This window comes from Alnus glutinosa, chromosome 5, assembly GCF_958979055.1.
Source record: "Alnus glutinosa chromosome 5, dhAlnGlut1.1, whole genome shotgun sequence".
In the NCBI taxonomy this organism is placed as follows: domain Eukaryota; kingdom Viridiplantae; phylum Streptophyta; class Magnoliopsida; order Fagales; family Betulaceae; genus Alnus; species Alnus glutinosa.
Genome location: NC_084890.1, coordinates 19,114,103 through 19,172,767, shown reverse-complemented (window position 1 = coordinate 19,172,767; position 58,665 = coordinate 19,114,103). Strand labels below are relative to the sequence as shown.

General features: G+C 38.5%; 2 protein-coding genes across 2 annotated transcripts; both read right to left on the bottom strand.

Annotated features, from left to right (window-relative positions):
* Nucleotides 1-611: 611 nt before the first annotated feature.
* LOC133868582 (CASP-like protein 1B2) lies at nt 612-1,786 on the bottom strand. Its single transcript, XM_062305514.1, has 3 exons — nt 1,502-1,786; nt 1,240-1,363; nt 612-1,160 (listed from the first exon to the last, which is right to left on the bottom strand). Exons 1-3 carry the CDS (start codon nt 1,744-1,746, stop codon nt 918-920), a joined length of 612 nt encoding a protein of 203 aa, XP_062161498.1. The 5' UTR covers nt 1,747-1,786; the 3' UTR covers nt 612-917.
* A 1,309-nt stretch (nt 1,787-3,095) lies between these two features.
* Nucleotides 3,096-28,593, bottom strand: LOC133868023 (protein LSD1). Its single transcript, XM_062304815.1, has 8 exons — nt 28,325-28,593; nt 28,096-28,162; nt 18,632-18,745; nt 5,360-5,470; nt 4,527-4,639; nt 3,900-3,968; nt 3,614-3,685; nt 3,096-3,475 (listed from the first exon to the last, which is right to left on the bottom strand). Exons 3-8 carry the CDS (start codon nt 18,741-18,743, stop codon nt 3,434-3,436), a joined length of 519 nt encoding a protein of 172 aa, XP_062160799.1. The 5' UTR covers nt 18,744-18,745; nt 28,096-28,162; nt 28,325-28,593; the 3' UTR covers nt 3,096-3,433.
* Nucleotides 28,594-58,665: the final 30,072 nt, after the last annotated feature.

Genomic DNA, 58,665 nt, shown 5'->3' with positions numbered 1-58,665 from the left:
AATGCCCTGGCGAGGGACTGAGAATAATTAATCAATAAAATCTATCTCAATAAGAAATTTCTTGTATTTTTTTAAGAAAATGATTTGGATTTCTTTTTGAGAAAAACTTTCTGACAATGTTAGAATTGATTACCCGATCAACACACCGGGAATGTTGACCCAGGTAAAGGTCTCATCCATAGATATATAAAAACAACCTCCATTTTATATTTGAATATACGATCCTCTCAGAATTTAGAATCAATATTATAAGTAGTCTTTTAGGAGTTATTATATTTCCATATTAACAGTATCTTTTATGAAAGACAACACCTTGGTCTGTTCAGTACATAACACCTATACATCAACCTGAAGCCTTCAGCTTTATTCGATCAAGGTAGATCATTCGCAGTGTAACAGTTTTTCACAAATGGAATGCCTAATTCCATTATCGACTGCAAACTATATCATAATTTAGAACTACAAAGATTATGGATTATGACCTTGTGCGGTAACCCCGTTACTTACACCCATAAACCATATTCAATGTAATCCAAAAATCTTTCACATGCACAACATATATTCATTGTAATAAGTATGTAAAGGATTCTACATGCCATATGCTCAAGTAATTTAATCAGTGAATAACGACTTATATTCATTACAAACTTTGAATATCAACATTGATATAAAATCATTGGGATTTAGGACATAATCCCCGACATTCATTAATCAGACATCACATCTCCCAGCAACCCTAACACTTTTCCCAAAAACCCTAAACAACCATTTGAAACTACAGTTTGGATTACAACCAGTAAAGCAAACAAAGGTGACATACATAGATAGCATTATGAATTGAAAGAGGAAAGACGAGGAGGAGGGCTAGCAAACACATGCTGCACAAGAGAGAATGGATTCAGTAGTACATGCAACAATTAAGGGAATCCAGCATTATAGGTGGATTTTGGGTTGTGGAGTTTGGTAATAGAGATGACGTTGACGATCAAAAGGATAAGGAGGCCAATGAAGGAAGCGATGAGGGCCCCAGATCCATGGTCGCAAAAGGTATGGAACTTGTCGCAGATCTTGTTCCACCTTGCATGTGAATTACCATTCTTCCCCAGCGCTGCCATGAACGTTGCAGCCCCATCTCCAGCCGAAGCTAGAACCACCGTCATCTGCACCCTCAAACCAACTAACATTATTGCTTAACACAAATATAAATCATAGCAATTAAGTTAATGACAAATATAATACCATGTCCAAAATGGCAATGATTGCGAGGCGGAGTCCCTTGTAATCAATCTTGTGCCCAAAAATCTCCACAACTATCATCGTCAAACTATGGACACTGGCCATACCGTTAGCTACCACAAAGAACCTGTAATGTATCAACAGCAACAAAATATAAAAATAGATATATACATATATTCAAATTAATGTATTTGGTCACCATATATATATATATATATATATACACATATATATTGTGTGGAGAAGAAGAGAAAAAAAAGGTTACACGAATGCTGGGGTGTGCTGAAACTTGGCAGTAAGAGTAGCTTTGAGTGGGGTGTTACCAATGGTGGCAACCACCAAGGTTTTGGTCTGTTTATTGAGTGCCATCACGAGAGTTGCCGATGCCGTGGCCAAAAATGCAGCCAACCTCAGCAACAAAAGGACCCAATATTCCTTGCTTCGTTTCTGTACTGCGGGTGTAGAGTCGTTGAAACCAGACTCTGGTTTTCCTCCATCTTGTTGAGCCATTTAGAATTGAGAGAGAGAGTAGTGAGTTTGTTTTGATCGAGCAGGGCGAGGGGGGTTAATATAGAGTGTAGGAGAAGCAAAAAAGATCATTAATATCTTGAAATTCCTTGGGTGGTTGTCTAACCATCAACTGATTTTGGTGTTGGTAGTTTGGAAAATGATCGAAGCCCCAATCTTGTGGTAAGAGATTTGGTTGTTTGGAATTTGTAATATTAGAGTAAACTGCCAACGGTTTTGCTTAGTTTATGACCCCATTCTCTTGCTCTTGCCTACCAGGATTCTCCATTCCCTTTTAATTACAACTTTCTGCATGAAGACCAATTATAAATTATTATTATTATTATTTTATTTATTTTTGATTAATGGAATGCCAACAAAGTATTGGCGAATATTTCACCATAGCTTTGTAATTGAAATTTGGGAGCATTATGTAAAGCTAATCCTAACTTGTTACTCAAAAGAGCAAGTCCAACACCATCAACTGCTCAACATGCATTCATGCCTTGGAACAACCACCGAACTACAATTCTTTCCTATTGTAAGATTCTATTAACAAAATCAAATCATCTCCGGTTCATTTGAACTGGAGAAGAGCCGATCCCTTTAAATGGAAGGGCAAAATTGTCGAAAAAAAATGAAAGTATAATTTTACCTTTCATTTTAAAGATAAATGCACCACTGGTTCCCGGGATATGTCATAATTACGAATCACTCCTTATTATGGTTTAAAAAGCTTATGAAAGGTCCTTGTGGTAAACTATAATTACAAATCGATCCATGAAGTCAAATTCTGTTAAAAAATTTGACAGATTCTGTTAAACTATAATTGCATTCATGAGGTATTCTGGCATACCTCAAGGATGCAAGACATGCTAGAAGATTTTTGACACGACTGAAAATAGGTTTTAGCACCAACATGACACCTCTATTAAAAAAAAAAAGTGCAACAATAGATTTGCCATTTCTTTTAAAAGGACCGTCTCAACACGCTGAAAATGAACGGGAGAAGAGCTGGTCCCCATTCAATACACTGACCAAACAATCTTTTTCACTCCCAAATGACACATTTGAGAGTTATCTTCGGGTCGAACTTATAAAAAAGATACAGGTTTTAGCACCAACATATTGACGTCTACTCAAAAATCTTGAGCTTCCTTCAGTAAAAAACCACCAATTTCAAGGAACATAAAAAATCATTAGTATAACGTATATCAGCCATACCTACTTCATCCAACTTTTTTTCTTTTTTTTGGGATAAGCCTACTTCATCAAACAACATGAAACAACGCTCTGAAGTCATCCATTACAGATATACTGTGAGATATAATAATACAAAAGCAAACTGATCGAAGCCACAAAAAAATAGTATTTTATCCATTATTTTGCATTTGAAGAAGATACATAGCTTATGAGCATATCACTCAGCTAAATGCAGCAAAGAATGTATAAGATGAAAATCACATAAATGACTACTTGTACAGTGCCCTTTCCACTCTTTGTATCCTCTTAATATGCGTCGTCGCGTAAAACATCTCAAAATCCTTATATTGGATTAATGTCAATCATCGCAATCCCCAACATATACACAAACAATTTCCACTTCCATCTTCCATGGCGCGTCGTAATATGGATTTGGTTTTTTCTTACAAAATAAAAATAACGACAATACTTCTTGTATTTCATTGGATTACTTTTTGTCTGTTGTGACCCCAACAACAACATTGCTCACCTGTGAAATTCAGAATCTTTATCAGCACATCTCTTTTTGCTCACAAAAAAAAAATGGACGGGCATGGCAAATCTTGCTTTGTTGTGCTTCTTTTTTGGTTTGGGGGAATTAAAAACAAAAACAGTTTATGCCACTTACCAATTTGCCACTTTCGTCAACAGACATAGGATTCTCAACGACAACAGTTTGGCTCTGAGAATGAGGCATAGACTGCAGGAAATACAAGTGTAACAAGCAGATTTATTTATTAAGCAACGTTTAAGTCAATACCACCTATGTTTTATCATATCAGGAAACCAAAAATAAAAAATAAAATAAAATAGCAAACTCAAAATTAAGCTTACTGATGGTTAACCTAGTTATGGAGAGAGAGAGAGAGAGAGAGAGAGAGAGAGAGAGAGAGGAAGAAGACAAAAGCTCTTACAGCTGAAGTGGCGGGTCCTCCAGACCCATTAGGTCTATGCACAGGAATTGGAACCCTCGGATTGGCAATCTGCGAGATATAAGAAAGCATGAGAGAGAGAGAGAGCCAGCATTCACCATGAACTCACAACAGAAACAAGCAAAAACTACAGAACAATAGTGACAAAAAAGTAAAGGGGGTACGTATATACGTATCTGTTCCACTAAACAGAGCAGAATATGAAAGAGCATCGCAGCATACAGAGAATTCACATACAATCACTTGATCAATATAATGCAAAATTTAGCCTTTGCATGGATTCATAATAACAAATCACAGCTTGTACGCAAGAAAACAAGTGCAACAGATGTTTTTATGGAATTGCCGAACTCACGAAGCACACCATACTTAACAGGTTTTCTTAGATTAAATAACACAAAAATTGAGAATAAAAAGAGAGAAATGAGGGAATAGGGAGCTCACTATAAAGTAGAAAGTTCAAAACCTCCATCGAATCAAATTGGAATGTATGTTATAACTTTTGACAACAAATTAAGTAGTAAATTCTGGGGGCATAAGTAAGAAGTAAAATCAAATGTTAAGTAATGATTTCTTTGATAAAGATAAGATGCTTTAAATTATACTCACACCAACATTAGTAACATATTGACAGACTGCACATTTAACAGATGGAGCTCCATATGGATACATGAGTGTTGTTCGGCAGTTCCCACAATTGACATGGGCAACCTGGCTGGATACTTTTTCAGTCACAAAAGCCAAAACAGGAAAAGTCAGTAAAAAAGCTGTGCTGTGCCTATGAATGTAATGATAAAAAATGAATATACAAGAAACTGATGAAACCAGAGAAAAATCACTCGCTGGCTGTGAAGCATAGGGAGACAGTGCCAATGGCAGTTTACTGTTTGGTGGCAGATTTCAGGGTTTTGTTCTAACAGACTGACCTCTAAAGATTTGACCGTTACAAAGAAATAATGACACCAAGGGTGCCTACAGAAGAAAAGTAAACCGTTTTCATGTCCTTACATTGAAGTACAAAGAATCGAAGCTGGAAACAATAAAGGTAAAATAAGATCAGTATCAATGTCCTCAAAAGGCTCCTTCCTTCAAAACTGTCTTCTATTCTAAAATTTACATCAAGTTTTTATTTTTTATTTTTTTCGATATGTACTGTTGCACAGATAGACCATATACACAGAAGTAAACAATTGTGTGCACGCAATGATTGATGAAACACATACTCAAACTTATTTCTGTTATAGCCTAAAATTCCTCAGTAATTGCAATGGGCAAGACTTCTTTACTTTCTCAAAGAATAGGACAACGACTCGAGTCATCTTGACATATTGCAGATTGCAAGATTCAAGTAGTAAACTGGTCTGGAATATCAAAATAAGATTTTCAATTTCACGACATGTTGACGTAACCTTCCCTAATGCAAAGGAGCGCATATATTGTACCTGGTGCAAGGTTCACCGTGTGGCAGCAGGAGCATCTCACGCTTGTTGCCCCACGTGTATACATTAGCAATGTCCTGCAACCTCCACATATAAGTTGAGCCATTTCTGTCCCTGCAAGGATAATGTACAAACTCAGGTAATTGAACCCCAACACTCTCCAACCATAGACTTATATCTTATATCATGTACATGTCAAAGACAAGTCCGATCAGTGTCTGGTCCCAAATTCTGTGGTATTGTAGTATCTGCTCCCAAATATTAGTAAATAGCTAATGGTCCGTACATTTTCAGACATAATAATTCCCTCCATACTTTCCATTCTGCCAACTATCATATTGTTCTCCCTGCATTTTTACATAGAATGTTCTAGGATACACACACACATGTTAATATTTAATACAATGGCTTAAGAAACTCGATTATCTTCTTGTAATTCATGAACGTGGGCTCATGTCAACCATCAACAAACACAAGCTGCCTAACAATACACAAAGCGAGCAACACTTCTTTGCTGCACCCCAAGATTATCAGAAATTATGCCACACATGCAACATATGACTGATTAACTGCAATTTGGATGGCAGTACCTGTTCAGCCATCAAATATGTAGGCAGTGATGCCATGCAGTGGCTTGCCAAGGTGTTTTGACAACTATGCCTCAAAAGTATAAGTTAAAAAAAAAAAAAAAGACTGCTGGAATTTTATCTTTAAATATCAAAAGTAATGAATTTGGTACTGATATCAAGAATCAAGCAAGAAGAGCCATTAGTATTTCTTGGATGACTTGAGTGATCTTCCCTGCCTCCGATAGAATTACATTTCTGTATTGCATGTTGACTTTAAGAGGAAAAGGGAATTTCTCTTTTTATAAGTAATCAAATTCTATTAAAAAGCGAAAATACACAACCCAAGTACACAAGAAGAATACAAGATAAACTTAAATAGAAAAAGAAAAAAGATCAAGAAAATCATTAAACCTAGTAATATGAAGGGACTCAGAGGCAGTTGTCTAGTGGTATAGGGTTTTAAGGAAAGAGGTCGTTAGTTCCACAACCATACTCTCGCAATCCTCAAAACTACAATCATTTCTTTTTCTCCAAATACACCACATTAAGCAACACGAGATCATCTTCCACACTGCTACCCTTTGAGAAGAGCCACATTGCCCTCTCCAACAACAAAAAAAGATCCACCACCCGCCTAAGCATGACTCACTTTAACCCCCATGAAGGCCGAAGATTTTACCTCATAAGGCACAAGCAGTCTCATAGTCGAGTAGGAGGTGATCGATAAATTCCGCATTCTTCTTGCACATGCAACACCAATCTACCACTATGCGATGTTGTTTCCTTATGTTATCCAAAAAAGCAGCCGACCAAACAAAAAAGCGTGACTTTGGAAGAGACCTTATTTCGCCAAATACTCCACTAAGGAAGAGGTCACTATCATGAGGAACAATGACATTATAGAACAATCTGACATCATTCCTCTTCTCTTAGAAGGGGCACAACATAAGTTGTCCTCACCGCCCCGTCTTAGTCTAAACCAATATAACAAATTGAAAAATGTGGTGAAGACATTCACTTCCCAATCTTGTCACTAAAAGGCTGTAATGATCTGCCACGGAAGCGTCTTTGAAGCGAGCTAAGCTGAATATTTCCGTAAATGCTAGAATTTATCCCAACCCTTACCTAATAAATTTCATAAACCAACCTCATACGACCAATTAACTCACTAGAACACCAGTCACCCCACAAGCTGCCATATTTACAATCCACTACCGCTATCCACAAAGCCCTTCTCTCAAGAGCATAGCGTCATATCCATTTTCCCAAGAGACACGAAATCGGAGAGCAAACCTTGGACCAACTCACCAAATGAAATTTGAACTCTTCACCAATACCTCCCCACAAGAAATCTCCCTATAACTTCTCAATGCACTTTGTGGCGCTAGTAGGGATGGGAAAGAGAGACAAGAAGTAGGTCAGCAAATTAGACAAGGTACTCTTGATCAAGTAATCCTACTTGGACAAATACAACCTCTTCCAACCAGCCAAACAGGACTCTATCTTCTCAATGGTGCCATCCTAAATAGATGTGGCTTTAAAACGAGCTCCCACTGGAAGACCTAGATACTTCATAGGCAAGGAAGAAACCTTGCAACCCAAAATGCAAGCCAAACCTTCAACATTACCAATATTGCCAACAAGGATCAGCTCTAATTTAGCCAGATTGATCTTTAGGCCTAAGACAGCTTCAAAGCACAAGAACAAACAATGCAAATAACGGAAGCGATCTGGATTTGCCCCACAAAAACTAAAAGTATCATCCGCAAATAGGAGATGAGAAATGTTAACCTTCCTAGACCCCACTGAAAAGCCTAATAAAAAAAACCCCCAATCACTGTAGTGGAAATTCATTTACTTAGCGCCTCCATAATACTAACAAACAACAAAGAAGATAAAGGGTCTTCTTGGGCCTAGAAACTAGCTAAAGTTGAGTTCTGCCTCAAGTGCTCACTTGGGCAGAATGTCAGGTCAAGTGTAATATTCAGAGGACACTAACAATGCTTCCTGCTGACTAATTTATTGCTCAATAGAGCTGACATAGAAGTCTTTTGGAAATTCTACAAGATAAGAAGATATAGTGGTGAAATGAATGATAGAAGCTGTTATGAATTATCATGTCATGTCTTAGAGTCGTTTTCGTCTAGATTCCTTCTTGAATATTGTATAATGGAGAGGCAGTGTTGCGTGGAGGCAAAGTCGTTTGTGTTTACGGTGGTAGAAGGAGCCTCGGTGGTGAGATTGGAAGAAAGGAGGAGGAATTTCTCAGGGTTGGTTTTGCTTGGTGCTCAAAGTGTTGGGTGGCTAGTTTCTACGATGGAGAGTCTGCTGTGGTATCAGGGGGAAAAGGACTTTGTTAGGTCGTTCAGGGAGGGGTCTAAGGTGCTTATTGTTAGACGAAGTGGTAATGTAGCTGGTAGATTTCTCGAAGTGCCAGTTTATGCCGTGGGTGGCCGGAGAGGGATTATCTACTTCCCTGAAGGTTATGAGGGGCGGGGCTGGAGGAAAGTTGTTCTTGAGTTGGGTAAGGTCAGTGATTTTCTCAAATTCCCAGATGGGCATGGCATGTCTCGTTTAGCATCAACCCCAGAGAAGCTGAGAGCAGGTGATGTTAATAATGAAGATTCTGCCCCTTCTGCCCATGTCGTTTCTCCCGGCAAAAACGGAGTGTCTTCCTTCTTGGATGTTCTGCGCTGGGGTGCTAATTGTCTGAAGGTGGAGAAGAAGCTGTCTCATCTAGTGGTTCAGGTAGAGGTGAAGCGCCGTGATCCCTTGGTGAAGGAGAAGATACTGTTCCGAACAGAGAAACCAATGGTCAAGGACTTGTGTGACCGTTGTGGCGCAGAAAAGTGAAGGAAGGGACGAGTGTCAGTCGGCTGCCTGAAATTTCTGCCGCTCGAGGCAAGGATGATTTCTTCTTTGGTGATTCTTCTGCAGATTTTCAGCTGACAGGGGTGGAACACACGTTTCCCTCCCTTATGTTGTGGAAAAGCCAGCTGGAGAAGTTGAAGGCTGACGTGGAGCAAGCCCTTAGCAGGGTTTGTGAGGGTCTTTTTTCGTTTGGGCCAGGCTTTAAGCCCAAGCGAGTTGGGCGGAAGAACAAAAACAAGAAAAAGAAGAGGAGATTGCGTTGGGTTCCGAAAGTTCAGAAACCCAGAGTTTATGACCCGTTAGCTGATTCGGCAATGTGTCCTGAGGAGGGTCCGTCGCAGGCGTTGGGCTATGGCGGGTTAGAGAATATTCCGGCAGTCTCTGAGCGTCCCGGTGGGTTGTGTCCTTTGTCGCTATCGTCTGGCCCCTCTGTTCCAGAGCTTCAGTCCCCCAGACCTGTGGGAGGTCCTCTGCTTGATTTCAGGGCAGCGGCTTTGGAGGATGGAGTGGGTTCGTCTGAGTTGCTGGGCTTCTCTCCGGTGAGTCTAGAGTTTTCCGGTGGGTCGGCCTCTTCCAGTGTTATCCCTGATTTTGCTAGCTTGGCCTCTCAACCGGAACCAAGTTCTGGGTTGGCGCCGTTCGTGCTTGGTATGGAGACCAATCTTGCTGTGGTTGCCTCTTCGATGCATGCAGAAGGTGAGCTGGTTGTCGGGGCTAGCTCGTACCCTTCGGACCTTTTGTTTGCTTTGGATTCTTCTTCCTCAATTTCGTCGTTGGTTTCTGGCCCCTTATCCCATAAGTCATCTTCTGGGTTGAGGGTTGGGAATGGGCTGGATATTGTTCCGGTCTTGGAGGAGGAGGAAGTTTTTGGTGGGGGTTTTCCGAGTAAGCAGGAGAGCTCAGAGGAGTTATTCTCTGTTGTTGCTCAATCTGTGCTCAGATCTGTTTTTGTGGAGGGTGGTGTAGGTGATGAGGTAGAGGGTTTGGGCCCGATATCGGTTTTGCCTTTGGCAGTGGAGATGGACAAGGATTCCAGTTCGATTGTGTCTCCTAGATGGGTGATGGAGAGGGTGAAGGGTTACTACAAACTAATAGGAGTGTCATGTGACCAATTTGAAGATAAATTGTTGGCTTTGTTTCAATTGCCAGGCGGGTCCAATCTTTGGCTATGGTTCCTTCGGTGTCAGGAATGAAAGGTCAGAGGGAGATTAAGCGGCTGGATTGCTCCATTAACTATGACAAGAAGGGGGTTCAATCTTATAGAAGGAGAGGAAAAGGTAGGGGCTTGTTTTGTGTTAATGAAGCTTAAAATTCTATCATGGAATGTTAGGGGAATTAATGAGTTAGACAAGAGATTGCGTATTAAAGGGCTCATTAGAGATTGAAAGGCTGATTTGGTATGTTTGATGGAGACAAAAATGGAAGTCATTACTAGAGAGGTGGTTCGAAGCTTATGGGGTTGCCAACATGTGGATTGGTGTTTTATGGGGGCTAGTGGGGCGTCAGGTGGGATTCTAATTATGTGGGATAGGAGGGCTGTGGAGAAGGTGGATGATTGCATGGGACGGTATACTTTAGTTGTTTCATTGCGTAACGTTGATGACAATTTTTTGTGGGCGTTTGGGGGTGTGTATGGGCCTAATGATGATGGGGAGAGGAGGGTGTTGTGGAATGAGATGGCTGGATTGATGAGTTGGTGGGATAGGCCGTGGTGTTTTGGGGGAGATTTCAATGTGATGCGGTTTCCAAGTGAGCGTTCCGGAGTTGGTGCTTTTACTGCTGCTATGGAAGAGTTCTCGGAATTCATTCATGGGCAGAGTTTGGTGGATATTCGTCTCCAAGGAGGGCAGTTCACTTGGTCCAATAATTAGGTTTGGTCTAAAATTGATAGGTTTCTGTTATCTCCGGAGTGGGAAAAACATTTCCCTGATGTGTCACAAAGTTGTTTGCCTAGACTTTTATCGGACCATTTTCCTTTGATGTTGGATTGTGTTGTGCAAAGAGAAAGGAAAGGATACTTCAAATTTGAAAACATGTGGCTCAAATCCGATGGCTTTGTAGAACTTGTGCAACGTTGGTGGGAGTCTTATGATTTTCAAGGACGACCAAGTTATGTGCTGACTAAAAAGTTGAAAGCTTTAAAGGTGGACTTGAAGAAATGGAATGCAGAGGCTTTTGGTGATGTGAGGAAGAAGAAGGAATTATTGGAAGGTATTAAAGAGCTGTAGTGTTTTGAAGAAGCTCGGGGGCTAGTGGAGGAGGAGCGGGTTCAGAAGTCAGACATGATCAGGGAGCTGGAAAAAACACTCCTGTGTGAGGAGGTTAATTGGAGGCAAAAATCTCGGGCTCTGTGGCTAAAGGAATGGGATAATAATACTAAATTCTTTCACAGGGTGGCTAATTCCCATTGGAGGCACAATCATGTGGGAGTCTTGAGGATCAATGGGGCTCTGTCTTCTGATCCGGTGGAAATTAAGAATCATATTGTGAATTATTATGACTCTCTGTACACCGAGCAGACTTCGTGGCGGCCTAGGGTGGATGGGATTTCTTTCTCCTCCATTGATGCGAATGAGTGTCTCTGGTTAGAATGAGGTTTTGAGAAGCAGGAGATGTGGGAGGTGGTGAGGGAGTTGAACGGGGATAAGGCTCCGAGTCCATATGGTTTTTCAATGGCGTTCTTTCAGCAATGTTGGGGGGTTCTCAAAAAAGATATTATGGCGTTTTTTTTTTTCAGAATTTCATAATAGTCGCCAGTTTGAGAGGAGTTTGAATGCAACTTTTATTTCCTTAATCCCCAAGAAGGCAGATGCATTGGAGGTTAAGGATTTTAGGCCTATTAGTTTGGTGGGAGGGGTCTATAAAATTATTTCTAAGGTTCTTGCTAACAGGCTCAAATCAGTGTTGGGAAAAATTATCTCGAGCTCTCAGAATGCTTTTATTGGTGGAAGGCAAATCTTGGATTCAGTTCTTATAGCCAATGAATGTTTGGATAGCCAAATGCGGTCAGGGGAGGCCGGGTTATTGTGCAAACTGGATTTGGAAAAAGCTTATGATCACGTGAATTGGGATTTCCTTCTTTACATGCTTCAGAGATGTGGATTTGGGGAGAGGTGGAGGGAATGGATTAAATGCTGCATTTCCACAGTAAAATTTTCCATTTTGGTTAATGGTACCCCTTCTGGTTTCTTTCAGAGCTCGCGGGGGATTAGGCAAGGTGATCCTCTTTCTCCTTTGTTGTTTGTGGTGGTTATGGAAGCGCTTAGCAGGATGTTGTATGAGTCTATGCGTCAAGGCTTCCTGTCAGGCTTCTTAGTGGGCATTAGGGGTAATGAAGCTTTAGTGGTGAATCACTTATTGTTTGCAGATGATACCTTAATTTTTTGTGGAGCACAAGCCGAACACGTTCGAAATTTGAGGTGTACCTTCTTATGTTTTGAAGCGGTGTCAGGGTTGAGGATCAATTTAGGCAAATCCGAATTGGTCCCTATTGGCGAGGTGGAAGATGTGGAGTCTTTGGCACATATTCTGGGGTGTAGAATTGGATCTCTGCCAATGACTTATTTGGGTATGCCGTTGGTGGTGTCTTTCAAATCTATTTCTATGTGGAATGGGGTTATTGAGAAGGTGGAACGAAGGCTGGCGAGTTGGAAGAAACTTTATTTATCCAAGGGTGGAAGGGTGACGTTGATTCACAGTACTCTTTCCAGCATTCCTTCTTATTATTTATCTCTGTTCCCTATTCCTGTGAGTGTAGCTAAAAAACTGGAGCGGCTTCAAAGGAATTTTCTCTGGAACGGTGTGGGTGATGAGACTAAATTTCACTCAGTCAATTGGCATCGTATTTGTTCTCCAATCAAGGCTGGTGGACTGGGAGTTCGTAATGTTATTAATTTTAATCAAGCCTTATTGGGGAAGTGGATCTGGAGGTTTTCTCAGGAGCGCGATGGTTTGTGGAGATCAGTGATTGAGGTAAGTATGGGAGTGTGAGGGGAGGTTGGTGTTCTTTACCGGTGACGGGGCCTTATGGTGTCAGTGTTTAGAAGTTTATTCGAAGGGCGTGGGACAATATTGCCAAGTTTTTGCGTTTTGAGGTGGGTGATGGGTCCCATATTCGCTTCTGGCATGATTTATGGTGTGGCGACAGGCCTTCAAGCTCTGTTTTCCAACTTTGTATACTATTGCGCGTTCTCCTGATGCTTGGGTGGTGAATAATTTGTCTATGGTAGGAGGTGTGGCTCATTGGAATGTTCTCTTTACGCGCAATGCTCAGGATTGGGAGTTGGAGATAGTGATGTCCTTCTTCGAACAGTTATACTCTACTCGGGTTCGGCATAGGGAGGTTGATAAGGCGGTGTGGATTCTTTCCAAGAGGAGGAATTTTGAAGTGAAGACTTTCTATAAAGCTTTAGTTTGTCACGAGGCGGCTTCTTTTCCTTGGAAGGGTATATGGCGTGTTAAAGCTCCGAAACGGGTTGCGTTCTTTGTATGAACAGCAGCTTTAGGAAAGATTTTAACTCATGACAACCTACGAAGGCGTGGTATTGTGGTGGTTGAGTGGTGTGTTATGTGTAAAAAGTATGGGGAATCCGTTGATCATCTTCTTCTCCATTGTGACGTGGCTCGGTTTGTTTGGAGTTTCTTCTATAGTTTGTTTGGGGTGGAGTGGGTTATGCCTAGTAGTGTCTTGGATTTATTGAGTGCTTGGGGCACTTTGCTGGGTCGTGGTCCTGTTCACCGTATTTGGAAGCAGGTTCCTCTTTGTGTTTTGTGGGGCTTGTGGCGTGAGAGAAATTCTAGGCTTTTTGAGGATGTGAAGGTTCAGGCTGGGGCTTTTTGTAGAAATGTGCTTAATATGTTATATCTTTGGGTGTCGGCGCATAGCTTGGGTAGTATGCCGTACGCTGATTTTTTACTTTCTTGTTCGTTTCGGTCCTCTAATTAGGGACTCCTTTGTATACTTCCTGTGTACTAGGGTTGCGCCCCTCTGCGCTTTTTAATGAATTTTTACTTATCAAAAAGAAAAAGGGGGTCTTCTTGTCTCAAGCCGTGAGAGCTACTGAAGAAACCCATTGGAGTGTCGTTGACCAAAACAGAGAAACGTACCGAAGAAATACAAAGAGCTATACAATTACACATTTTCTCCCCAAAACCGCACCGCAACATATACAAGAAAAAACTCCAAATATTCACATGATCATGGGCCTTTACAATATCCAATTTAACACACCTGGCTCCCAAGATCTAATCCTACTATCAAGGTAGTTATAGCAATGAGAACGAAATCTAGAATTTGCCTTCCTCCAATGAATGCATTCTGAGAGTAAGAAATGACCTTCTCCAAAACCATTTTCAACCTGTTGGGAAGAACATTAATTACAATTTTGTAAACTCCTCCCACAAGATTGATAGGGCGAAAATCCTTAATATCAAGGGCCCCTAATTTTTTCGAAATAAGCACAATAAAAGTGTCATTAAGGCTTCTTTCAAAGTTTCCTTTAGCATGGAAATCATGGAAGACCTTCATTGTGTCATCCTTAAGAACATCCCAACAAAAGCATGGAAGAATGCCATAGAAAAATTGTTAGGGCACGAGGCCTTATCACTAATCAAGGCTTTCAAGATCTCATACACCTCACCCTCCTCAAACACTCTCTCCAACCAATTAGCCTAGACCTCCCCTTACAGAATCGAAAGAAAGGTCATCCAGCTTAGTCCACCAATTGCACTACTCAATATACAAACTACTATAGAACTGCACAATGCATTCTCTAATCTTAGAATGATCTATAGAAATTGTATCATTGACCATCAAAGACTCAATGAAGTTATTTCTTTTATTCGAGTTGGCCGCGAGATGAAAAAATTTCATGCATGTCACCTTCTTTTAACCACAATGCCCTCGATTTCTGCCACCAATTGAGCTCCTCCAAAAAAGTGGACCTCCCCAAATCATTGACAACTTTAGATTTCCTCAATTTCTCCTCAACACATAAAGTTCTCTCTTCCTCCTGAAGATCTAAGGTTACTAGCTCAGAAATTTGAACAATTAATGACACACTTGCTACATTCCCAAGAGAAGGAGAGAAGACAAGAGCAAAGCAGCTTGGGACAATCTCATATTTAAGTATGAAAATTCAATTTATGACAATTATACAAGATCAATGGCTTTGGGAAGGTTATCAAGGAGTGAGCTATGTGAAAATCAAACCAAATTGGTTGTTGATAGATGACCAAGTGCGAACTAAGGCATTCTTTTGGTCCTTTGTTTCCTATTTAGTAAAAGTGAATAGAGCATTTGTAACTTTCAAACATTCTCAATAATCTTCTATACTGCTGACACGGAGAACCTTATATGTTATCTATTTGGATTTCATACAAAAATAGTCTTTGGTAATATAGAAGTGAGAGGTTTTTGGTAATATAGAAGTGCGGAAACAGTCTTTACTGGAGGAAATTAAAACTCTAGATGATTTAGAAGATGAACGCCAGTTGGCAGAGCAAGAAAGAGAAAAGAGGCATCAGCTGAAAGTTGATTTGGGAAAAGTGGCCTCTATGCAAGAAGTTGGAGACAGAAATCAAGGGGAACTTGGTTAAAAGAGGGGGACCATCACTCCGGATTTTTCCATCGTCTTGCCAATTCTCATAGAAGAAACAACTTTATCTCTAGTCTTTGTATTGAAGGTAGTGTTACTTCGGAGCAAGAGTTGATAAGAAATTCAATGACTCAATACTATAAGAAGCTCTTTTCTAAAACAGCCCCTTGGAGGCCCAAGTTATATGGTTAATTGGAAGACAGTTAGCGACCCTGTTTCCAGCGGGGGAATGGGCATTAAAAAGTTGATGGTATTCAACAAGGCTCTTCTAGGTAAATAGCTTTGGAGATTTGGGCATGAGGAGCATTTCTTATGGAGATAGGTGATTGAATCGAAGTATGGGCTCAAGAAAGGAGGTCGGTGCTTAGAGGAAGCTTGAGGTCCTTATGGGGTGAGCCTTTGGAGGAATATTAGAAATGGTTGGGGTTCTTTTTCCAATTGCCTATCCTACAAGGTTGGTGATGGTTCTCACATTAGTTTCTGGCATGATGTATGGTGTGGAATAGAGCCACATAAGCATTCTTTTTCCGATCTCTATTCCATTGCTCGAAACAAGGAGGCCTCTCTGGCTAATTATTTAGACCTATCCAATTCCTTTATCCATTGGAATCCTAGATTTATTAGTGTTGCACATGATTGGGAACTGGATTCTTTTGACTTGTTCTTTAGTCTCTTATATTCCTCGAAGATGCATCCGAGTGAAGTGGACAACTTGATGTGGACTCCCTCTAGTAGCCAGAAATTTACAGTGAAGAGTTATTATACTTTGTTACAGTCAGGTTAGCACAGTTCTTTCCCTTGGAGAAGTGTTTGGAAGGTCAAAGCCCCTCCTCACATTGCTTTCTTTTTGTGGGCAGCAGCACTTCATAGAATTCTCACAGTGGATACTCTTAGAAAGAGGGGCTTCTCTTTAGTTAATCGGTGTTGTCTGTGTAAAAAGAATGAGGAAACGACTAATCACCTTCTCATCCACTGCGAGTATACTTCGACTTTCTGGCAATTGATCCTTACTCTTTTTGGAGTCTCGTGGGTTATGCCTAAAAAATCCAAGAAAATCTTCATTGCTGGAGAGTACAAGGGAGGGGACATCCCAAAGAGGTTGTCTGAAAAGTTATTCTTGCCCTCTTAATGTAGAGCATTTGGAGATAAACGAATCGTCATATTTTCCAGGATAGTGAGACAAATGTGTTTTTTTTCTAAAATCTTCCTTTCTGAGATCTCTCTTGGGATGGGTTCTTGTTCCTAACTTTGTCTCTACAAAATTGGTTGATTTGATTAGCTTTTTACATTGTACCAGCTTATAGGGTTTCAGTCCATATCGTATACTCTACGTGTAAGTGGGTTTAAACCTTTTTTTTCTCAATAAGACTGAATTGTTCATCAAAAAAAAAAAAAAAAAGCCAAAGAGCATAAGAAAAATTTTCCTATGTATAAAAATTCATTCTAGTTAATTTTCTTTCAATCTAAATTTTACGACTAGCAATTCAAACTGTGTCGTGTAACTAATCGCTCATAGCATGTTATCCTTCCTTCATTGCAATTTATGTCTAGGTTTGAAATGGTACAATTATCAATTAAAAGGTAGAAATATGGCTATCTTTATATTAGAGGTGGCCCGATTTTTAACAAGAATCGTATTCGCTTTGTAAAAAAAGGATAAAGGTAATATAGGAAATAGAAGAAATAAGAACTTCCATTTTTAGAAAGTGGACACGTTCTGGAACGTCTAAAAAAGAAAAACAAAACATTTAAATTGGGAAAGGGAAGTACATAAATTCAAGAAATCCAAAACATAAACTAACTGTATCAAGAACTCTCTTTGAAATAAAAGTACTTTCAAGTTTCAGGTTCAAAATTTCTTCTAATAATAGGAAAGAGACAATGCGATTACTTGGAATGGAAGAATACTCAGCAAATCATTTAAACTAAATGTTGGCTACACTCGATAAGGTGATTGTAGGAATAGAGGCAGAGGCACTCACCCAAGAAAAAGGCAAAAAGAAATGGATGTGATACTGGGTTTCTGGGTAAAAACTTGAGTACAATAATATTTTGCTTTTACATTAACTGAATTTCTGGCTGGCAGAAGGCCTTCCTTTAAGGGCTGATTAACCATCTAGAGCCTAGAAGTGTGTAAATTCCATATTAGTTGCAAGTCGAGAAAGTGCCCTATCTGTATCTCTGTATCTATGTACCAACAGTGACAGTTATCCCAACGACGGTGACAGCAACTAACGAAAACAGCTTTCTTTATATGAGCCGACTACTGAAACAGGAGGTTACTGCAGTGACCAAGCTATGACTGCTACACGTGCACGCAATGCGTCCTTTTCTTTATATTCAATCTTCTACTTTCATCGCTCGTAGTTGCTCTCCTCCTTAATGATATGTTCTTCTTAGCCTCATTTGAAGCTACATACTTTCTTTTCTTCCCCTGTGTGTCCATGATGAACATTAGTTCGAGTCTACACCCATCTTTCTGAGTACAAGGAAGAAGAGGAAACTCTTGACCAGATCCTTTGCGCAATTTCATGTGAGGAGCCACCTTTGACGGGCTTTGAATTTAGAGTATATCAACTCAACTCGGGCAAGGAAGTACGGATCAGATCTATGACCATTTTCTTGCTATCCTCGAAAAGCATTTACATCCATATGACATCATCTTGGGGCATCATTCTGGCCCCAAGATGGCTAGGAAGATTCTCCAAATTGTTGAGTTTGGGTAGCATATTCTGCCCCTCTTGCTTCAAAAGAAGCAACAACAACAAATTTCCGCCACCACCGTCAAATGTCAACCAATCATCTTCAGAACATTCTTATCAACAAATTCCCCAATGCAATTCAATGATCTTCAACTGGACAGACTAATAAAATGCCAATTAGTAAGGTTTTGGCATTATTTTTTTTATTTTTTACTTCTTATCCCCTTTTTGAGTTTCATTAGTTTCACCAATCATCATTGAAGACCAGTTAGACACTCTCATCTGTATTATACATTATTCTCACAAAAGTCCAAGTTTTAAAAGGGCCATATTTGGCTTACTCAAACAAACAGATTTTTCTCATTCCAAGTCATAAGCTACTTTGGACATACGGCACCCACATATTTAACTCAACTAAAAATGAATCTTTCAAATCAAGCTTCCAAATACACAGTTAATAAGGAAAGTCTGAAAAGTATTCAACAGGTAAATGCTCCAAATTTGCAATCAGGAGAAAGGAAATAACAAAGGAAATACCCGGAGGAGGGACCGAGGTAATTGCATTGCATAATGCACAGCAAACATTTGTGGCTCCGCCAGGATAAAGAAGAATGCTCCTACACCCACTACACACAAGCTGGCTCTGCATATCTGCAATGTCAAATAAATCCACATAATGAGACTACCAAGAGGTTAATGAGGATCATCAGTGAAATTTATAGCTCTTCATAAGCAATACTATTGAGAATGATTTGGCCAACATGCCACTCTCATTAGCGTAATCCAATCAAAATTCGGTAACTCAAAAGGATTAAAAAGTCTCCAATGTCATAAGCCACGAAAATTTAAACATAGAAAATTAAAATTTATAAATTATATATATATAAAAAATAAAAAATAAAAAAGAGAGAAAATTTGTAGCAAAAATGACCAGTAGAAAGTAAAAATATCTATCCTAGGGTTTTAGGAGAGTGGGGTTATAAGTGTTTTAGAGAGAAAAGCTCTCACCCTTATTTTAAAATCCTCTGCTTCCCCCCTCTTTCTCCTCCTTCTGTGGCTGTTCCAGGGGAGGAGAGCTCTGGGAGGAGGGAAGGGCTGTGAAGAGACACAGCTCTTCCCTCCTCCCTTCCTCTTCTCTTCTTTCCTCACCTCTTCCTCTCTTTCCCTTTGCCTCTCTAGGTTCTTAGGGTTTATTTTTTTCTTGGGTGTAGTTCTCGGTGGTTGGGTCTTCTCTGGCTCGTCCTGGTCTCTTCCATCAACGCCATTTCTGTGGTTGGCCACTGCGCTCTCTTGCATGGGTTTTGGTTCTTTTGCATCATTGGTTGTAGATCTACTGTGTTTGGGTCCTCCTACCAGTGCACCTGCTTCACCAGAGGTTTCACTGTCTTGTTCCGGCTTTCCCCGTTGTTGGCGCTACTGTGGGTGGACGCCACGCGCCGTCCTGGCGCGCGTGGCCGAGGGAGTTTTTTGAAGTTTGAGAGTTAGATCTACAGTGTTGGGGACCTCTTTGCCGCGCACGCGCCCCTCTGGTGGCTTTTCCAGCTGATTCCGCGACGTCTGACAGTTTTCCAGCTGGTTCAACACCGCGCCGGCAACAGTAGTGCCATGCGCCACCGACTTTAGTTTTTTCTTTTTCTTGGCTGTAGCTGTGGCTTTTCTTTTGTATTTGGGGTTTGCTTTTCAGATGTAATTTGGGCTTTTTTGTTTTTTGGGTTTGTATTTCTGTTGGGTTTGGGTGCTTTTGGGCAGATTTTGGTGAATATTGAGGGGCTTTTTTGGTTTTTTGGGCTTTGGATTTCTTGTGGTTCTGGGTGTTGTGGGTGCTGTATGCGGGTTTTAGGGTTAGTCCTTATGGGTTTGTTTGGGTTTTTCTTTTTATGGGTTAGCTTTAGCTATTCTTGTGTATACTCCCATTGTACCTAGGGGCGCCTTACGCTTATATATAAAGTTTTCTTACTTATCAAAAAAAAATCTATCCTTATAGGAAGCCTAACTGCCCAAATTATTAGGCCCTGCTCAAAAATGAAATCAGAGAACTCCATCATAGTGGGGCAAAAACGTTTCACCCGATCTTTCACTAGGAAAATAGGTGATGTTGAAATCTCCCCCGATGCACCACGGCAGGTTCCACCAACTAAGCAAGCCAGCCAATTTCTCCAATAAATACCTTCTATCACAATCAAAATTAGGCCCATAAACCCCAAAAAAGCCTAAGAAAGTCCATCTTCAATGTTTCTTAAAGAGCAAGAAACAGTATACTCCCCCACACACTCTTCAATCTTCTCCACAACCCTCCTATCCCATATAAGCAAGATTCCATTAGAGGCTGCCTTATAAGCTGAGTAGCACCAATCTACATGTTGACATCCCCACAAACTATGCACAACACTGCTGAAAATGAGCTCCAATTTAGATTCCTGTAAACAAATGATATCTGCATTCTACTGTCTAAGCTTTCTAACTCTCACGCATATGTCTCCATCATTCAACCCTCTCACATTCCATGATAACAACTTGGGCTTCATAAATAAAGACACTCAGCCCTCCCTTTCATTCTGCCACAACTAGGACTACCGTTGTTCGCGTCATAATTAATGGATCAAGATAACCTTCTTAATTCTCTATTTCCTTTTTTACCCAATTTGGAGCTAAAGGCAAACTCCTTATAAGAGTGGCTTGCTTCAATGGCCATAAATAAGGCCAGAAGCTCCTCTTCAAAAGCCTTGCATGAAAGCCCCATAGAATGACAAATTTTCTTCGCTATCTACAAAACTCGAGCTGAAGGCATTGCCCCTACACTTTTTTCTCTTTAGCAAATGGCAGACATGATCTCAACAAAGTGGGCTCCTCTTCAGAGCATCACTCGAAATCACACCACCCACATCACACCCAACAATCTCAGCAAAAACAATACCTTTCCCCTTATCTACACTAGCACTGCCCCCCTGCAACTCCTCTAAGGAAGAAGGAGAAGAGGGAAGAAAAAATTCCAGCAGTGGAACCCATTTTTCCCCTTTAGCAGCAAAAGCCCACTATGAATTTGTTAAAGACATATCTAGCCCTAATCTAGATACACGTTCAAACAGTTGTTCTCAAGATAATGATAACTCTAAAGATAAGATTAGTTAGTCTAGTGAAAAGATTAGTTGTTCAAATTCAAATACTAGATAACTTATAGTTCAGATTTACTTCACAGTGTAACAGATTTACTTCACAGTGTAACACTTAGATTAGAACTTTTAAGTCTCTTCTCTTATCACATTGTAATCTCCTAGTTCTTTGTAACTACTTCTCTATAAATACAAGAGCCTTTAACCAATATTTGGTAAGGTAGCACAAAGCATAAACATAAGTCTTTAGATTTTATATGGTATCAGAGCCATAACAGTGACTCGCGTCTTTTTTTTTCTCCTCCCAATTTTAATCATGTCTACCTCAAACCCACCACCACAGCCACCACCCGACACCAACTCACCTCCTGCTATCATCTCCACCCACGATCAAACCCCTATGTTGGTCATCTTCACCAATTTTAATCCTACCAAACTCACCAACACCAACTATCCGATCTGGCTGCCTAAGATCGTTCTGCACCTCAAGGGTGGTGACATATTTGGTTACGTTGATGGCTCCACATCCTGGCCTTCTCCCACCGTGACTTCCACCAAAGATGGCGTCTCCACCAGGTCTCCCAATTCGGCCTTCCTCCATTGGAGCATGCAAGATCAACTGCTGCTCGGAGCTATCAACTCAACTCTTTCTGAAAAGATGCTGACCCATGTCACTCGATGTGCTACCTCCCGAGATGCATGGATGACTTTGGAGACTCTATTCACGTCTCAGACAAAGGCTCGCACCATTCAGGTACACTATCAATTGGCGACTCTCAAAAAAGGTTCCTCCTCCATCGCCGATTACTACCACACGTTTAAGACGCTGTGTGATGCCCTTGTTGTTGTTGGCCAACCTCTCAATGGCTTTCAGAAGGTGTCCTTCCTCCTAGCAGGCCTAGGATATGAATTTGATCCCTTTGTAACTTCTGTTACAACCAGAGCCGAACCCCTCTTTGTGGACAAAATCGTCTACGGCCATCTCCTCATTGGCGCTTAGACCAGCATCAAGCTTCTCTTGATCTCTCTATTGCCGGTGCTAACTTTGCCACCCAAGGCAACTCTTCTCCACACTCTAACCGTGGCATACGTGGTTCCCGCTATCATCACCCTTCTGGCCGTGGCTTCTCTTCTAGTAATTCCAGGCCATTTTGTGGCAGGGGTCGAGGACACCCATTTGGTCGTGGTTCCTCCTCCAACCGCCCATTATACCAGGTATGCAACCGCTATGGACACGTTACTCTGGACTGCTATAACAGGTTCAATGAGGCTTACACTCAGGAACAACCTTCTCAGGCTCGGGCCTATCTCTCTGCTCCATCCAGCAACACTGATCAGAATTGGTACCCCGACTCTGGAGCAACACAGCACTTGACATTTGATCTGGCCATCTTGAATATCAAGGCTGAAGACTACTTGGGCTTGAATCAAATCCGAATTGGCATCGGTAAGGGGCTCTCAATCAAACACATTGGTACAACTCGACTCTCTACTCCTATTTCCAATTTTGATCTCCTTGATATTCTACATGTCCCTCATATCACAAAAAATCTAATCTCTGTTCAGAAATTCACCAAGGACACTAATACGTTTTTTGAATTCCATTCATCCCATTTTTTCTTAAAGGACTGTCGCATGGGGAAACTCCTCCACGTGCCGAATAAGCATGGACTCTATCAGTTTTTCCCTTCCGCAAATAAACACCCCCGTCATGCCATGGTGGGTGAACGTGTTTCTGCTTTTCAATAGCACTCACAGCTGGGCCATCCCACCTTGAAGATTGTCCGTCGTGTGCTTTCCCGTTTTCAGCTTCCAGTTGCTTCTCCAAAAGACTTCACTGTTTGCACTGCCTACTTTGGTGCAAAGAGCAAGCAACTTCCCTTTTCTTCAACTACCGGATCTGCCAATTGTCCTCTTGACTTAATCTATACTGATGTATGGGGACCAGCCCCTGTTCGCTCAAGGTCCGGTGCAAAGTATTATGTTTCCTTTCTTGATGCTCATAGCAAATACACTTGGCTTTATCCAATTTCCTTAAAGAGTGATGTTCTTTCAGTTTTCTGCACCTTTAAGTCTGATGTTGAACGGTTCTTTAATACCAAAATTAAAGCAATTCAATCCAATTGGGGTGGTGAATACTGCCCAGTCAACAACCTCCTCAAGCAACTCGGCATTCAACATCGTGTGTCTTGCCCACATACTCACCAACAAAATGGTGCTATTGAACGGAAACATTGACACATTGTTGAAACCGGTCTAGCACTGCTCTCTCATGCTCATTTACCCTTAAAATTTTGGGATGATGCCTTTTCCACTGCATGCTATCTAATCAATCACACGCCTACCCCAGTTCTACAAAATCATTCTCCATTTGAAACACTTTTCAAATGTTCTCCGGATTATACTTTCTTACGCATTTTTGGTTGTCTTTGTTAGCCCAACTTATGTCCATATAATTCAAACAAGTTTCAGCCACGATCTGTCCCTTGTCTATTTCTCAGCTATAGTCCTCTTCACAAAGGCTACAAATGCCTCCCACTTGCCCACAAATTGCCTCTACATCTCAAGAGATGTTATTTTCAATGAATCTACCTTTCCATATACTCCTCCCTTATCCTCCCTTGAGTCTAACTCTTGCAATACTCGGCAACAGCTCTCCCTGCCCATTCTCATACCACAGTCGGCAGCACAGCTCCCACAACCTGTCCTAGAGCCCTTCTCTCCCTATTCCTCTCACTCTCTGCACTCTACACCACTACAGCCCCTCTCTTCAGCTTCTTCCAGCTCTGCTGAGTCACCACTTCCAACTGACTTTTCAGCATCTTCAACTCCTCCTTTAGTTCCACCTGCATCCTCATATCCCATGGTTACTCGTGCTAGAAATAACATATCCAAGCCTAGAGAGTTTACAGATGGTCGAGTTCGGTACCCCCTCCCGAGAGCCCTGCTTGCCGAGTCCTCAACTGTTGAGATAAAGCCTACTTGTCACTCTATAGCCGTGAAGGACAAAAATTGGAGAGCTGCCATGAACACAGAGTTTGATGCCCTACTACAGAACCGAACTTGGACACTAGTTCCACCTGACTCGGCTACAAACATCATTGGCTACAAATGGGTCTTTTGACTGAAGAGGAAAGCTGATGGATCAATCGATCGGTACAAGGCACGCCTAATTGCTAAGGGTTTTCATCAACAACCTAGAATAGACTATGGTGAAACCTATAGTCCAGTGATCAAAACTACTACGGTACGTATTGTTCTCTCTCTTGCTCTTTCAAATGGATGGCATTTCCATCAAATTGACATACATAATGCATTTCTGCATGGCGACATTTCAGAGGTGGTCTATATGTCTCAACCCCCTGGCTTTGCTCACCCCCAGTTTCCTAATCATCTGTGTAAACTACAAAAGGCCCTCTATGGCCTTAAACAAGCACCAAGGGCTTGGTTTTCCAGACTTAGTGGCAAGCTACAAACACTCAGGTTCAAGGCCTCACAATCGGACACCTCTCTATTTCTCTAACAATCGGCCACATGCAATATCCTAGTATTAATCTATGTAGATGACATTTTTATCACTTCTTCCAGCTCCTCTGCCGTCCGTGACCTCTTGTCCACATTGAAACAAGAGTTTGTTGTTAAAGACCTCGACCTTCTCAATTATTTTCAGGGTATTGAAGTTCTTCCCAGCTCCGGTGGCTTCTTACTATCTCAGCACAGATATACACAAGTCTTTAGATTTTATAGAATTTGACAATAAAGAGCCCAAGCTAGGGGTGTAAACATCGCCTCTGATGTTATAGGAGCTAACTTGGCCCTCAACCCTAGTTCTCAAGCAAACAGAATCAATCACCATACATTCAATATGACTACCTTGTCAGACCAACCGAGGTAAGACCTCCAAACCTACATATGTTGCCGCCAGAGTTCAAGTCAGAGAGCCATTCCATAAGACGCAGGCAACCTCACAATGAAGACAAAGATGGTCCACGAACTCTCCATTCCTTTTGCACATGCAGCACCTATCAACCATGATGACATGCATCTTCCTAAGATTGTCTATGGTAAGAATCTTCCTTACAGCAGTCGACCAAGCGAAAAAAAAAAAAAGAAAAAAAAGAAAAAAAAAAGCGTCATTTTCAAAGGAACCTTAGTCCCCCAAATACTCTTCCAGGGGATAGAATGTCATCTTTACAATCAAGGACCCTGTAGAAGGATCTAACATCAAACTTCCCTTTGGGTGAAGGGGCCCATAAAACCAGGAATGCTCTCTGCACCACACATCATCCCAAAATATGACTTTGAACTCGTCTCCCAGCTCAAATCTAGCATGGCTACAAAACAAACTCCAACCCCTCCTTATATTCATCGATAGCCCAGCCCCGTGCAGCCCAGGGGGATCGACAGAACACCACCCACCCCGAACACTACCAAATTTAGCATACACAACAATTCTCCACCATACCTCTCTCTCATGCACATAACGCCACAACCACTTCCTTAAAAGAGCCCTATTAAACATCCTCAAGTTCCAAATCCCCATAACTCCGTTAGAAATAGGAGAGCAAACCTTGGACTCACCTATCTCACCCCATAAAAAATCTCGACTAAACTTCTATATTTGATTTGCAGGAATGGAGAAAAGAGACAAGAAATAGTAGGCAAATTGAAAAGAGTGCCCTTTATAAAGGTAACCCTACCACCCTTAGACAAATACATTCACTTTCAACTACCCAACCGATACTCAAATTTTCAACAACAACATCCCAAATAGACTTGGCCTTGTAACAAGGTCCCAGCAGAAGATCAAGGTACTTCAAGGGCAAAGAGGAAACCCCACAACCCAAAATGCCAGCAAGTCTGTCCACATTATCCACAATACCCACAGGAAGCAAAAACTTACTTAGCCAGATTAACCTTTAAACTAGAGACAACTTCAAAACATAAGAAAAAAAAATACGCAAATAGCGAAAATGATCAGTATTGGCCCCACAAAACACCAAAGTATCATCTGCGAACAAGTGTGAAATATTTACCACCTTAGAGAGCCTAGTACCCACAAAGAAGCCTGATAGAAGACCTCTGTCAACAGTAGCAGTGAGCATTTTACTTAAAGCTCCATGACAATAACAAACAGAAGAGAAGACCAGAGATCTCCTTGCCTCAACTCGCGAAAGCTATTGAAGAAGCCGGACGAAGTGCCATTCACCAATACGGAGAAGCGCACCGAAGAGATGCAACGTGCCATCCAAGAACATCATTTCTCCCCAAAACCACACCTTTTCTAACAATCAATGTGCAAACAACCCAAGAATGTTGCACCATGTCTCCAATAAAGGATTTAAGAGTCATGCTTAGACTTTGAATAAGAACAGGGCCACATCCATATTGAGTTGCGAATGGAAAGGAAAAAAAAAAAGCCATTTTCAAAGGAACCTTAGCCCCCTAAATACTCTTCCAGGGGATAGGAATGTCATCTTTACAATCAAGGACCCTACAGAAGGATCTAACATCAAACTTTCCTTTGTGTGAAGGGGCCCATTAAACCGGGAATGCTCTCCGCACCACACATCATCCCAAAATATGATTTTGAACCCGTCACCCAGCTCAAATCTAGCATGGCTACAAAACAAACTCCAACCCCTCCTTATATTATTCAATAGCCCCACCCCGTGCGGCCCAGGGGAATCGACAGAACACCACCCACCCCGAGCACTACCAAATTTAGCATACACAACAATTCTCCACCATACCTCTCTTTCATGCACATAACGCCACAACCACTTCCTTAAAAGAGCCTTATTAAACATCCTAAAGTTTTGAATCCCCAAACCTCCCTTAGAAATAGGAGAGCAAACCTTGGACTCACCTATCTCACCCCATAAAAAATCTTGATTAAGCTTCTGTATTTGATTTGTAGGAATGGAGAAAAGAGACAAGAAAAACGTAGGCAAATTGAAAAGAGTGCTCTTTATAAAGGTAACCCTACCACCCTTAGACAAATACATTCACTTTCAACTACCCAACCGATACTCAATCTTTTCAACAACAGCATCCCAAATAGACTTGACCTTGAAACAGGGTCCCAGCAGAAGATCAAGGTACTTCAAGGGCAAAGAAGAAACCCCACAACCCAAAATGCTAGCAAGTCCGTCCACATTATCCACAATACCCATAAGAAGCAAAAACTGACTTAGCCAGATTACCTTTAAACCAAAGACAGCTTCAAAACATAAGAAAAAAATACGCAAATAGCGAAAATGATCATTATTGGCCCCACAAAACACCAAAGTATCATCCGCGAACAAGTGTGAAATATTTACCACCTCAGAGAGCCTAGTACCCACAAAGAAGCCTAATAGAAGACCTCTGTCAACCGTAGCAGTGAGCATTTTACTTAAAGCTCCATGACAATAACAAACAGAAGAGGAGACAGGGGATCTCTCTGCCTCAACCCGCGAAAGCTACTGAAGAAGCTGGACGGAGTGCCATTCACCAATACGGAGAAGCGCACCAAAGAGATGCAATGTGCCATCCAAGAACATCATTTCTCCCCAAAACCACACATTTTCTAACAATCAATGTGCAAACAACCCAAGAATGTTGCACCATGTCTCCAATACGGGATTTAAGAGTCATGCTTAGACTTTGAATAAGAACGGGACCACATCCATATTGAGTTGCAAATGGAAAGGCCAAAAAAAAAAAAAAGTTGAACAGAATGATTAATCACAAGCACAGAATCAATAAATAGCAAGTCAAAATTGGTATCGGACAATTATTATGGGCTAAAAATTTCATTCTCAAATATCTAGGCTTATAACAACAATCGGATACACAACCACAAAATTGCAGCATAAAAAATGAGAATAAACGAAATTCACAATTTACCTGGTTTGCTTCAAAATACAGAGGTCCCGATCCTTTCAAGTCCTTTGAACAGACCAGTATTATTATTCTGCGTAATAGGAATTAATTTTTTTTATTATTATTTTTAAAGAAAAAGAACCAATCAAGACCCAGAGCACCGAAATCCTAAATTATATCAGAAAATCCACAAATATAATCTCAAAATGGAAAAAAGAAAAAGCAATCGTAATATCGTTGAGATTGATAGTACCTGAAACCGCCGCGAGAAAAGACGGATTTGAAGGCTGCGAGGGTTGAAAAGCTGAGGCGAAAAGACTGCGCCCAAATTTGGAAATTCCTGGATGAGAAAGAGGGGCGAAGAGATCCGACAGAGAAACGAAACGGGTTTGGGTCACTACTACACTTTTTGTTGTCGGGATTTGGATTTTAAGAATCTTCTTGCTCAACAATAAAGGACACTTTCGTACGCGGATTAAACCCCGACTATTTATTTCTTGCCCTTTTTCCCATGGGACTCTTTGAATAAAGAATAAAAAATAAAAAAAGCCTGACTATTTCATTTGTTTGATTCTTTTATTATTGTTAGGTATAGTTGAAGAATAGCTGTTCCTTTTAAAACTAAAATAAAATAAAAAAAATAAAAAACAAAATCCCTCCACGTAACTCTGCCGATTTTGTTGAATTAACGTTTATAGTTTTGGTATAATAGGAGCATTTACGGTAAAGATTGTTTCTTATTTTTCAATTTTTTAGAGCTTATGATACGAATTATTGAACTCTTTAAATGTTCACCATCTACTTTGGACAATTTTAGAATTTTGTTTATGTGCTTGATTGATTGCTACCTCGAATTTATTGACGTTCTTGAGTTATGGTCAGTGGCGGAGCCAACATTGAAAATTTGGATGGGTCAAATTAAAAAAAAAAATAATAATTGAGTGGCAAAAACTAAAAAATAAAAAATAAAAAAATAAAATTAGACATAAATATGAAAACCAACAGTTTATCAGAAAATCCAAAATATGAATTCTCCCATTTAACTTCTAGATCTAATCTCTGAATGTATTCTTTGGCCTACTGCAATCACCAAACAATGAAAACTGTCCACCCTTGTGTGGTGGATGAGCATCAAAATCAACAAACCCCAAAACTGAAAATCAAAACTCAGAAACCAACCCTATACATCAAACTTCATATTTTGCACCGACGATTCTCAAGGACTTGGTTACATTGCCTCAGATCAACTACCATCAAGTTGTTGCCATTATGTCCATTAAAATCCAATGCAATCATCTTTAGGTACAAACCAAAAGAAATAAGGACAACCCAAAAAAATTAAATCTGGCCTCTTCCCTTAACATTTTTCCACAGCTGATGCTCAAGGACTTGGTTCACATAAACAATGTACAAGAATGAGAAATTGTTCAACATCACACAGTCAAACAGATAACCTCCTCATCAACAGGACCTGTACCAAGTACAAGAAGTTGCAGCATAACCTCCCTTTGATTGCTGTAGATGTAAGCATAAACAATATTGCATGTACATATAAACAATATTATTATGCTAAACAATATACGCAACGGAAATAAAATAAAAGAATTATGGTTACCTTTAGTCATCTTTGCTCAAGCGTTTGCACCAACCACTGAAAAACAAAATTATTATTTGCGAGATCTTCTAACCTATGCCTTACTGAATTGCTGTACTAATAGTGTATACAAGCTATTTATTTATAGGCTATGTCAAGGACCCTAAAAAATTAGTAAACACCATATTGTTCCTCCCATTAAGGAAACAATAATTAAATTGATTTCAAATCAATTTAATGATTCAATTACGGTAATTTAATAAATTTAAATTACCTAACCGTAATACCTTATATACTATTTATTTATTAAATATAATAAATACTGTATATGTGGCATATAGGCCATATATGGAGATAATATCTTACATTCTCCTAGTTGTCCTTTATAGCACATGTTCTTATGATATTAGGTTCTTTAGTTTGGCCAATTACTTATGGCATCCTCCCACTCAGATAAGAAATGTTTCACATGAATCATGGCGGTAAAGCCATTATATAATAGGTCATCACTTCCATGTATCACACTGTAAAATACTCCTTACATGAGTACGTTATGGATAGTCAAGCTTTATGAATAAACTTCCATTAAGTCATTGGAGTCCAACTTTATTTATCCTCATAGATAAAATAACAAATGTACACAAAAATCTTTTTTATAATAACTTCATGTCTATAGACCAAATAGAGACAAGTCAAGCAAGAATGAATTAATGAGTTTCATATACTCCGCATGACATTATACTTTCTTTACCGGTAAACTTTTAGTCATGGGATCCGCAATTGTTAATTCAGTACTTATATGCTCAATTGACCCTTAATATTCTCTCTCGTACTGAGATACTTGATGTTGATATATTTACTTCCGTTTCTACTCTTTATTCTTATAAAAGAAAACTATAGTAGAATTACCGCAAAGTATCTTTATGGTCTAACTGTAAAATCGACACTATTGAGACTTTTAACAAAATGTCTCCATCATGCCTCTGTCGTAAATTCATAGCATGTGAGAAATTTAGCTTCCTTGGTAGACATAGCAACTATAGTATGCATACTGCATCTCTAGGATACATCCCTTTATCAATAAAATATATCCTGAAATAGACTTTTCACTATCTACACAATCAGCAAAATTCAAATCTGAATAACCAACTACCTCCAAATGGTAAATGTATCTTTAGGTTAAGTTGTAATTCTTGATTCCTTGCAAATACCGCAAGACTTTATTTGCAGCACTTTATTGACCCAGTAATCTTACTGTTAATGGTTAAGTCTAGTGCAAGCATATGCTTACATTAGGTTGCATAATGCAGATGCTTACAAGAAACTTTTCATTTGCTCTCGTTCTAATACATTTTGGGACATTAACCTGTATTAAATTTGTCCCTCTTAGTTGCTACTAAAGGTGCAAAATCCTTCATTCTAAATCTTCCCAAAAACATTTTCAATGTAGGCCTTCCGAGACAATGTTAATGTTCTTTATGTCTCTGTGAATCTCTATATCAAAGACATAAACGGTTTCACCCAAATCCTTCATTTCAAAGTTTTGTGAAATGAACTTTATGTAGCAAGACTAAATCACCACTTGCAAAATAATTTCTACATATAGGACTAGAAAGATTACTTTACTCCCACTGACCTTAAGGTATATATACTAATTAACAAGGTTTTCAATAAACAATGAAGCAATAACTTTGTAAAAAGTATACCACCGATGAAAGATCTGTCGCAGCCCATAAATAGATTTCTTTAATTTGCAAGTATTATGACTGTTATTTATAAAACATTTAGGTTGTCTCATGTAAACCTCATTTTTAAGATCCACATTCAGGAAAGTTGTTTTCACATCCATCTGATGTAACTCTTGGTCAAATGAGCTACCAATGCCATGATTATCCTAAATGAATCCTTCTTTGATACTGAAGAGAATGTTTCATGATAATTAATGTCTTCCTTTTAAGAAAAATCATTGGCCACAAGTCTAGCTTTATATCGTTCAACATTACCAGATAACCTCCCCATCAATAGGACCTATACCAAGTACCAGAAGTTGTAGTATAACCTCCCCTTGATTGTTGTAGATGTAAGCATAAACAATATTGCAGGTACATATAAACAATATTATTATGCTAAACAATATACGCAGCGGAAATAAAATAAAAGGATTAAGGTTACCTTTAGCCATCTTTGCTCAAGCGTTTCCACGAACCACTGAAAACAAAATTATTATTTGAGGGATCTTCTAACCTATACTTTACTGAATTGCTGTACTAATGGTGTACACAGGTTGTTTATTTATACGCTAGGTCAGGGACTCTCAAAATTGGTAAACACCATATTGTTCCTCCCATCAAGGAAACAATAATTAAATTGATTTCAAATCAATTTAATGATTCCATTATGATAATTTAATAAATTTAAATTACCTAACCGTAATACCGTATATGCTATTTATTTATTAAATATAATAAATACTGTATATGTGGTATATAGGCCATATATGGAGATAATATCTTACATTAGACTGTTATTAAAAAGACCATTAGAAAATTAGACAAAACTTTCTATTTAGGGGAATGAAAACAATGACCACAACTGATGACATGACACAATAAACACGGAATAATTTAGAATAATTTGTATGCATATCTAACATGGAAATTAGAATACCATAATTATGTCAAACACAGATACAAACTAAAAGAGCTAGAGTAAAGCAATAATGCACCATGCAGCATAACACTTACCAAAAGTGAGAACTAGAAAATCACTCTTCGTTGGCACAACGGAGCACAACATGATTCTGCAGAACTTGAGATCCCTACAAATTATGACAAAAACATTATTTATAGTACTGACATCATTTTATACAATTCCTCAATTATCATGTGAAGCTCGTGTTTTATTTTGTAATACCTGAGTAATTACACTATTTTGAGTTTTGATTACATTGTCATGCTGAATATTAGTTACGAAAGGCAACGAAGCTTCATTTGTGTCCAATGTGTATTGTTGCGTTCCTTCGTAAGTCTTCAATAAATCATATAAACAAGTTAAAAAAAATTTAAAAAATATTCAAATAAGTATAATTAAACACAAGGAACAGAAGCAACCTTCTTTACCATTTTTTTTTTTTTTTTTACTCTGGAGAGTTCTTCTTCTTAATCTTCCTTAACTGGAACTACAGTTGGCTTTAATTGTTCAAGGTTGATCGTTGCACTAAAAACTCTAATAAGAGAGATACATCATAATTCTATTAAGGTCTAAAACCCTCTCTTAGCACATAGAATTCCATAGTAGAATTCTTAAAAAACTTCTACTTAGAAACCTCTTTAAATAGGATTTGGAAACCCTTATACAAGTGAGGAATAGATTTCTAGGCGGCGGTGTCCGGACACAAAGCAGAAAGTAAACTTTTTGAAAATTATTGGACTTCTAATTTACCAAATGTATGCAATAGTGTGGAACAAAATATCACAATGCGGAAAAATAAAGAGATAGATATTTTGTTGACGAAGTAGAAACTCAATTAAGAGAAAAACCGCTCCGGGGCAGCCAAACCCAGGATATCCACTATTCAGAAGATAAAGTTAGTACATAGAGAGTAACACTCACATACCCAATGCAGCGATCGTATCTAGCACTCTGGCATTAACCCAACACGAACGCTTCCTAACCAAATCACCTACTTGAAGGGGTCTTCAATGGAATCTTTTACCTTAGGGCCAACTCATAAAATAGACTTCAGTTCAGCACATCAACAACACTTGGCAACGGCTTGAGAGAGGGCGCTTCAACACAATAACTCTTACAATAAACTCTCTAAGCTTCTACGGAATTCACTGCCGAAACAAACAACATGCCTAGGGGCCTCTATTTATAGGCTACAGGAATCCAAATTCGCTTCTGACTTGAATTTCCTAGGCGTCATCCAGACGGTAGCTGAGGGCGTTCAGATGGACAACTATGCGATCGGCTTTCCAAATTCACTGAAATTCTTCCTGAATTGAGCCGCGTCCGAACGGTTGCACTTTAGCTGCATGCAATTTCCATATAAAGGCTTTGAGCGTCCGGACCATGAAGGCTAACATACGGACGATTGAGCTGATGCACGCAATTTCCATATATGAAGTTTGAGCGTCCGGACCATGAAGACTGACGTCCGGACGGTTGAACTTTGTATGCATGACTTGCCTTATGAAGGAGAGCGTTAGGACGGTTGCAGCTATCTTCCCATATCTGTGTTTTGAAAAGAAATCTTTCAACCTGTTGAATACTAAAATTGTCCAGACGTGTTGCTGAGAAGTCCAGACGGATGCAAGCTGGAACAGTTCGAAGGTTCTTGACACAGAGGAAGGTCCGAACGGAAAGTTCTCGTCATCCGAACGGATGATGCTTGGACAGTTGAGCGTCTGGACGGAATATCACATCGTCCAGCAGGATGCAAGGGATCCAATTTTTCTAACTTGGAATCTATGTAGAATCTTCTAGAACCATTTCTCTGAATATGAAGACTCTGAAAATACTGAACCCCTAATAAAAAGCATCATTACATGAAAGTGATTTTGTCGAGCAGAATGCGACCAATTACAAACCAACACTTTTTATAACATCGGTCCGAACAGGAAAACCATATGTTTGGAAACAATAAGAAAATCCGTTCAGTAGAAAGGAAATCAAGAAATGTAGGAAAAGTTTATTATGCAGAATATCTTCCAAGTAATAATCTGTCAATACTCTCTTCTTGCCTTCTTGAACGACATCTGGTAGTTGACCATTTCCTTTCTTGATTAATATTCTACAATAATCTATTCACTTGACTCTTTCCTTTCTTGATTAATATTTTGCAATAATCTCCTCACTTGACTATTTCATTTCTTGATAAAACCAAATAAGTTTTGACACCGAATTTGTCAACACTAAAAACCTAACAAACTCCTCCTTTGGCAACTCAATGACAAAACCCATTTACAACAAAAAGCTCAAGTTTAAAAAATTGAAACCCAAAACCCAACATAAACTTATATGAAATTCTGAGTCTAACCCGTTCTCTGAAACATGAACAAACTATTAAACGCATAGAGATTTGAAGTAGTAAAACTCAGATTAACATAAAGATGAATAATTGAATATATATCCAATAAACACATTAGCACAACTATGTTAATCAATCACAGCATCAAAAAAATATTACTTCCCCTATCAAAGACATCAAAGTAAATTCAAGCCTTCTCCCCATTTTTGTCATGAAATGACAAAGGGTTTTAAAAGAACGATCAAACACAGTGTCCAGCAATAAAAACAAACCAAAACAATTACCCATGCACGAGATAAACATTAGTGGGCAATGCAAAAAAACAATGGACCTCTCACTATACCCTAATCTTAGCCATGATCATGAGCAAATCACAAAATGCAACTTGAATGAAATGCACCACCATGAACAATAGAACACATGATATGCAGAATTGAATATTTTGAAAAAAAAAAAAAAAAAAAAAAATTCTCCCACTCAAAGTATGATCCAATATCCATATTGTACACAAGAAAAATGCATTAATAGCTTATGTGTTAAAAAAAATAATTCCCAAAACAATAAACCTCAAAATGTGCAAAGTAGGCATGCGAATCAAAAGATGAATGGATCATATTTTTCTTTAACTAAAACAAAGCAATATGTTCCACTCAACCCATGCTTGTGTGTTGTATGTGATAACATTCTATTGAGCAAGCTTAAAACCTTATTTGATGAGTAGAAAAGCTTAGCAAGGAAAAGCTCATAAATCCTCATGAGGAAGGTTGACATGCACATCAAGTCAAAAGTCAAACCTTATCATACTAGGGTCTAGTCACCCTCATCCAATACACTCCCCCCTGAGACATAGCACAAACTTAAACATAGTCCTTAATGACCGTCTCTTTCTACAATGATTTGGTTACTGACAGTTTCTATAGGGACATGTTGAGCAATAATTTGACACTGAACTTTAATTCATATATTTCTTTTTGAGAAAGTGCCTTTAAACATTGGTGCTTTAATCAGATTGAAAGAATGCAGGAATTTTTAGGTCCTATGTTCAACTAGCGAGTTGGTCAAATTGACTGAAAAGCTAGTCACCTCCCTCACATGGTTGCCTGACAAACATCACTCTTGTAGTCAAACTTAGCTCAAATAAAAGCTTTAAAGTGCACAAAAGGTTAGCATATGAGAAGTGTACCACAAAAGCTCATGCTTAGGCAAAGAATTTAGTCCATTAAAAGAATAATCAACTCATGCATAATAAGCACATTCTAAGAGATAATTATGAGTTGAGTTTAAGAAACACACATGAAAAACTAAAGAACTTTTAAGATTCATAAGCCAAAGCTAGGAAGAAGGCAAAAAATAAAATAAAAATGGAAGTAAAACACAAAATTAATGCAATGCATATGCAAAACAGAAATTAAGTAAATAACAACAAAAAACAAAAACAAAAATATGCAATGCAAAGAACTCTACATGCTCTAGGATATGAATATGCATGAACAATGATCCTAGACATGCCATGTGACCACCTAACTCTAGGCGAGTCCACTACCACTCTCCCTTAAAGGGTGAATCGTATTAACCTTTCTAACCCAGACCTTCTTAACACTAGGTGCAGTTTTGTGACTCTTGTCCAACTTATCTAACCTAGTCAAAACAATCTTCATCATGTTGCATAACCCCTCGTAACTATTCTTAAGATAGAGACTATCATTTTTATGCTCACGAGGTTTCAGCTTGAAATAGTTAGGTCTAGTATGACCAATTTTGACACGACGATGATAAGTAGGAACAAACCTTTGAGTAGGTTGTTTCCTAGGAGGGTGCACCATTTTAGACTTAGGTCTAGAAACATAAGGGTCAACCATAACTATCTTACCCTTATCACTTGAAGTAGGAACAAACATTACCTTCTGTGCACAAACATTTTTCACACTAGAAGTAGAAGACATAGAAGAACAATTATCCACAGGGCCAATCCAGATTTGTCAAAAGAATATTTTTGATCGTGCAACATTTTATTCAGCTTATCACTAGAAAAAAAATTTCAAGTGATTTTTCGATTCACTCAATTCATTCTCCAAAAACTTAACTTTATCAATCAATTTGCTTCTTTCAATTTCAAATTCGTTAAGCTCTTTCACATGCTATTTGTTTAGCCATCTCAATTCAAAATACTCCTCAAACAAATTATTGTAGGTGTTCTGAAGATCTTCTTCTTCTTCTGACTCACTATTCTCAGAATTATTATTATTTGACTTATGAGGACTATCATAGGAAGCGGCAAAAGCTATATAATTTGTATCTTTTTTAGAAACCTCATCATTGTCCAACTCATCACTTAAATTAACATTAAAAGCTCTACCTTTGGACTATTTTAGGTTACCACAATCAACATGATTATGTCCATACCTTGAGCACTCATGATATCTAGGACCACGAGGATCCTTTTTGTCATATTCATATTTTCCTTGACTAGTTCCTTCGAAATCACTTTTAGGTTTTTCAGAAGATTTAACATTCTTGTTCCTAAATTTTCCTTTACTAGATTTGATCATCTTCCTAAAACTTCTAGCAAACATGGCATAACCATCATCATTAGCTGATTCCTTATCAAAAGAATCATTGGATTTTTCTTTAGCAACCTTAAGAGCAATGGACTTATTTTCCTTAAGAGGAGGTAGAGAAAATTCATAGGTCGGAAGTGAGCCAACTAGCTCTTCAATTTTCATTATGTCTAGATCTTTGCTTTCCTCAAGGTAGTTACTTTGATTCTGAATATTTTAGGAAGATATCGCAAAATTTTCTTGATGAGTTTAGCATTTGAAACCCTCTTTCCAAGATTAATCATAGAATTACGAATATAATTTATTTTGGCATAAAACTCATTAAATTGTCTTATCTTCCAACATCCTAATTCTTTCAAAATTGAGAAACTAACATTTGAAGTTTTGCAGATTTAACCAATTTGGTTCCTTCATATGTAGTTTCTAGGATCTCCCATGCTTCTTGAGCAATTTCACAATGAGAAATCCTTGAGAATTCTGATGGTGAAAGTGCTAGGCATATGGCATTCATAACTCTGTCATTCACAACACGAGTTTATTTTTGGAGAATAGTCCATTCAGCTATTGTCGTATCAGGTGTTGTCCATCCAGATTCGACAATATGCCAAACGTCTATTGATTTTAGAAAAACTCTCATGCAGGATTTTCAATAGCCATAATTAGATCCATCAAAAGGAGGAAGATAATGAAGAGAGAGAGACATCTTAGAAAGGAGTCTAGGATCAAACTCAGGAATTTAATCCTTCACAGAGTGACCAAGCTCTAATACCAATTGAAAATAATAAATAGACTCCAAACCAACCACAACCAAACAATTCACCAAATATGTAAAGCAGTAAACCGTTGTATAATCATCATTCTCATAATCACAAAAATTAAGAATGATTTGAGTTCAATAAAGGTAAAAAGCTTTCTAAGACAAGAGAAGAATTCTACCAATATTGATTATGAATTGAAGAACAATCGCATTAAAAGATTAAGAACAATATCAAATTGTAGCAATTCTCATAATTATATAACCAACATGTATAAACTAAAATTCTCTAAATTAAGATACAATCAAACCATTGTGCTTCGATAGGGCTACATCAATATCCTACGAAGGGTTTTAGCTACTCATGACACTGCTGCAATGGCCTCCTACCCTGATTATTTCTCTTCAACTCTTTGAGCCTTCAATAAGTATTTCTCTGAATTTGCTCTAGGTAGTAGCTTCAATGTCTAGAGGCCTATTTATAGGGATTAGGGGAGGCCTAGAAGTCCTAGGACCCTTGGGAAAATTGGAACTAGTCAAAGTAGGGGAAGGACAACTCCTTCATTTTTAGAATTCCCAATCCATTGTGAAAAAGGACTGCTGTTGCATTTGTCAGACCGAGTGAGCTCGAGCCCAAGGGATGTGCGCCCGAGTCTAGTGATGATGCATGCGAGCGTAGGTGTGCTCGAGCCATGCTAGTGGGGCGCTGAAGCGTTCCTGTGCTCGAGCCCATCTACTGGTGTGCTCGATTTCAGGCTTTCAAAAAGCTTTCCAAAGTGTCCTTTTCAAGCCCAATTTCCATGGAATTCTTGCATCTATCATATGAAGCCCTGAAACATGAAAATAAAACAAAATTAAACAAATAACAATGCTAAATAATTAACATATGCGAGTTAAGGGGCTTGAATGTGCAACATTCAGCGCTTTTCACACCCCCAAACTTACATATTGCTAGTCCCTTAGTAATACAAAACAGAAAATAAACTGAAAAATAATAAGATAAATCCTTCTTTCGTGGGAAGTACGAATACATTTAGCATATACAACAAGCCTTTTAAACCCTAGGACTCCTTAAAGGACGAATGAAGTCTCGTGAGGATTTGCCAGAAATGATACCCAGAAACATTGTTCCTACCATGCTATTCCTAAGAATGTAGCATAGTAAAAATTATGGTTCTCATTCATTAGCAAGCTTAACAAAACAAACTCCATCTTCACAATTTCAGGGAATAAAAAAATCAAGTTACTAACATAGCATTATGAGATACTACAAGATTCAACTAATGTAAAGTGAACTTAGCAAATAATCATAAAGTTTTAAAAACTAATCTCAATCATGAATGGTTTAATACTCAAAATTTGTTGGACTCCCTATTAGATAAAACAACCAAAGCATATATATATATATATGTAGGCTGTGGAGTGCTTAGCTCCCTTAAACTTTCTAATTGACTCGTGTATCGAGCTTTGAGCTAATGACTCCCAAACTAGATGGTTTTAGGGCATTAGATGTAAAGACATCTCAAAGGGCTTACTAACTGGAGTAAAAAAGGCTACAAAGCCAAATTGGCCATGCTATTAATCAAAGAAAATTTCTAACCTTTTGATGCGAACACTCAATGCTTAATAAGGCAAGATGTCTGGTTACTCAATGAAAAGATCAAAGTGATCAATATATATATATATATATATATATATATGTTATTATTATTATTATATATCTATATATATGCCAAGGTTATTTCTCCAATAAGTTGTCCAGCTACATCCAAGATATTTACAACAGACATAACTTGATTTTAGATTTCAAATGTCACAACCCATGTGCCAATGTGTGCGTGTGAATCAAATTGAAACATGTAATATCTCATGCTGCCAAAGAAAGTAACAAAGCTCTAAATTCCCTAGTCAAGTGATCATGTGTTTAACATGTTAAGCTCACCAATGAAATACAAATCATAATTTCTAGTCAACTGCATGCTTAAGAATAACATGTGTATCCAAACCCTCAAACTTAAGAATTTCTAATCAACTGCATTTTAATCACACAGTGTCCTCAGTATGTGGATAAAGAAAATACAACAATACAGGGAATAAGAGTATCTGAAAAGTCACTGCTGTGTAGAAGAAAATGCCCCTGGAGCAGGTGGCAAGTGGGATAGAATGGATCGCAGCAGTTCTTGTTGTGCCTAAAATCACTAGTTCGCCAAGAGCTTGTCCTCCCAAGCCTTTCGCCGCTGATCGGCTAGCTCAAACCGGAGATATGACAGCTCATCATGGAGGAAATCAAACTCAGAGATGCCGATCGTAACCGTCTCCTCCTCCTCCTCAGCTGTAGGCTGGTCCAACAATATTAAGTCGTTCGAGTCTTGTGGATCAAACCCCAATTCTATACTTGTCTATTTTACACAATCTTAAATTCTAATTTAAGACATTTTATTTTATGACTTAAAATTTGGGGTGCTACACTGTCACTCGACACAATTGAGCTCGAGCCCATCATCAAATCAACCCCTAAAAATGTCGCTCAACACGATTGAGCTCCATTCCACAGACGCCATGAGCTCAAGCACAATTGTTCTACAGATTGCAGAATCTTGCCCAAACACCAATCCTTCAATATTTTAACTAAAATATCCTATCTACTGGCTCCCCAAGCATGATTTCCAGCCCTTAGATGAGATCAAGGTGGAGCAATCTCTACCATCCATTTGTGTATATAAGAACCCACTTCTCCCCTTCATTTCTCACATGTCTCTCTTGATTTCTCCATTTTCTCTCCCTCTCTCTCTCTTTCTCAATTTCACTCCCAATCTCTGCATGTTATCTCTCTCTTGGTTTGGGTCTAGCACAAAACAAGAGAGGAAGGAAGATCGGAAGGTAGTCTCTTCTCTTTCTCTCTTTCTATCCCTCTTTTTCTCCATCTCTCTGTCTCTTGGTTTTCCATTTGCAGAGAAGAAGGAAAAAGAAAAAGAAAAAAAGAAAAGAAAAAAGAAAGAAAGAAAAGAAAAAGAAAAAAAGAAAGGAAAAAGATATTTAGTTTTTAAATAAAGTTTTGTCTTAATATTTGTGATTTTATGAGTTATTCGTTAAGTTATCTAATGTTTTAAGTTGTGTTTTTAAACAGGGTTTTCAAAACGGAGTTATTAAATATAAAAACACACTGTTGTGATATCCGAGTAAAAATACATTATTTTATAAAAGCGCTGTTACGTTGCCCAAATGCTTTTAAATATTTCTAGATATTATTAATATTAATGACGTTATTCTGCTCAAGTTTTTATAAAGGTTAAAATAAGAAATAAGCACAAAGTTATTTTTGTTAGTTTTTGTGTTGGCTGCATTCTGTTGGACAAAATCACTTCTATGTAATGTTGCTGCTTTCACAGGAATGTTGTTTTATTCAGAGTCTACACTTCAGTTATTAGCTTCAAGAAGACTTTGTGCAGAATTCAAATCAGTCAGTTCAGTTCCCTTGCATCCGTCCGGACGACGTGGTATTCTGTTTGGACGCTCTTCAGTCAGCAACATCCGTCCGGACGACGAGAACTTTCCATCCGGACGACCATCAGTGTCTAGAAGCTTCGAACAGTTCAAGTTTGCATCCGTCTGGACGTAATGGAAAATCGTCCGGACGCTCTTCAGAGTTCGAGAAGTTCCCAGTGTTCCAGTGAATCCGTCCGGACGCCATTCAGTGCTTGATAAGCATTAGGGTTTTTGTTTCAAGACACCGTTATGGGAAGATGGCTGCAACCGTTTGGACGATGTGTGATCCCGTCCAGACGATGTCCTCCATAAGGCAAGTCGTACATACAAAGTTCAACCGTTCGGACGTCAGTCTTCATGGTCCGGACGATCAAGCATCATATATGGAAATTGCGTGCACCAGTTCAACCTTCCAGACATCCGTCTTCAGGGTCCGGATGTTCAAAGCCTTATTATGGTAATTACGTACAGCCAAAGTGCAACTGTCTGGACGTGGCCTTGTTATGGAAGCTTTCAGTGCTATTTTGGAAGGGCGGTTGCAATTGATCGTCCAGACGCTCAATTAAGCCGTCCGGACACCCTCAAGTATTTTGATCATAACTTTTTGGTCAAATATCGGATTGGGACAAAATTGGCGTCATTGGAAAGCTAACGAAAAATTATATAAATTAATGGTACGGAAGGCCATTAGAATCATCCGTACGGCCCCCATCCTGATGGAAACATCAAGCGTCCGGACGGCCCTGCCAAAATTCGAGAATTTTTCAGAATTACTTTTTGAACACGGAAACAGTTGCCCGTCCGGATGCCCAGGGCTACCGTCTGGACGCGTATGCCAGAGACTCCATTTTTAACTCGTATCAGGGCTTCTAAAGCCTATAAATAAGGGGTTCTAGGCATGCATTCGACACAGAATTCGGTGGTGAATTCCTTATAGCTTAGAGAGGGTGTTTAGGGAGATATTAAAGATCTGCTAGCTCTCTAGCTTTTGCTAGTGTGTGATATGATCAGCTGTGAAGTCTATCTTAGGGGTTGGCCCTAAGGTAAAGGATTCCATTGAAGACCCCTTCAGGTAGAAGATCTGGTTGGGAGGTGTTCGTGTTGGGTTACACGTTAGAGTGCAAGGTACGACCACTGCATTAGGGGTATGTGAGTGCTACTACTTTGTAACTAGCTTTGTCTTTTAAATAGTGGATATCCTGGGTTTGGCTGCCCCGGAGTGGTTTTTCTCTTAATTGAGTTTCCACTTCGTCAACAAAATATTTATCTCCTTTAATTTCCACATTTAATATTTTGTTGCACATTGTTCACACACACTTGTATAAATTAGAAGTTTCTTTATTTTTCAATTGGTATCAAAGCAGGTACACTCTGTTTAAAAGATTTATTTCCTGAGTGTGATCCTCATCTCTTGTGACTTCTATTTTTTTGATTACACCTTTTGTCATGGATTTCTCTTAGTTATCTGAAGAAAATTATGATATTGAGCTCTCTAAAGTTTTTGCTAAATTTGATAAAATTGTTTCTCTAAAAGAGCTCAAAAAGATGAAGCAAGAAAAAGAGTCTTTGATTGTTCAGTTATCTGAATCACATGCTTTGATTGACTCTTTGAAATCTGAGAATACCATGCTATTTGACATTATTGATACACTTGAGAATAAATCAAAGGAATCTAAAAATCTCTTGAAAAAATTCTCAAGTGATAATTTGAAAAGCATGCTGTGTATTCATTCAGATATTTCAAACAAGCTTGGTTTGACTGCTGAGTTAAGTACTTTTACTTCACATGCTTCTGATTCTGAATTAGATTCTGTTGATATTAAGCATGTGATAGTAGATGTAGCTTATTCTGAAAATTCTTGCTTAAATAAACATGTGATGCCAAAGTTCAAGGAATCAGAAACACGAGATAAGTTTGTTCCTACTTGTCATAATTGTAGGAAAACTGGTCATATTAGGCCAAATTGTTATTTGTTGAAATCCCACAGGCCTTGGATTAAGCAGGATGCTCTGAGGAAAAGTGAAATTGAAGATTCTTCCTCATCTAAATATGTCCCTCCTCATAAGAGACATATAAAAGGTAAGGGCAATGTTATTTGTAAGAATGCTAATCATAATTCTGCAGAGAATGTCAAGAAGCATTCAAACAAAAGAAGCTTGCCCACCTGTCATCACTGCGGCATCACCGGTCACATTCGACCCAAATGTCCACAGCTCCAGGCTCAGAAGTTGAAGGTTCAGAGGAAGTTGCCAACAAGAGCTACATCAGGCACTCTACCTCCTACGACACTTTAGGCTCCACGGCATCAGCAGCAGTTTGTTTCTACCTATCAGAGTGTCAAATCAAATAAGAAGAAATCAAGGCGCTACAAGAGAAAGTCGTAGAAGCCCACTAGCAACCATGGCTATGAAGGGCTGCTAAGCCTGATACAAGGTATGCTAAGAAGAATGACCAACATGGACATGACCAACAAACCATTTCCACGGGTCAAGCAAGTTTGGGTCAAGAATGATGAGACCATTCACCCCTTACGGGGGACTGGACTCACCTAGTAAGTGAGGTCTCTCATGCCTAGGATTTTGGTTCCTAAATCCTAGTGCATGTCAGGAATGCTTGCATTGCATTGTTTATCATGTCATATCTTATTCATGCCTTGCATTCTGTTTGAGGAACCGTTTATTTTATCCCCTATTTTCTCTTGTTGTCTTAAGAAACATCTGCAGACATTTTTTTTGGGGATGACAGTTAAAGCACGTCGGGCGGCTGCTTTTCTGTCTTGGTATTTCTAAACCTCTCTCCATAAGGACAGGTTTGGTATTACCTTACATGTTGGGAATAGATGTCATTTCCTTTTCCATAAGCATGTCTTCGTTGTTTTTTATCTATCTCATTTTTCAAAAAAAAAAAAATTTGGGAAAGAAGGTGCTGAATTTTTTTTTATTTATTTTTTTTTTCTTTTGATAGCTTTTCAGATATTGTATGTGTTTTTGCCTAATATCTCAGTTCATTGTGCATTGATTAAATATGCTTATATATGATTAAGAGTTTATGCATGATATCTGCTAAGTTTTCCTCTTGCATCTTAATGATAGATAGTTACTTTCCTCATGCAATGAGAATGTGTACTATCTAAGGCTCCCCTAAGGTACATCATTTTCCTCTCTGACTTCTTACTTCCAGAAATTCTAATGAGAGAGATGTTTTTGATTAAGATGGTCAAATTGACCACATGCTAGTTGAACCTAGAACCTAAAAATTCTAGCATTCTCTCTAGGTTGTAGCACCAACTAGAATCAAGTAGTAACTCTTCAGTTTTCTGTGCTATATGCTTATATTCACTGCTTTGGTGCTGAAATAGGCCTTGTCCTTCATGGTGCAAGTAAAATTTTACCTTGTCCTTCATGGTACAAGTAAAAAAATTAGATGTTGCATCTTACGGGGAGTGTATCAGATCAGGGTGGCTAGGCCCTAATAATTAATAAGGTTTGACTTTTGACTGATCTTTCATTAATTTTCTCTCTTGTTTAGAAAATCTAGTTGCTTTTTGTCACATTAAGTAAATTCATACTTTTTGGGAAAAGTCTTCACACACACACACGCATTGCATGAGTTGAGTAATCTATTTAAAATTTCTATCTGCATGGAAATTTTTGCTTATTGAATACTTAACTCTCATTTATAACTTTGCATATTTTTGCAATGCTATTTGATTGTTTATCAGTTGATTATACATGCGTGTTCTGAAGCTGACTTTAGGGAAAAATATTTTTCTACAAATTTTTCTCCAGTTTCAGATTTTCAGTGTGAAGCGTCCAGACGGACCTATTCTTACGTCCAGATGAGCACAGTCTTGCCATACGCTGTCCTAGCAGTAGCTGTTCGGACGGTTAAGTGACATGTCTGGACGGGATCTCTACAGGTATAAGACTTGCGTCTCTTTCTCTGTCATACACACATCTTTGCATTTTCATTGATTTATCATGGCATGTTGTGTGTTTTAGTCGTGGATTTATCTCGAGATTTTGGCATTCTTTGCACATCTCTTCTCATCCCATGATCTTCATTGTGTCTTCCGTTATTCTTTTAAGTTTTTGTGCTTTTAGAATATTGGAATATTTGTTGGGATATTTTCTTGAGATAATGTGTATGAAAATTCTATTTTGTCTGTGTGTTGGGTTGATATTGATATATCTGGGTCATTTGGATTGCGATCTTTGCTTTTGCAATACTTGGGCATCCAATTGACAGTTGTCATAATACCACTTTCTTTTTGGGACTAACATGATCTAATATTTCTTTGTGGTGTTATTTTAAAAAATATTTCTGTTTAAATCTTTTCAGGAATATGTCGTCCAGCAGCGTCCAGCACAATATCTGACAGATGGATCCTTTGGAAAACTGACCGTTGTTGAAGTCGGATGTTCAAATTCCAAAGGTCTCAAGATTAAGATGAGCTTTTTCCCCTAGCTCATGCAGAGCCTTCCGTAGCACTCTCTCAGATCTGTATCAGTTAGAGGTTCAGTGGTGAATCTCCTCATTTATCTAGTAGACTAGTTGCTTAGAGGATGTCAATCTGCGGATAACTAGTTTCAGGCTTTGCAAAATCAAGAGATTGAAGATTTTTCAGTCCATGGTTCCCGGCTTCCTGAGCTAGAAGCCGAAGTAGTACAAATCTAGCTTTTTATACGGATTTCTCTCTATTATTTGATTTCAATGGATCAGTAGGATTTGGTACTTGGAGGATTTTTGTTCCTCTCTTTTGGGCCACTTGCAGACTTTCTTTTTTTTTCCTATTGTTTTGGTTTTTAGAACGTTTTTTTTTTTTTTTTTTTTTTTTTTTTTTTTTTCTGTGGATATTATTACTATGTTTACCCTTGTCCTTTTGAGACACTTAGGGGGAGTAATTTTTTAGTTTTTTTTTTTTTTTTTTTTTTTTTTTTTTTTTTTTTTCTTTTCTTCGTACTTTGTTTTACCCTTTGTCATTTTATGACAAAAAAGGGGGAGTAATTTTTTATTTGGACCGGGATTGTATTTTTAACCGGCCAAGTAATTTTTGTCCTATAATGGCCAAATTGAGAGTTTGTTAGTTTTTGTGTTGGCTGCATTCTGTTGGACAAAATCACTTCTATGTAATGTTGCTGCTTTCACAGGGATGTTTTATTTAGAGTCTACACTTCAGTTATGAGCTTCAAGAAGACTTTATGCAAAATTCAAATCAGTCAGTTCAGTTCCCTTGCATCTGTCTAGACGACGAGGTATTTCGTCCAAACGCTTTTCAGTCAGCAACATTCGTCCGGATGACCATCAATGTCTAGAAGCTTCGAACAATTCAAGTTTGCATCCGTTCGAACGTAATGGCAAATCGTCCGGACGCTTTTCAGAGTTCGAGAAGTTCCCAGTGTTCCAGTGAATCCATCCGGACGACGTGGCTATACAGTCCGGACGCCATTCAGTGTTTGACAAGCATTAGGGTTTCTACTTCAAGACACATTTATGGGAAGATGTCTGCAACTGTCCGAACGATGTGTGATCCCTTCCGGACGATGTCCTCTATAAGGCAAGTCGTGCATACAAAGTTCAACCGTCTGAACGTCAGTCTTCATGGTCTGGATGATCAAGCATCATATATGGAAATTGTGTGCACCAGTTCAACCGTCCGGACATCAGCCTTTAGGGTCCGGACACTCAAAGCCTTATTATGGTAATTACGTGTAGCCGAAGTGCAACTGTCCTGACGCTAAGGCAACACTGTCCAGACGCGGCCTTGTTGTGGAAGCTTTCAGTGCTATTTTAGAAGGGTGGTTGCAGTTGACTGTCCGGACGTTCGGTCAAGCTGTCCGGACACCCTCGAGTATTTTGATCATAACGTTTTGGTCAAATATCGGATTGGGATGAAATTGGCGTCATTGGAAAGCTAACAAAAAATTATGTAAATTGATGGTCTGGAAGGCTATTAGAATCGTCCGGAAGGAAACATCAAGCATCCGGACGGCCCTGCCAAAATTGGAGAATTTTTCAGAATTGCTTTTTGGACACGGAAACAGTTGCCCTTCCGGATGCCCAAGGCTACCATCCCAATGCGCGTGCCAGAGACTCTGTTTTTGACTCGAATTAGGGCTTCTAAAGCCTATAAATAAGGGGTTCTAGGCATGCATTAGACACAGAATTCGGTGGTGAATTCCTTATAGCTTAGAGAGGGTGTTTAAGAAGATATTGAAGATCTGCTAGCCCTCTAGCTTTTGTCAGTGTGTGATTTGATCAGCTGTGAAGTCTATCTTAGAGGTTAGCTCTAAGCTAAAGGATTCCATTGAAGACCCCTTCAGGTAGGAGACCTGGTTGGGAGGCGTTCGTGTTGGGTTACACATTAGAGTGTAAGGTGCGACCACTGCATCAGGAGTATGTGAGTGCTACTACTTTGTAACTAGCTTTGTCTTCTGAATAGTGGATATCCTGAGTTTGGCTGCCCCGGAGTGGTTTTTCTCTTAATTGAATTTCCACTTCGTCAACAAAATATTTGTCTCCTTTAATTTCCGCATTTAATATTTTGTTACACACTGTTCACACACACTTGTATAGATTAGAAGTCTCTTTATTTTTCAATTTTATTTCACTTGTGTTTAAAGTTAAAACTCGTTAATTATATTAATGTATTTATTAAGTTTATTTGATATAAAAATAAGTCAAATATGAACTTAAATATATTTTGGTATCTCACTGTTTCAGTTAAAATAATTGAAACAATACTTGCCTTAATATTATTTAGTTAAGGTTAAGTTATTTTGGGTTGTAAAAATCATGAGTTTTAATTATTTTTATATACAAGGGGTATTTTGGTTATTATTTATAAATGCTATTAAAATGCTCGCATGAAATATGTGGTATTATAATTAATCCAGTTTATATGCTTAGGTAATGTTCAAGCAAAAAAAAAAAAAAAAAAGGAAATTATATTAAGGTTTAAAAGTCAGAAATGAAAATAGGATTAAAATGCATTTTTAGTGAATTATACTAATTCACTATTATTTGTATTAATTTATATTGCAGCAAATATTTGTGTGTGGATACTTTCTGAAGCAAGATATAACTGTGAGTATTTCTCACTCACTGAGGATGATATGTGTGGTTTAGTCTTTTGCAATGTAGTGATTACTATTTTATTTAATTGTATGCGTGATGCTTGGTATTTAATATGTTTAACATGTTTTGGCTGAAATTATGTATATGATGTTGTTTGCATGAATATACTGTGGTATGATATGAGTCTGTTAATAAAAAGACTGGAGGTTTAAGTACCAAGGCCTCAGTGGATTGAGTAGACCAACGGATGAACTGAGGTTTATGTACCAAGGCATCAGGAGGTTGGCTAGACCGATGGATAAACCGAAAGTTTAGGTACCAAGGCATCAGTACACTGATAAGACCGATGGATAAACTAAAAGTTGAGTAATATTGAGATGAGGTAAGTAAGTAGAGTTATGGCTCTGGCATTGGAAGTATGGTTCCGGTAATGGGGTTATGGCTCCAATATGGGAAGTATGGTTCCAATAAAGGAGGTATGGCTCCAGTGCAGGAGGTATGGCTCCAGTGCAGGAGGTTATGGCTCAGTAATTAGTGGTAACATGTAGCACAAATAATGTGATAAGTAGATATATGGCTTTGAGTAGTAAAGAGTTAAAGTAAAAGAACGAACATGATTGTATGTGGATAGAACTGTCATCATTTGGATGCATTGTATATTGTTAGATAAATCAGTTTGTCACTATGTGGTTGAGGACCGTTGACTCACTCGACCACTACATGAGATTGTGGTGTTAAGTACAATCATATGCGAGTTTTTGTAGGAATAAAGGGAGCAGTTGCTAGGTTGATTAAGGAAGAAACCTTTAGTTTGTGTTAGAATAATATATGGTTGTGAAATATTAATGCTGCCTGTGGCACGTATGTTATCATTTTTGAATGTAATTATTGTATTAGAACAAAAGATTATTTATTTTATATATTGAGGTTATTCAGTCAGCTTTGATGTGTCATTGTTAGGAATTCTGCTGCCAATTCGTAACTCTGATGATGTCGTAATGTCACGTGGAAATTTGAAATTTTCACTTATGCATTTTTGTAAAAGGCGGGGCGTTTCACCTTTCTTTTGGATGTGAGCAGATTTATCCCGACAGCTTGAAAAATTCCACTGTTGGGAATTGTCGAACAACTGATCTAAGGTCCTATATGCTTCCTCTCTTGTCAAACTCAGAAATGCGCCTCCATTCATTGACTCGATCATACTACGGTTGGATTGAGTCAATCCTTGGTAGAAGAATTGCACGAGTCTCCTCTTCTCGTATCCATGTGGAGGGCACTTAATCAACATCTCTTGAAATTTTTCTCTACTCTTAGAAAATTTATCATCCTCCTCTTGAGTAAAAGAACTTATTTCCTTCCTACACTCATTCACTTCGGACATTGGGAAAAATTTGTTGTAAAACTTGTTCAACAAGTTCTCCCAAGATGCGATAGACCCAGGCATGTTTGAATCCAACCATGCCTTGGCTCTATTGTGAGGTGAGAAAGGAAATAGTCTAAGGTCCATAGACTCCTCAGAAAAGTTTTGAAATTTAAACGTGGCACATATGTCTTTGAATTTCAAGTTCTAAGCTACGGAATGAAGGTAGAGGTTGGATGACATAAGGTTTTAGGTCAAAATGGGTGGCATTGGTCGGTGGCAAAACTATACACGAAGGAGAGTTTGTTGCAACAGGTGCGAACAAATCCCTAAGTGATCTAGTATGATCTACATTTTCTCCCCTATGCCACTCATTCTTTCCCGCATTCATGCTATCTCCCATCTCAACAGAACGTCTATGCCTTCTCCTAAGAGTCCTTTCTATTTCGGGATCTAAAGAAGTCAAGTCTAAGTTCAAGGATCTCCTACCAAGCATACACCAAACACACACAAAACTTAACCAAACTAAAATAAACTAAAAGAAACAATACAAACAGTAAAATTGTGTAAAACAAAAACAAAATATTAACAAAATAAAATAAAAACAAATTGAATAGAAAAAGAATTATTTTTTTACTTAGCTGCTTCCGATTTGTTGCTGCTGTAGACGTGCACTCGAGCTCAACTTCGCCTAGGCTCAAGCTCTTTTGATCAGACAACTCACTGCCCGAATGCGCTCAAGTGTGCTCGAGCGTGCTAGCCATGGCACAATGCGCTAGAGCTCACCGGGGCTGTGCTCGAGCCGTGTTACAAAAACTCCATATTCTGCAAAAAATGCAGGAACATAACCAAAACAGAAATATATTTTTTTTTTTTGTTAGTTTACAGAAACAGGAAAAAAAAAAAAAATTACTTACAGAAAGCAAAAATCTACCTAACTAGTAGAAAAACAAAATCAATCAAACAAAAACCAATTTTTGAACCGATTTCCCCGGCAACGGCACCAAAAACTTGTTGTGAGTTTAAAAGAGTACTCGCAAACGTACGAATTGTTTGCAATATAGTGTGTGCAAGTGTGAGGTCAAATCCACAGGGAAATGGTCAAAAATCAGTCTCTTGTTTAACTAATCCCATTTTAACCTAGTTCCAAATTTTGGGGCTTAAACATGCAAGAATAACAAACTAAGTTAAAGATGATGAAAAGCAAAATATAAAAAGAACTAAGACTTAAGAATCCACCAAACCAAATCCAACAACACACACTCTTGTTTTCTATTTAAACACTTAAAGAACATTTAAGCTTTGCTTGTCATTCAAGTTCCTAACCACATATGTTAGAACTATTTAATGAATCCAACTAAAAGATAAATCACAAAGAGTACCCATTTAAAATCAAATCATCCAATGTATCCATTGAAAGAAAAAATCACAATGGATATCCTCTTTCAAACCTATAAATCAATGTATCCATCAGTTGAAACACATTAAATGTCATACTACTTCAATAAATGAACATTCATTCTAAGACATAAGGCATTAAAGTGAATGCAACTTGAATAACATATGAATAGAACATCAAATGTACAAATGGCATAACAAGAGTGTAAGTGTTATCATTTGTGAGGTTTCATCCTCAACCTTAGTCGAGAGTTCTAGCCTCCCATGACTAAAAACATCACAAAAGCTTGAAGAAATAACATAAAATTAAAGGAAACTCTAAAGAAAAGAGTTACAAAATGAAAATAGTTGTTGAACTAAGCTACAATAGAAGAGAAAATGGCCTAGCCTATTGCCCAAATTCGTTGGTTTACAAGGAGGCATAGCTATGGCTTTATAGAGGAGCATTAGGGTTTGAGGGCTATGTAGAAAGACACCTCTACCCCTCTCTAGGGCTTCCTCTCTTGCAAAAGACAACCAAAGACACGAATGTAGCATGACCAGCTGCAAAAACCAAAGAAAGAGGTGCTTTTGGCATGAAAAATCGTTTGATTGGCGTTCTGGTACGAGTCTGCATTTTTTCCAGTTCTGCAGAGTGAGGTCGAGCTCACCAGGGCTGCACTCAAGCTCACTCGGGTGAAAGACGAAGGCATGCTATAGGAGTGCGTCCGCTCGAGCTCAACAAGGCTGCGTTCGAGCTTACTCAACTTGAAAAGCTCGTTTGCGGCATCGTTGCAGGATGATGGCTGCTATGGGTGCATGCGCTCGACCTCAACAGGGCAGTGCTCAAGCCCATTTCCAGAAAATCCTAATTTTTAGCCTTTTTTCCTCAAAACCTTAATTTCTCACTTAATAACCTTCAAAATGCTAAAACACCAAAACTAGCAAAATACATTAGAAAATAACAAAGTTAAGGTTTAACAAATGCAAAATAAGGGGTCCAAATATACAATATTTGACACTCATCAATTCACCTAGAGGAAAAATGCTAGACCCTCTCATGAGCCACATAGACAGTTGAATCCAGCCATACAAGAGGTAGTTCAAGCTAAGGTGATCAAACTTCTGAATGCGGGAATCATATACCCAATCTCTGACAGCAAATGGATGAGTCCCATTCACGTGGTGCCCAAGAAGGTGGGGACTAAGGTGATGAAGAACATTGAGAATGAGTTGGTCCCAACTCATGTTCAGTCGAGATGGAGAGTGTGCATCAACTACAGAAAGCTGAATTCTACGACAAGGAAAGACCGCTTTCCTCTACCTTTCATTGATCAGATGGTGGAGAGATTGGCTAGCCATGCTTACTATTGTTTGCTTGATGGCTACTCTGGCTACAATCAAGTTCCGGTGGACCTCAAAGATCAGGAGAAGATCACTTTCACTTGTCATTTCGATACGTTTGCCTATCGTCGTATGCCTTTCAGGTTGTGCAATGCACCTGCTACTTTTCAGTGGTGCATGATCAGTATTTTCTCAGATATGGTTGAACGTTACCTGGAGATATTTATGGATGACTTCTCAATCTTTGGATCTTCATTTGAGGAGTGTCTGCACCATCTCACATTGGTGTTGGTACGATGTCAGGAGAAAAACTTGGCTCTGAATTGGGAAAAATGTCACTTCATGGTAAAACAGGGGATTGTTTTGGGGCATGTCATTTCCCACAAAGGTATTGAGGTTGACAAAGCCAAGGTGGATCTAATCTCCAACCTTCCGCCCCCACAGACAGTGAAAGATTCGGTCTTTTCTAGGACATGCTGGGTTCTACAAAAGATTCATCAAGGACTTCAATAAGATAGTGAGACCTTTGTGTAGCTTGCTTGCAAAAGATGCTCCATTTGATTTCAATGACGAGTGCTATATAGCCTTTGAGATTCTGAAGAAGACCTTAACCTCCACACCAATCATTCAGCTACCTAATTGGGATGTGCTGTTCGAAATAATGTGTGATGCCTCCGATGATGTTGTGGGAGCCATGTTGGGGCAGAGAGTGGAGAAGCTTCCTCATGTCATCTACTATGCCAGCAAGACCCTGAATGACGCACAACTCAACTACTCCACCACTGAAAAGGAGTTGTTGGTTGTTGTTTTTGCTCTGGATAAGTTTAGATCTTATTTACAGGGCCTAAAGTATTGGTCTACTCAGATCATGCTACTTTGAAGTATTTGTTGTCCAAGAAAGATGCTAAATCTCATCTCATTCGGTGGATCTTGTTGCTGTAGGAATTTGACAATGAAATTTAGGATAAGAAGGGTTCCGAGAATGTGGTAGAAGACCACTTATCTAGGTTGACTGTGGACTTCAATGAAGATTCTTTGCCCATTGTTGAGATGTTCCCTGATGAACAATTGATGCACATCTTCCATACTCATGCACCTTGGTTCTCGGATACAGTGAACTACCTTTTCATTGCCCAGATGCCATCACGTTGGACAAGGCAAGACAGGTCAAAATTCTTGGCTGGGGTGAAACACTTCTTTTAGGATGGTCCCTACCTATTCAAATACTGCCCATATCAGATTATAAGGAGATGCATTCTTGAGAGTGACGAGAAAAATGTCCTCTCCTTTTGCCATGATCATGCATGTGGAGGCCACTTCAATTCTAAAAAGACCTCTGCGAAAATTTTTCAAAGTGGATTCTATTGGCCCTCCATTTGTCGTGATGCCCATGCTTATTGTTCAGCTTGTGAGAGATGCCAGAAATTGGGGAGTATTGGAAGAAGAAACATGATGTTGTTGAACTCGATCCTGATTGTAGAGATTTTTGATGTTTGGGGCATCGACTTCATGGGACCCTTCCCGAACTCTTATGGGTACCTCAACATCCTCATGGCTGTTGACTATGTTTCCAAGTGGGTGTAGGCCATTGCTTGCAAAACCAATGATCATAGAGTTGTGCTGCAGTTTCTAAAGGACAATGTGTTTGCACGTTTTGGACATCACGTCCCATTATTAGTAATGGGGGGAAGCATTTCTGCAATAGATTTTTTGAGCAACTCATCAAGAAGTATGGTATCACTCATAAAGTTGCAACTCCCTACCATCCTAAGACAAGTGGTCAAGTGGAGATATCCAATAGAAAAATCAAGAGGATACTAGAAAAGACGGTGAACTCGACAAGAAAGGATTGGGCTTTGCAACTCAATGATGCACTGTGGGCATACCGGACAACATTCAAGACTCCGATTGGCATGTCTCCCTACCGAGTTGTGTATGGAGAGGCTTGTCATCTTCCAAATAGAATTGGAGCATCGAGCATATTGGGCTATCAAGCAGCTGAATTTCAATCTCACCAAGGCCGGCTCTCAAAGGAAGCTCAAACTTAATGAATTAGTGGAGTTGAGAAATGATTCTTATGACTCTGCTAAGCTGTACAAAGCTCAAATGAAAAGGCTAACAACCAAAACATTTTGCGAAGATCTTTTGAAGTTGGTCAGAATGTCCTCCTATACAATTCACATCTGCATCTGTTCCCAGGCAAGCTTAAATCTCGATGGACTGGACCATTCACAGTTCGTACAGTTTCCATTCATGGAGCCATTGAGATAGGATCCAAAGAATGGAAACACTTTTAAGGTAAATGGTCAACAGTTGAAACCATTTCTGGAGTTGAAGATCCCTGAGATTGAAGAAATGCCTTTGGAGGACCCAACTTATCCAAACTGATCCTTTTCTACTATGGAGAGTTTGGCTAAAAAAGGTAAACTTAGTGCTTGTGGGAGGCAATCCATCCTTCCTTTATTTTCTTGTCATTTTATATTGTTTTTTTTTTTTTTTTGTGTGTTTTTCAAGACAGGTGTTTGCCATTCAAGTTTGGGGGAGCATTCTGCTACGTTACACCCGACTTGCATCGCCCTTTCAATATTGTATTTCTGGTTACATTGGGGACAATGTGTCATTTTAGTTTGGGAGTGGGGGTAGACATTTCTGTCTGTTGTCTTTATTTTTTTATTTTTTAGTTGTTGTTATTTTTATTGCTTTTGTGTAAAAAAAGAAAAAAAATATTGTGTTATGTTTTTGATTGAGCATGATTACATCACAACTATGGTTTGTACGTCATCAGTTTGTTTAACATGCTTAACATTGTACGTCATTAGAAATCTAAATCTTTTGAATTATTTGTTGGATTAGAGAGACTTCACTTTTTTGAGTTGTTTATCACAAGCACATTAGCATAAGGTTTGTGAGGTATGAGATTTGAATTGAGGAACGTGTGTCTTGGATGATTTGTTAATGAAACCTTGGCTTAAATTAAAAAATTAAAAAATTAAAAAAAATAAATAATATTATTAGTTTGAGTTCTCGTTGAGTAACTGGACCTCTTGCCTTACTAAGTATTAAGTGTTCGCGTAAAAAGATAATAAATTAAATTTGGTTGATTGTATGGCTAGTTTGACTTCGTAGCCTTTTTGACTTGAGTAATTAAGTCCTTAGGGATGTTTCTACATCTAGTGCCCTAAAGCCATCTAGTTTGGGAGTAACTGGCCCAACGCTCGCTACATAGGTCAATTAGAAAGGTTAAGGGAGTCAGGCATTGCACAACCTACAGGAAAAAAAAATGCACATTTTGATTTAAGCCTTGGTTGTTTTCATCTGATAGAATTCCTATGAATTTTTGGGTACACAAGCTTTGAGAAAAATTAAAACCTCATGAGTCTATGTTAATCTCACTTTGTACTTATTGAAGCATGTGTTGTCTCAATTTTCCAGCTATAAGTTGAATGATTTTTTATGTCCTAATGATATGATTGTGATGTTCACTTTATTAAACTATCTCATGATGTATGAACCATGTGTTTGTGTGGAAGTCCTTGTTTGTCAACAACATAGTGCTTTAAAATGTTTGTGCGTATCATTTCTGGCAAATCCTCACGGGACTTCACTTGTCCTCCAGGTAGTCCTAGGGGTTTAAAAGTGTAATGCTCAGAAAAACAGAAAATAGAATATAAGTTAATAATTCTAAGATGTTAATATTCTTGTATATATATTGTTTATAGTTTGGTAAGTGTTAGACTATGTATGTATAAACACTTAACCGTGTATGTAGGTATAGAGTACTTGGTCTAAGTTTAAGCATAAAATAGAAACAGATATTGCTTTAAGAGTTCTGGTGCACTACAAAGGAGGGTTGCACGATCGACCAAGAAGTTGACCGAGCGACCAGCATCAAGAAGCAGTCGAACGATCGACAAAATAGTCGATCGATCGACTTAGAACCTGCAACCTTATCTCATCAAACCTGCAACCCAGTATGTTTCAAGTGTTCGAAGAGATTTAAAACCATGCTGACGAGTTTAGTAAGACTAATTTAGTTCAAATTGAATGCTAGTTCGTTGGAGATGAGGATCTTGTTACTTATAGATATTAAACTTGGAAAAAGGGGTCGTTGATCATCATTTTATCTTTCCACCCATTTCTAATCCAGCTGTGGATTGAACTTTGAGCTGGATTAATCTTAACCTTCCAAGCTATCTATTTAATGATGTGGATAAGCGATTGAATTTGAATTAGGAAAAAAAATCTAAAATTCTGCATAAAACGTTATATTCTTTCTCTCTTCTTCTTACGTTGAGTGCAGAAACCTTAGTTGAAATCCCCGTGCTTATCCTATGTTTTCAACACCTAGAAAACCAGAAATGGAGCTTTGATTCACCTCTTATTTACTCAAGAAAACATCAGAAATAAAATTAGAAACTCTTCCCTGTTTTTATCCAAAAGACCAGCAACCTTCAACTCAACTTTGAGAGTTCTATCTCAGACCAGTTCTCTTTCTCTTCATTGGATTATTCGGTGCGAATCTCAGTAGGTAATCCTTCCTTTTATCTCTCTGGATTCAGTGTATCCTTTCTTTAATTCATGCTCTGTTCTTCATCTTCTCCTTTGAGATATAACAGCTGGGTATATATATATATATATATATATATATATATATATATACACACACATACAACCTCTTTCACCTTCTCTTCTTGTTTTCAATAGAGGAGTCTTCTTTCAAGCCCGTAACCGATCACCAACAGCAAATCAGCAAGTATAGAGTAGGAAATGATTTATGTATATATATATATATATATATATATATGCTGATGCATAAAATCGGTTATGTGGGAATTAAAGTAAAAATGAGTTTAAGTGTAAAGACAAGATAAAGACACTTGTAGAGTAATGCATATAGGGTTGTCATGGGATGTTTGTTGTTATGTAGTGGTTGCCGTGATGAGTACGTGTCTTGCATGTGCTTAAAAAGGGGGTGTTTTGCTTGTTGAGAATATATATATAAGTGCAAGTAACCTGAGTATGTGTTAACGTGTTAAGGTGTGAAGAAGGCATATTGTGCTTATGTGTTATGTTGTCAAACATGTGTGAAAATGATAGTTATAAAAGGTGACCTGGATGTATATTAGATATAATGAGATATGTGTGTCGTTGGATAACGTGTGTGTATAGTGAAGCTGAAATGTGTATGGAATTCCTTTGCATGTGTGTATATATATATATGGAGGACCAAATTTATGCATATGTACAATCTATGATGTGTCTATTATATATAAGAACATGAACCAGTGTGATGATCAAATGATGTACATGTATATTCCCCATAAATATAAAAATACATATGTTGTTAAACATATGTATATGTGTGAATATTCTTAGTTCGCAAAACACATATATGAGTATATTAGAAGTCATGTTTAAAAAACATATAAGTTGATTGTTGATATATACAATTGGTTTAATCTATAATATTTCCAATAAAGCCGTTATGCCAGATAAGAATTATGAATAAGGTTATTGGTTTATTGAAATAAATATAAGATGGAAATTAATATAACGACTATATTTAAATCTGAAGTTGTTGTAATGCTCAGACAGAAAAATAACATCTCTTAGAAATAAGCAAAAATGTTTACACTTGTTACTGATTTATTATTTGCATGAATATAATTATGCAGTTTTACGGATAATCTTTGGAGCGAGAACAGTAAGTATCTCTATTCTTATTGAGGACGAAGCTGGTGGATTTTTTCATAATATTGTGTTTACTGCTTTATTTAATTTGTTTGTGCATGTGAATTTGCATGTTTTATATTTTAATTAAACTCATTAATAACAAAGCTGGTGAATGCATCGGGGGGCGAAGGTATTGCCAGTGGGACCGTAGGTTCCGTAAAGATAATAATCAAATGCTGTAACTGTAGGTTTACAGGCCAGCTGGGACCTTAGGTTCCTAGCCCCAGATAAAATAAGCTTTAAGTGAGAGTTGGCTAATGCAGCGGGGGGTGAAGGTA

Coding starts and splice junctions, on each gene's coding strand:
- LOC133868582 (XM_062305514.1), bottom strand. CDS start 1,746: ATGGCTCAACAAGATGGAGGAAAACCAGAGTCTGGTTTCAACGACTCT. Junction 1,364..1,501: donor CAGCACACCCCAGCATTCGT/GTAACCTTTTTT, acceptor GATACATTACAG/GTTCTTTGTGGTAGCTAACG. Junction 1,161..1,239: donor TCATTGCCATTTTGGACATG/GTATTATATTTG, acceptor TTGAGGGTGCAG/ATGACGGTGGTTCTAGCTTC.
- LOC133868023 (XM_062304815.1), bottom strand. CDS start 18,743: ATGCAGAGCCAGCTTGTGTGTAGTGGGTGTAGGAGCATTCTTCTTTAT. Junction 5,471..18,631: donor TACCTCGGTCCCTCCTCCGG/GTATTTCCTTTG, acceptor TTATCCTTGCAG/GGACAGAAATGGCTCAACTT. Junction 3,969..4,526: donor AATATGTTACTAATGTTGGT/GTGAGTATAATT, acceptor TATATCTCGCAG/ATTGCCAATCCGAGGGTTCC.